Source organism: Mauremys reevesii, linkage group 15 (assembly GCF_016161935.1).
Source record: "Mauremys reevesii isolate NIE-2019 linkage group 15, ASM1616193v1, whole genome shotgun sequence".
Lineage (NCBI taxonomy): Eukaryota > Metazoa > Chordata > Testudines > Geoemydidae > Mauremys > Mauremys reevesii.
In genome coordinates this window covers 12,480,322-12,551,658 of record NC_052637.1, presented here as the reverse complement: position 1 = coordinate 12,551,658, position 71,337 = coordinate 12,480,322, and the positions used below count along the sequence as shown (strand labels likewise).

General features: G+C 49.1%; 2 protein-coding genes and 1 pseudogene across 2 annotated transcripts; 1 reads left to right on the top strand and 2 right to left on the bottom strand.

The window, feature by feature from the left end:
• Positions 1–9,252, bottom strand: part of LOC120383675 — a 12,425-nt pseudogene extending 3,173 nt beyond the window's left edge.
• A 30,084-nt stretch (positions 9,253–39,336) lies between these two features.
• LOC120383674 (olfactory receptor 6F1-like) lies at positions 39,337–40,680 on the bottom strand. Its single transcript, XM_039501840.1, has 2 exons — positions 40,636–40,680; positions 39,337–40,257 (listed from the first exon to the last, which is right to left on the bottom strand). Exons 1-2 carry the CDS (start codon positions 40,678–40,680, stop codon positions 39,337–39,339), a joined length of 966 nt encoding a protein of 321 aa, XP_039357774.1.
• A 13,595-nt stretch (positions 40,681–54,275) lies between these two features.
• LOC120383673 (olfactory receptor 14A16-like) lies at positions 54,276–55,235 on the top strand. The gene has a single exon (XM_039501839.1). The coding sequence runs from the start codon at positions 54,276–54,278 to the stop codon at positions 55,233–55,235; it is 960 nt and encodes a 319-aa protein (XP_039357773.1).
• The last annotated feature ends 16,102 nt before the right edge of the window (positions 55,236–71,337 follow it).

Below are 71,337 nucleotides of genomic sequence, written 5' to 3'. Positions count from 1 at the left end.
CTCCTGTCTCTTCCCCCCCAGCTGTGACCCCCAGATCCAGTCCACACAGGCCCATTCTTCTCTCCCCATTCTTCAGCCAGGACCTCTCCTCCAGCCCCAGAGGATGCAGGGGTGGGTGCTGCACCCCATGGATGAGGGCAGGATGCTGGGGAGCGAGAGGCCCCCGCTAGGCAGGTCTGCTCATGACAGTGATGCGCCTGCCCCTCCTGTCCCTGCAACTGTCTGGGTCGGTTGGTCGGCCCGATTGGATGTGTTTCTCTCTCTGCGTCTCTCCGTCCTGTCCCGCTCTAGGTCCGTCTGTCTGATTCTCGGTCTCTGTCCCTGCCTGACTCTGGGTCTCCGCCTGCCTGTCTGTCTCTGTCCGTCTGTCTGGGGGGAAGCACAGATCCCACTCTCCCGGCAGGGGTGTGGGGGGCAAGCCCTGTGGGCTACTCCCTGTCTCACCCTGCCAGCACCCCTGCTCTCCCCATGCCCCGGGGGTGAGAGGATTGGGGTCGCCCTGGAACAGTGAGGGGCAGCACAGCTCCATGGGAGTCAGGTGGGCAGGAAGAGGGGCAAAGGGACATTACCCCATAAGCAAAATGCCCCCCATGCTTCTGGGTTCCCCCTGCCCCTACACTGGGATCCTCCCATGCTCGGATCCCTCCCGGAATTCCCCTCCTTCCTGGTTCCAGGTTCCCCCCATCCCTCCCACCAGTGCCTTCCCCCTCCTCCCCCCCCCGAGTTCCCCCCACATGCTGGGTTCCCCCCCACCAGCGCCTGGAGCCCCGACCCCTTCAGGGGTTACCTGTCAGTGGGACGTCCTGTCTCACCAGTGGCCCCTGCACCGGCTGTCCCCGCTGCGTGTCCACCCCTACGTAGGCCGTGAGGGAGCAGATAACCCCCGAGCTCAGACTGGCCTCCAGTGCCCGGTGCCGGGCCCCCTCCGACCCAGCGCCCATGGCCCCCTCCAGCTCCAGCAGCAGCGACTTGGCTGCCAGCCGGTGAACAGGCAGCCTGTGCCAGGGAGAGAGAGTCACAGGGTCAGCCCTGGATGCCTGGGTTCCAGCTGCAGAGGGGAGGGGAGCAGGGTCTAGTGGGATGAAGGGGGGGAGTGGGTGCCAGGACTCCTGGGTTTTATCCTGGTGCCGAAAAGGGAGTGGGGTCTAGTGGTCACAGAAGGAAGGCTGGGAGCCAGGGGGGCAGGTCTCATCCCATCTCTGTTCCGCTGGGGTGGGGATGTGGGGGCGGGGGGGAGGAGGGCAGGACCCAGCTGCCTGGGAGCATTGCTGTCACCTGTCTCCATCCTGTGGCTGCAGGGAGAACTGCAGTGTCTCCTTGTAGGTTTGGTCCTGGATGCCATACTGCAGGGTGACGCCCCCCATGGGAATGTCTGGGGGCTGCAGGCAAAGAAAGGTGGTCAGAGGTGGAATGCGAAGGGGAGAAGAAGCCCTGAGACCCCCCAGACCCAGCTTAAAGAACAAAGAGGGCAAATACGCCCAATTAACACCAGTTGGGGGGCTAGCCTAATCAGCCCAATGGCCGCCATTAGGGCCCAGAGTTAACAATCCCCATTGAGCTCAATGGGGCTGGAGTAGCACAGAGACTTCCAGCCCAGTGGCCATCATTAGAGGTCAGAGTTATTGATCCCCACTGAGGTCTCATCTACACTACATACAGTGGTAGAACTACGTCGCTCAGGGGCATGAAAAATCCAACCCCTGAGCGACATAGTTACACCAACCTTAGCCCCCCGTGTAGACAGCGCTATGTCAGCAGGAGAGCTTCTCCCATCGGCTTAGAGTGTCTTCACCAGACGTGCTACAGTGGTGCAGCTGTGCTGATGTCAATTTGTAGTGTAGACCTGCCCTGAGATCAATGCAGCTGGGCTAGTACAGAGACCTGCAGTCCAATGACCATCATTAGGGGTCAGAGTTATCAATTCCCATTCAGCTCAATGGGGCTGGGGTAACACAGGGAGCTCCAGCCCAATGGCCATCATTAGGGGTCAGAGTTATCACCCAGGAGGGGACTGTGGGTCTCCTGGCTCAGTCACTGACCCTGAGCCCTGTGGGTGTCCCAGGGCGGGGGTTTTGCTCTCTCACCTGGGGCTGCCCACGGAGTTGAGCATAGACAAGGCACCGCTGCCCAGTGAAGATCACCTCGGGGCACCGGTGCAGCAGCTGTGCCTGCATCCCAGGGGGCAGATCCCAGCTCAGTGAGATCCCGGTCACCGCCGGCTGCAGGGCCCGCTTCAGAGACTGCAGCACCTGGGGGAGAGACCGGCACACACACAGTGGGCCAGGATGCCTGGGTCCTATCCCCAGCTCTGGAGGGGAGTGGGGTCTAGTGAGCTAGAGTGGGGAAGCTGGGAGCCAGGACTCCTGGGTTCTATCCCTGCTGCAGGGAGGGGAGTGGGGGCTGGTGGGTTACAACAGGGGAGCTCAGAGTCCACACTCCTGGGTTCTCACCTTGGGCTGCATGCGGTCCTGGCCGGTGATGAACTCGGCGCTGCCCCCTGCTGCCCGGGCGATGCCTTTGATCAGAGCTGTGGAAACCCCGTCCCCGATGCCGAAGGAGAAGCACCTGCAGGGGGGATAGAGTTTGGGGAGGGGGGCAGAGACTGGAGGGGGAGGGGCAGAGCTGGTGGGGTCCATCCAGTGCCGGGAGAGGGGGACAGGACAGTTTGAGAGGGGCCAGTAGGGCTCGCTGGGCTGGGGGGGCTCCCCATGCTGGCGGGGCTGGGGGGGGGCAGAGTGAGGTGAAAGGTTGGGCAGATGCTGGGGACTATGGTGGGGGGTCCGCATGATGGCAATACTAATGGGGGCAGGGTTGGGGGGGAAGGACCCCCATTACCTGTGGGTCCCCCGGTTACGCCACACCTCTGTGATGATATCCTGGGTGTTCTCTACCTCCCCATCTGTAAACACAAACAGCTGTGGGGGAGAGACGCTGTCAGAGCCAGGGACCACAGCACCCCCAGAGACACCCCCTCCCCACTGGGAACGGGAGCAGCTCACCAATGAGCCTGACCCTCCCAGAGACCCCCGGCCCCATCCCTCCCCTCCCAGAGATCTCTCCTGAGGGGCTGACGGATGGGGACTGCTGACCTTCTCGCCTATCTCTGTGACCCCCAACACCTAGGCATGACCCCAACCCCCACCCATCACCTGTTCGCCGGCCCCTGGAGACAAGAACCCACCGACGGCTGTGGGCACCTTCCAGAAGATTCCTCCTGACCTCCCGCACGTGTGCCCACCCTGCCCCCCGCAGGCTGCAGGGCACCCCCCAGACCTGGGTGCAGCACAAAGCGCTGCCCCTCCAAGCTCTATACAGAGGTTCCCGCCTCCGCCCGCCCTCCCCCCGGGTTGCTACCTGCCACACCCTGCTCACACCCCCAGGGATGCTGGCACTGCCCCCTCCCCCTGATCTGGCCCAGAGTCCCAGTCTCACTCCGAGCAACCCCATGGCCGCTGTCGACCATCCCCCAGAATCCCCAGCTCCTCTCCGATCACCTCTCCCAGGTTCTCCCTCTTGGAAGTTCAGGAACAGCCTCCGAGGGGAGCGGGATCGCGGGGACAGGCAAGGAGGGGCCTGCGATGGCATATGGCCCACATGACAGCTGGGAGCAAACACCCCATGGGCAGGGATGGTGCACTGGGGGTGGGGGTAGGGGACTCAGTTACTGCAGATAATCCTTCCCAGGGGGCTGGTGGGTGTGGGGGGGTTCCTTTCTATCCTGAAAGTCTATGAGTCTGTCCCCCTAGGCCCGCATACTTCTCTGAGACCCCCCACATCACCCCACAATCACTCTCTGAGCCTGCCCCAGGACGCCCCTCCAGCTGGCCTCAGTGTCCCTGGTACCTGGCGTGGGTGCCCGTCCTGGCAGGGGCTGCGGTAAATGGCTCGTAGTGGCTCCAAGATTCTGGTGCCCCCCAGGTCAGCCTGGAGCAGCTGGATGCGCTGCAGGGACTCGGCCATGGTCTGCTGGGTATATTCCACGCTCTGCCTGCAGGGGGCATTGACAGGTCTGGGGCTGGGACAGCCGGAGCCAGGGACACCCTGCCCCCAGCCAGCCCTGCCCCCTAACACCCAGCAAGCCCCTGCCCCCTAACCAGCCCTGCCCCCAACCTACCGAAATCCCCTGCCCCTAACCAGCCTTGCCCCCTAACCCACAGACACCCTCTGTCCCCTAACCAGCCCTGCCCCCTAACCCAGCCAGCCTCCTCCCTGCCCTGCCCCTCAGACTCACGGGTAGAAGGACTCAAACTCAGTCCCAAAGCCATAGATGTTGAAATAACAGCCCAGGGGCAAACTCTTCAACAGCAGGATCAGGGACTCCTGGGGACAGACAGACGGACGGATGGATGGAGAGTCAGTCCCCCGGGCTCAGCCCGCCTGGGCAGCTCCCCCCAGCGCAGGCCCATCTAGCGCAGCATCCCGTCTGGCCGTACCTTGGCGCTGTTGATGCGTTGCAGGGAGAGGTCTCTGCTGTCCATGGGGCATGTCATCCTGCTGGAGTGGTCCAGCAGGAGGATGAACTCCCCGGCCCGGCTCTGGGCCAGCACAGCCTCGGGCACGCTGGGCAGCAGGGTCACCATCACGGCCGGGTCGCCCATCAGGGAGCCTGCGGTGAGATGGAGGCCAGCCCCCAAATGGGGCAGGCATGGGGTCGAGCCCACGTGAGCCACCCCCTCAGTGCCCGACTGCCCCCTGAGACCCACCCCCACTGCTCTGTCCCTCCCCCCACCTCTCTCTTGCCTTAGATCCCCCCTCGCCCGCAATATCCAGTCCCCTAGTGCCTGCTCTCCCATCCCCAGTTCTCCCGTGTGCCCCCAAACCTGCAGTGCTCCCCAGTGCCTGCCTCCTCCCAGACACCCCGCCCTGCCAACGCCAGCTCCCCAAACCCCGCTCCTGTCCCTCCTCCACACACCCCATTCCCAGCTCCCCAAACCCCGCTCCTGTCCCTCGTCCTCCACACACCCCATCCCCAGCTCCCCAAACCCCGCTCCTGTCCTCATCCTCCACACACACCCCATCCCCAGCTCCCCCAAGGCCCCCCGCTCCTGTCCCTCATCCTCCACACCCCCCCATCCCCAGCTCCCCCAAGGCCCCCCACTCCTGTCCTCCGTCCTCTACACACACCCCATCCCCAGCTCCCCAAGGCCCCCGCTCCTGTCCCTCGTCCTCCACACACCCCATCCCCAGCTCCCCCAAGGCCCCCCGCTCCTGTCCCCCGTCCTCCACACACCCCATCCCCAGCTCCCCCAAGACCCCCAGTCCTGTCCCTCGTCCTCCACACACACCCCATCCCCAGCTCCCCCAAGGCCCCCCGCTCCTGTCCCTCGTCCTCCACACATCCCCCATCCCCAGCTCCCCCAAGGCCCGCTGCTCCTGTCCTCCATCCTCCGCACCCACCCTATCCCCCGCTCCCCATGTCCCCGCTCCTGTTCCCCACTCGTCCCGATTCCCACAGCAGCCACCCCTATCAGCCCTAGGACCCCCATTCCCCAATTATCCCCCTCATTGCCCTGTGCCTTCCCGACCCCATGTCACCACCCAGCACTTACTTCACCCCCCACAGATCCCTGCCCCACAGATCCCCCTCTGTGCCCCTGCCCAGAAGTAGCTGGGTGCAGGATTCCCTCCCCCACCTGGCTTGGCTCCAGGCAGTCCGGCCTCCAGCACCACGCTGGGTTTGTGTGGCTCCGCATAATACACCAGCAGCTCCATGTCCCGGTCCCACGGGGGGGCCTGGGCCAGTGACACCTGGGGGGGCGACAGACACACAGTCACCTCCACACGATTCCCAGGGGAGCAGGGTCCTGCTGGCACCCCCTGCATGGAGCCAGAGTGAGGGGCTGACCCTGCGAACACTGGCTGCCCCCCTCCCCCGGGTGCAGTGGAGAGAAGACAGGGAAAAACAACCCCAAAGGCCAACGCGGGAACTTGGCTTTTCTTGGTGAAAAACTGCAAAAAATTGACATGGCGGAGGGGAGGGGGGGCTAAATCTTTCCAATTTGAGGGTGAAATTTTCCTGGTCCCCCCACCTCCATTTCCTTCCACTGAGAAACAAGGAGAGGGAAAATCCCAGAAACTAAAGACTAACAGAGCCCCGCAACTCCCAGGGATTTCCTCCCCAAACTGGCAGATTTCAGCCTGTCCAGATTTTCCCCAGAGAAACTGGGAAATTCCCCAGATCTGTTGGTGTCGCTCAATCCCCCTGCCCCCCACAATCACCCAAAGAGTCTGGCCCATGCTCCCCCTTTCAGGACCCACTCACCTGGGACCTGCCCCCCAACCTCACCCCAAATCCCCCCCGTGCCCCCAGCCCGGTTCCCTGGCACCCACCCCTCAGCCCAGAGCCCTCCCCAGCACCCTCCTCCCAGTGGGGATGGCCGGGACCCAGGTGTCCGGGGGAGCCCTTACCTGGGCAGTGGTTCGGTTCCCGGCTGTATAGCTCAAGGGAGTGAGGGGGCAGTTGGAGGGCACGCGGTTGATGCCGTGGGGCGACTGCAGTGTGGCGCTCAGGCTCAGGGTGTAGGGCAGCTCCCGCTGGGGGACCTGTGGAACCCCCTGGGTGACATCCTCCCCATCCCACCCTGCAGAGAGAGACAGGGGTGAGAGCCAGGAGGAAGGATGGGGAGTATCAGATATTGGGGGGATATTAGGCTGGGATATCAGGGGATTTCGGGATGGCTAGGGTGGGTCACACACCCTGGGGCGGGGATTGCAGGCCTGTGGGGCAGGGTACTTACCATGGGGCACACAGTAGTGGCCTATGGGGCATTATGGAGGCTATGTGGGTCGTTCATTGTGGGGTTCGTAACAGGGGCTATAGGGGTATCGGGAAGTTATGGGCTGTGGGGTCACTCACCATGGGATATGTAGCCAGGGTTCTGGGGGCTATGGAGTACAGGGAGCTATGCGAGATCTATGGGGCCTATGGGTCTGGTCTCACCATGGGGCATGTGAAAGGGGTGCAGCACGGCTGGAAGCACACAGCTGGGGTATAGGGTACAGGGGAGTATGGGGGATCTGTGGGTCTCACCATGGGGTGTGTAGCAGGGGCAGGGGGATCTGTGGGTTTCACCATGGGACACGTGGGGGAGGGACAGGGGGATCTGTGGGTCTCACCAGGGGGCACGGAGTGGGGCCGTAGGGGGGGCTGTGGGTCTCACTGTGTGGCATGTGGAAGGGGCAAGGAGATCTCTGGGTCTCACCGTGGGGCATGTAGCGGGGACGCAGCATGGTCGGCAGCACGTAGCGGGCAGCCCCGTCAGGCTCCAGCGGCAGCTCGCAGACGTAGCGCAGGGTCAGCACCGCCTCCTCCCCGGGGGGCAGATTCCCCAGGGAGCAGCTGAAGACGTCGCCCCCGGCCCCCTCCTGCTGCAACAGGAACGAGCTCTGCCCCCCGGCCAGAGTGTCCCCGTACAGCTCCTGCGCCTGCCAGGAGAGACGGGGTTACCCCGAGATCCCCCTGCCCCCCAACATCCCTCTGCTCCCCGCCCAGTGCATCCCAGTAAAGCTCCTGCTCCTGCGCCTGCCAGGAGAGACAGGGTCACCCCGAGATCCCCCATCCCCTGACATCTCCCTGCCCCCTGCGTCCCCATACACCTCCTGCGCCTGCCGGGAGAGACACGGTCACCCCGAGATCCCCCTGTCCCCCGACATCCCTCTGCTCCCCGCCCAGTGCATCCCGGTACTGCTCCTGCGCCTGCCGGGAGAGACACGGTCACCCCGAGATCCCCCCAACCCAGCCCCCTGCTCTCTCCCCCCTGGGGCCCCTGCCCCCCAGCACCTGTTTCTTCTCATGGAGCTGGGCCTGGATGCAGCCCCCCCCCCCCCAGCCGGGCCTCGAAGGCGTAGACAGCTGCCTCGGCGTCCACGGGAAACCTGAACACGACCTCCAGGGGCCCCAGCTCCTCATTCCTGTAGAGCAGCTCGCAGCCCACGTCAGCCACAAAGCCTCGGATCAACACCGACACTGAGCTGCTGCACAGGGGCTCTGGGGGGAGGGGGATGTCAGCCACGGGCCCCCCATGGGCACCAGGGAGAGGGGGACATCATCCACGGCTACTGCACAACCCCCTCCCATGGACACCGGGGGGAAGGGTCCACGTCGGCCATGGGCCCCCCCCACAACCCCCCATGGGCACAGGGGTGAGGGGGACATCAGCCATGCCCTCCCACAACCCCCCGATGGGCATCGGGGTGAGGGGCCACGTCAGCCAGGGGTCCTCGGACAAACCCCCCATTGGCACTGGGGTGAGGGCCCACGTCAATCATGGGCCCCTCCCACAAAACCCCCATGGGCACCGAGGGAGGGGCCACATCAGCCATGTGGCCGCCTTCCCCCTCAAGGCACCACCCCCCACAGCCCTGACTCACCTGGCTCCTTGCGGAGCTGCAGCCTCCTCACCAGCTCCATCTCGGCTCCAGGGTCTGGGATCTGTGTGGGGGAAGGTGGGGGGTCAGATACGGGCTTTCCGTGGAAACTGACAGGCACAGGGTGCCCCAACCCCCCTCTCCCTCCCCCCCCGCCCCAGCGACGGCTCCGAGACCCCAGCCTCCCCCCCAGCCAGGTCCTGTGGCAGGGAGTCCCACAGGCTCACGGGGCCTAGCTCCTGAGATCAGAGTCATGGCTCCTCTTGGGCCACCACCTCCCCCTGCCATGGCGCCAGACCCCAGCAGGGAGGGGCAGGCGGGAACCGAGGTATGGCTGGGAGTTGGGGGATGGATGGAGAAACGTAGGGGGAGTGTATGGGGATGGATGGACGGATGGACAGACAGATGGAAGGAAGGAGGCATGGGGGGGTCAGATGGAATGAAGGTGGGTGGGGGGCTAGTGGGTTAGAATGAGGGGGCTGGGAGCCAGGACTCCTGGGTTCTATCCCCAGTCCATGGAGGGGGGCCCCTGGAGCAGTGATGGGGGTTGTGGGGGACCCAGGTCAGTCACTGGGGAATTGTCAGCCCAGCTAAGCCCCTCTCCCTGCTGTCGCCCTGCAGAGAAGCAGAGGTTTGAGGAGCAGGCTCCGGTTCCCGGCTGTTCCTGGCAGGAACGCAGCCCTGCTATTTTCTCAGCTTTCACTCTGGGCTGGAGCAGCCGCCATAACCCCCCCACCCCAATGAGGACAAAATCCAGCCCTCGGCCGCACCTGCTCCCTGCCCCGGAACTGTCCGTCCTGGGCCTCAGATTTGCTGCCTTACGAGGGGGTAAGAGGACAGCAGCCGGTTGATTTCTCCCGCAGCAGAAACCCGGCTCTGAGGCATGCAGGGAGTCTCCGTGGAGCAGCGGGGAGCTGAGGGTGGGATGGGGGCAAGGAACGCTGGAACTGCCGTGACCGAGGGGGGCTCTGAACCCCGCTCTCCGAGCCATATTTCAGCTCGCCACCACTCCAGCCGCCTGGAAAATTCCTAGCTGGAAGGTTGGACGGGAAGACTGGGATCACCTGGGCAAACCCGCGCACCGGGGAGGGCCTGGAGTGAACTGCGAGGGGATCGAAGGCAGATCTTCTAGAAAAATCTCCCGTCCAGCTTCACACATGGCCCAGGATGGAGAATCCACCACAGCTCTCAGGGAGCTGTGCCAGCAGCTAATTCCCCTCCCTGCCAGACAGGTGCACCTCCTTCCTAGCACAAATTCCTCTGCCTGCAACTCCAGCCAGGGGATGGCATCAGGCCATCTTCTGCCACGCTGCAGTGCCCACCCAGCAGGTATTTACAGTGGGGGGGGAGGTCTCTTCACCTTCTCTGGGCTAAGCTCCATAGGCTGGGAAAGGGCTGAGGCCGGGACACGAGTCCAGCGAGGAGCTGGGGCTGGTTGTTTGGCCCCGGCATTTAACTCTGATGCCTAATTCCCAGCCCAAAGGAAGGGAGTCGGCGTGAAAGTTAGGACAATTCAAAGGCCGCGGCTCCTGCTGCAGTAGCTGTGTCTTGGGATGCGATGGAGCCGGAGGCTGAGTCACAGTGCGGGGCTGGCGATGCGATGGCGAGCTCCGACCGGCAATGGGCACCCGGCGGAGCCCAAGAGCCTGTGGGCAGCAGGGCAGGGCCGGTGTACCGACACATTTCGAAACCCTCCCGTTTTGCAACCAGTTGCAGTTTCTGCCGCACAATTTAACAATCTGGGCTCCTGCTCAGGACTTGCTGCCGCCTGATCCATGGGGTTGCAAATCAGGAGGGACAGGGTTTGTGGTCGAAAACACTCACATTCTGCTTCCTCCTGGCTAATGTGCCAAATTGACCTATTGCAGGGTTCTGGAGGTTTCTGCATTTTAATGTAATTTTAAATGAAGCGTTTTAAGCATGTTAAAAAACTTATATACTTTATATACAACAATAGTTTAGTTATATATTATAGCCATAAAAAGAGACCTTCTAAAAATATTAAAATGTATTACTGGCATGTGAAACCTTAAATCAGAGAGACAAAATGAAGACTTGGCACAGCTCTTCTGAAAGGTTCTTGAACCCTGATCTTTTGGATGCTTGAGGCATGCTCTTTCACTTTTTTGTGTGTGAATATATGAAAAGGGAGGTAAGGTTTGTGGGTACAGAGCACTCCCCTGACCCCAAGGTAATAACCAGAGTGGCCCCATTCATTTTTTTCAATGGCTTCCTCCTTGATTATTTCCAATGACTTAGCTGCCTATGTCCCTGTCACTGGTCCAGGGATGGTTGCAAATCTGGAGGGAAGGTGTTTGTGGTCGAAAACGCTCATGATTTGCTTCCTCCTGGCTAATGTGCAAAATTGACCTATTGGAGGATTGAGGTGCACACTTCCACTCATTTGTTTGTGAATACGTGAAAAGGGGAGGTAAGGTTTGTGGGTACAAAGCACGCCCCAGACCCCAAGGTGATAACCAGAGTGGCCCCATTCATTTTTTCCACTGGCTTCCTCCTTGATTATTTCCAGTGACTTGGCTGCCTATGCCCCTGTCACTGGTCCAGGGATGGTTGCAAATCTGGAGGGATGGGGTTTGTGGTCGAAAACGCTCACGATCTGCTTCCTCCTGGCTAATGTGCCAAATTGACCTATTACAGAGGTCTGGGGGGGTTCTGCGTTTTCATTTAATTTTAAATGAAGCTTCTTAAGCATTTTAAAAACCTTATTTTCTTTTTATATACAATAGTTTAGTTATATATTATAGCCATAAAAAGAGACCTTCTAAAAATATTAAAATGTATTACTGGCATGCGAAACCTTAAATCAGAGAGACTAAATGAAGACTCGGCACAGCTCTTCTGAAAGGTTGCCGAACCCTGATCTTTTGGATGTTTGAGACATGCTTTTTCACTTTTTTGTGTGTGAATATATGAAAAGGGAGGTAAGGTTTGGGGGTACAGAGCACTCCCCTGACCCCAAGGTAATAACCAGGGTGGCCCCATTCATTTTTTTCAATGGCTTCCTCCTTGATTATTTCCAATGACTTGGCTGCCTACGCCCCTGTCACTGGTCCAGGGTTGGCTGTGCCCCTGTCACTGGTCCAGGGATGGTTGCAAATCTGGAGGGATGGGGTTTGTGGTCGAAAACACTCACGATTTGCTTCCTCCTGGCTAATGTGCCAAATTGACCTATTGGATGAGTGAGGCGCGCACTTCCACTTTTTTGAGTGTGAATACGTGAATAGGGAGGTAACGTTTGTGGGTACAGAGCTCTCCCCTGACACCAAGGTGGTAACCAGAGTGGCCCCATTCATTTTCTCCACTGGCTTCCTCCTTGATTATTTCCAATGACTTGGCTGCCTATGCCCCTGTCCCCGGTCCAGGGATGGCTGTGCCCCTGTCACTGGTCCAGGGATGGTTGCAAATCTGGAGGGATGGAGTTTGTGGTTGAAAACGCTCACGATTTGCTTCCTCCTGGCTAATGTGCCAAATTGACCTATTGGATGAGTGAGGCGTGCACTTTCACTTTTTTGTGTGTGAATACGTGAAAAGAAGAGGTAAGGTTTGGGGGTACAGAGCACTCCCCTGACCCCAAGGTGGTAACCAGAGTGGCCCCATTCATTTTTTCCACTGGCTTCCTCCTTTATTATTTCCAATGACTTGGCTGCCTATGCCCCTGTCACTGGTCCAGGGATGGTTGCAAATCTGGAGGGATGGGGTTCGTGGTCGAAAAAGCTCACGATTTGCTTCCTCCTGGCTAATGTGCCAAATTGACCTATTGGATGAGTGAGGCGCGCACTTCCACTTTTTTGAGTGTGAATACATGAATAGGGAGGTAACGTTTGTGGGTACAGAGCACTCCCCTGACCCCAAGGTGGTAACCAGAGTGGCCCCATTCATTTTCTCCACTGGCTTCCTCCTTGATTATTTCCAATGACTTGGCTGCCTATGTCCCTGTCACTGGTCCAGGGATGGTTGCAAATCTGGAGGGATGGGGTTTGTGGTCGAAAACGCTCACGATTTGCTTCCTCCTGGCTAATGTGCCAAATTGACCTATTGGATGAGTGAGGTGCATGCTTTCACTGTTTTGTGTGTGAATACGTGAAAAGGGAGGTAAGGTTTGGGGGTACAGAGGACGCCCCTGACCCCAAGGTGATAACCAGAATGGCCCCTTTCATTTTTTCCACTGGCTTCCTCCTTGATTATTTCCAGTGACTTGGCTGCCTATGCACCTGTCACTGGTCCAGGGATGTTTTCAAATCTGGAGGGATGGGGTTTGTGGTCGAAAACGCTCATGATTTGCTTCCTCCTGGCTAATGTGCCAAATTGACCTATTGTATGAGTGAGGCGCAGTCTTTCACTCGTTTTTGTGTGTGTGACATTATTGATATAAACTGGGACCATGTAGAACATGGTTTGCAACCAAGGTCCTGTAGTGGCACCAAATCTTAGGTAAAGGTGGTCATATACGGTGGCTAAGACCAGGTTATGGGTTGGTGGTTATGATTATGCTGTCTGTATCATTTTGTAGTTGAAGTTATAAGTATTGGCTCTGTACTGTCTGTATTTTGTATTTGTGCTCTGCTTCTGGGTGACACCGCAGACAAGTTGGTGTTAGCTCTGATAAGTTCGCTTGATGGCCTATTAAGGACCATCAGCTACACAATCGACCCATGGAGAGAAGGCAGATACACCTTGTAACTGAGCAAAGTATGCAGGGACTTGCCCATGTGACTCCAGACTCCATTTTGCTGTAATATTCCACAGGAAGGACAAAGAGGTTCTTACACCTGGAAAAGCCTATATAAGGCTAATGCCTCTGTGACGTTATTGATATAAATGGGAACCATATAGAACATGGGTTGCAACCAAGGTCCTGTAGTGGCACCAAATCCTAAGTAAAGGGGGTCATATAAGGTGTCTAAGACCAGGTTCTGGGTTGCTGGTTATGATTATGCTGTCTGTATGTCTGTGTATCATTTTGTAGTTGAAGTTATAAGTATTCGCTCTGTACTGTCTGTATTTTGTATTATGCTCTGCCTCTGGGAAGTGTCCCAGACAAGCTGATGTTAGCCCTGCATAGCTGGCTTGATGGCCCATTGAAGACCATCAGCTACACAATTGACCCATGGAGAGAAGGCAGACACGCCTTGTGACTCAGCAAAGTATGCAGGGACTGGCCCATGTGACTCCAGGCTCCATTTTGCTGTATTTTCCACAGTGAAGACAAAGAGATTCTTACACCTGGAAAAGTCTATATAAGGCTGATGCATCATCTCCATCTTGTCTTCAATCCTGCTTCTGACCTCTGGAGGAACTTTGCTACAAACTGAAGCTCTACACAAGGGACTGAGGACCCATCCCAGCGGGGGATGTATTCCAGAGACTTAAATTGAACCTGCAGTTTACTCCATCACTGCTGCAAGCCTGAACTAAGAACTTTGCCATTACTGTATGTAATTGATTCCATTTAACCAATTCTACCTCTCATCTCTACCTTTTTCCCTTTGTAAATAAACCTTTAGATTTTAGATTCTAAAGGATTGGCAACAGCGTGATTTGTGGGTAAGATCTGATGTGTATATTGACCTGGGTCTGGGTCTTTTGGGATCGAGATAACCTTTTTCTTTTATTGGGGTGTTGGTTTTCATAACCATTCATCCCCAGGACGAGTGCACTGGTGGTGATACTGGGAGACTGGAGTGTCTAAGGAAATTGCTTGTGTGACTTGTGGTTAGCCAGTGGGGCGAGACCAAAGTCCTTTTTGTCTGGCTGGTTTGGTTGCCTTAGAGGTGGAAAAACCCCAGCCTAGGGCTGTAACTGCCCTGTTTGAGCAATTGGTCCTGATTTGGCACTCTCAGTTGGGTCCCGCCAGAATCGCTCCGTCACAGCCTCATCTCCATCTTGTCTTCAGTCCTGCTTCTTACCTCTGGAGGGATTTTGCTAGGAAATGAAGCTCTACACAAGGGACTAGTGACCCATCCCAGCGGGGGATGTTCTCCAGAGACTTGATTTGAACCTGCAGTTTACTCCATCACTGCTACAAGCCTGAACTAAGAACTTTGTCATTACTGTATGTAATTGATTCCATTTAACAAATTCTAGCTCTCATCTCTACCTTTTTCCCTTTATGAATAAACCTTTAGATTTTATATTCTAAAGGATTGGCAACAGCGTGATTTGTGGGTAAGATCAGATGTGTATATTGACCTGGGGCTGGGGCTTGGTCCTTTGGGATCGAGATAACCTTTTTCTTTTATTGGGGTGTTGGTTTTCATAACCATTCATCCCCAGGACGAGTGCACTGGTGGTGATACTGGGAGACTGGAGTGTCTAAGGACATTGTTTGTGTGACTTTTGTTACCCAGTGCGGTGAAACCAAAGTCCTTTTTGTCTGGCTGGTTTGGGTTGCCTTAGAGGTGGAAAACCCCCAGCCGAGGGCTGTAACTGCCCTGTTTGAGCAATTTGTCCTGAACTGGCACTCTCACTTTGGTACCGCCAGAACTGCCTCGTCACAGTGTGAATAAGTGAAAAGGGAGGTAAGGTTTGGGGGTACAGAGGACGCCCCTGACCCCAAGGTGGTAACCAGAGTGGCCCCATTCATTTTCTCCACTGGCTTCCTCCTTGATTATTTCCAATTACTTGGCTCCCTATGCACCTGTCACTGGTCCAGGGATGGTTGCAAATCTGGAGGGATGGGCTTTGCGGTCAAAAACGCTCACGATCTGCTTCCTCCTGGCTAATGTGCCAAATTGACCTATTGGATGAGTGAGGCTCTTTCACTCCTTTGTGTGTGAGTACGTGAAAAGGGAGGTAAGGTTTGGGGGTATACCTAAATGCACTCCCCTTCCCCACTCCCAGCCCTATGCATGCTGGCTTGGGAATATCACTACTGTAGTGTCAGCTTTTAAGAGAGCTTCACATGCAGAGCCGTAACTAGGGATTTTTGGCACACAAGGCAAGGAACAGAGGCAGCATGTCTGGCTCTTCCCTATTGGAGGGAAGGATCCACCAAAGAATTTCTACAAAAGAGCCGTATGCGCCGCCCCTCTCCGTTGAAGACGACCAGCGGCACTTCGGCAACGAGTACCACAGTCCCTCTCAGAGGGAAGGACTTGCTGCCGAATTGCTGCTGAAGGAGAGACTTTCTGAGCCCCTCACTTTCCGTGCCCGAGGCAAGTGCCTCACTCTCCTTGCCCTCGTTACAGCAATAGTCACATGCACCACTTCTAGTATTACAGTAAGTTAAAACAAGCTACAGTACATTGGGATATTAATGCTCTATTACAGTGTTTGCAGTAGCATATTAAAAGCTATAACACCGAACAGACTAGTTAGGGCCAGCTTTAGGAAGTTTGGGGCCCACCCAATTAAAACATTTTCGGCGGGGCCCCAGCAGGGATGACTTTAAAAAAAAGGAAAAAAAGGTGGGAAAAAAAGCCTTTCCTTTCTTAGCAACCGGTTCCCTATAAAAAGTTCTGATTTAAGGGATGTGCCAGAATATGTATTTCTGGTACCAATAGGGTTACTATATTTCCAGATTTAAAAATTCCTCCAGGACAGCAATTTAAGAACCAAAAAGTCTGACATGTCCGGGAAAATATGGCTGTATGTTAACACTACCTACAGTTCTTTTTTAAAAAGATGGGAATGAACTAGAAATGAACTCCGCTTCACATGTGTGGGTCCCCGCCACTCCCTGGGAGTGTGCTAGGGTGACCAGATGTCCCGATTTTATAGAGACAGTCCCAATCTTGGGGTCTTTTTCTTATATAGGATCCTATTAACCTCCACCCCATCCTGATTTTTCACACTTGATGTCTGGTCACCCTAGGGTGTGCACATGGGTACCAGCTGCTCTCTTCTCCCATCATTGAAGCAGGTGTGCAGGGTTACTGCCCAGGGAATTGCAGGGCACCAGTGGACATGGGGCTGGCTGCAGGCAGGGCAAGGGGTGCAGCAATGGCGGGAGGCAGGGGTGTGTGGGGTGGGGTGCGCTGGCTGGCTTCAAGCACGGCCATAGCGGGGTGTGGCATAGATTGGCAGTGCTGAAGACAGAGGAGTGCAGGAATGGCTGGCTTCAGGCAGGGGGGGTGCAGCAGGGGTTGGCTGGAGACAGGGCACGGGGTGCAGGTACAGGGGGTACAGACCACCCGGTATGGTAAGTGCTCCCTCCTCCTCCTCCCTCCCCCACCAGAGTAGCAGCAGCCACCTGGGGCTCCCCTGCTTCCACAGCCCTGGCCATGTACACAGCTGCCGGAGCCCTGGGGAAGCGGCGGGGCTCCAGTGGCTATTTAAAGGGCTGGGGCGATAGAAGCAACGGGAGCCACAGACTTTTTAAGTAGCCCACAGATCCCAACAGCCCTACCCCATGGCTCCAGCAGTGTGGCAGTGGTGGCAATTTAAAGGGCCCCCAGGCCCTTTAAATTGTCCCCTGGAGAAGCCGGGCCACCCCGGTACAGTGCACTGACTCTTGCCAATACACTGAACCGGGGCTTGGGCGCGGGACCCTCTTAGGGGCAGGGCCCGATTCAGTGGAATTGGTTGAATTAGCCTAAAGCCGGCCCTGCCAGTATATCCAGGACATTAGTAGCACACTTTTCCCCCACCAATACCTAGTAGTTGCACTGTCATCTCCCATAGCTACTTAGGTTGCAGCTTTATTGTTAAACCTAAATTGGGAAGAAAGACGACTGATTCAGAACTTGTTTAATGGTTACTTTATTGCTAAAGGGTGTAGTGGGGTGTAGACTTGGAGAGAGGAAGGTTTCTATGATGTAGGCAAGATCAAGTATTTTATCCAAAACCAGAATACGAATGGCGCTGGTCTTCTTGGTGTCTGACCTTGAGCTATTGTCGAAAGTTTGAGGGTGACTCGTCTCCTTCCTCATATTTTGGTTGAGGATTCCATTGATAAAGGGATTGGCCTCAAATACCTGGTTGTAGGACTCTGCCACGGTGTAGTTTTCATCTTGGGTTGCCTGGTCCTAATTATAGTAAAGCATGTACTTTAGTCTTTGTAATTATCTGTTATAACAACGTTGAACTAGCTGTTTTACGGGATGTCTCGATTTCATTCGTGTAGTAACATAACTGGTGATAGGAAAGCAGGGAGAGAGAGAGGTGTGTGCTCTGCAAGGCTGCTGGCCACAGGGCCAATGGGTGTGGGTGGGCTGGGTAGGATCGCGGGAGTCACGTCTCAGGGATCTGCCCCACTACCCAGCACTGCTCCAGCTCTGAGCTGTCTCCACTGCCTGGGACCTGTGGGGCCCCACCTGCCTCCCTGGGGGAAGAGCCACCTGGGACTGGTGCAGAGGCTGGGCCAGTCTCAGCCACTCACAGGGAACAGTCGGGGAGGGGGGAGGCTCAGCTGGGTCCTGAGAGAGCCTGGCCCGGGTAGGCTCTGCTCCTGCTCCAGCCTGGCTGCTTCCACCACTCCCAAGAGGCCAGAGTTATCCTGCCCCAGGACCAGTTCTGGCTGTGCTGCCATCTCAGCCTCGCAGCCACAGTCACCTCCCATCAGGGCCGGCTACTGTGGCTGGGGGTTAGAGTGTGGGAGAGTAGGTCTCTAGGGGGTCTGGGTAGGTGCTGGGCACTGGGGCGGTGGGGAGATCTATGTGTTGGGGGGCTGTCAGTGGGGGAGATCTGTGTGTGTGTGGGCGCTGGGAAGTGTGGGGGGTCTGTGCGGGTCACTGCAGTTGTGGTGGTGGGGGGTACTGGACAGTGAAAGGATCTGCAGGGGCCTCTGGGTGGGAAGGTGTGGGGCACTGTGCAGTTGTGGGAGGGCTGTGGGGGGTCTTCAGCTGGGGGGCACTGGTCAGTGAGAGGATCTGTGGGGGGGTTCTGAGTGGGTGGGGGAGTGATCTGGGCGGGCACGGGGCCGGGGTGTTTGTGGGGGTCTCTGGATGGTGCAGCACTGGGCAACGGGAGTCAGAGGGGTGCAGGGCAGGGGATGTGTGGGGGGCTCTGGGTGGTGTGGCACTGGGCATAGGGAGTCGGAGGGTGCTGGACAGGGGTTGGTGGGGGTCTCTGGGTGGTGTGGCACTGGGCATAGGGAGTCGGATGGGGTGCTGGACAGGGGTTTGTGGGGTCTCTGGGTGGTGTGGCACTGTGCATAGGGAGGCGGAGGGGTGCTGGACAGGGGGTTTGTGGGGGGTCTCTGGGTGGTGTGGCACTGTGCATAGGGAGACGGAGGGGTGCTGGGCAGGGGATTTGGGGGGTCTCTGGGTGGTGTGGCACTGCGCGTAGGGAGTCAGAGGGGTGCTGGGCAGGGGGTTTGTGGGGGTCTCTGGGGGGTGTGGCACTGGGCATAGGGAGTCGGAGGGGTGCTGGACAGGGGGTTTGTGGGGGTCTCTGGGTGGTGTGGCACTGGGCGAAGGGAGTCAGAGGGGTGCTGGGCAGGGGGTTTGTGGGGGTCTCTGGGTGGTGTGGCACTGGGCGAAGGGAGTCAGAGGGGTTCAGGGCAGGGGATTTGTGGGGGTCTCTGGGTGGTGTGGCACTGCGCGTAGGGAGCCAGAGGGGTGCTGGGCAGGGGGTAGCATGGTGCAGCATGGGCCCACCCCCAAGGGGAAGAAGCACAATGGCAGTGCAGGGCTGGGCTGGACAGCCTGGGTCTGGCAGCTCCTGGTTTGTAAACAGTGCCCTTGTACTGGGCTGGGTGGAGTGGGGCTGTCCCTGCCGTGCCATGACTCATATCCCATTGCCCCCAGTCAGCCCCTCGCTCTGAGGACTCTGCCCCATGCCTCATGTCCCCATTTCCCCCATGGGGACCCACAAATATGTTTAGCACCGGGCCCACAACAGGTTAATCCGGCCCTGTTTGGGGTGCAGGCTCTGGGATGGAGTTGGGGGTGCAGGAGGGTTGCAGGCTATGTAGAGTTTGAGTGACGGGTGCAGGCTCTGACCTGGGGCAGGGGATTCGGGTACAGGAGGGGGTACAGACATGTGGGCTCTGGGAGGGCGTTACCAAATCAGCACGTTGTATAAGAGAAAGGAGCTGCAGTGATTTCATATAGACATAGAAAATGATAGAAGACACTTTTACATAGTCAAAATGTGAGAGGCAGAGTTTGAGGGAGGGAGGGGGCGTCTGTACAATATTTCCCCACATTCAGTCTCCTGGCTGGAGCAGTAAGAGCCCTGCAGCACTTGTATAGGCTAGAGAGGAGCTGCGGTGTCTGCGCTTTGACAGTCTGGGAATTGGGCTGCCTGTGCCTTTAAGTCCCAGCCCCAGGAACCCGCCCCCCGCCCCGGGGCTGACACGCGGCAGAACTGAAAACAGCCTGTGCCCCCACAACCCCGACACCCCAGATCTGCGAGCCCAGCAGGGGCTCATCCCGAGGCCACTGTCCCCACCCCTCCCTAAATGGGGGTTTTGTCCCCGCACAGGGTCTGGCAGCGTCTCCCCTCCCCGGGGCTTAACCGCGGCTACCACCCCCCCCCCCCGATTTTTCCCCTTCAGCCTCTCTCCTGCCGCTGCCTACAGCAGCTTGAACCCCTCTGGCCAGTAAATTTGTGTCCCCCGCTCAGACCCTGGCAGCCCCACCGCTGCGATTTGCCCCCTTGAGCATTTTAACCCCCCCCCCAAAGAGCAGGCAGCAAATGGTGAGTAGAAGTGAGGGCAGAGAGAGGGCAGTGGCGACAGCGGAGGTTACTGGGCATGGTCAGTTCGGGTGCGCATGCTCAGTGCAGCCAAAGTAGAGAATCGGGAGCGGTTCGTGTTTCTGTCAGTACAAGCCCTGAGTCAGGGGGATGAGCCCAGACCAGGGGGTGGGGGGCCCTGGACACGGAGGGGGGGGGATGTAGGGCCAGGCACCCCCGGGGAGGGGCTCGGAGGGCCCGATCCGCCCACCTTCTCTCTCGGTCTCTGAGCAGCGAAGTGTACCATCACATTTCGAAACCATCCCGTTTTGCTACTAGTAGCAGTTTCTGCCGCACAACATAACCATCTGGGTTCCTGCTCAGGACTTGCTGCCGCCTGATCCATGGGGTTGCAATCAGGAGGGACAGAGTTTTTGGTCAAAAACACTCACATTCTGCTTCCTCCTGGCTAATGTGCCAAATTGACCTATTGCAGGGTTCTGGGGGTTTCTGCATTTTAATTTTATTTTAAATGAAGCGTTTTAAGCATGTTAAAAAACGTATATACTTTATATACAACAACAGTTTAGTTATATATTATAGCCATAAAAAGAGACCTTCTAAAAATATTACAATGTATTACTGGCATGAGAAACCTTAAATCAGAGAGACTAAATGAAGACTTGGCACAGCTCTTCTGTAAGGTTGCCGAACCCTGATCTTTTGGATGCTTGAGGCATGCTCTTTCACTTTTTTGTGTGTGAATATATGAAAAGGGAGGTAAGGTTTGTGGGTACAGAGCACTCCCCTGACCCCAAGGTAATAACCAGAGTGGCCCCATTCATTTTTTTCAATGGCTTCCTCCTTGATTATTTCCAATGACTTGGCTGCCTACACACCTGTCACTGGTCCGGGGTTGGCTGTGCTCCTGTCACTGGTCCAGGGATGGTTGCAAATCTGGAGAGATGGGGTTTGCGGTCGAAAACGCTCACGATTTGCTTCCTCCTGGCTAATGTGCCAAATTGACCTATTGGATGAGTGAGGCGCGCACTTCCACTTTTTTGAGTGTGAATACGTGAAAAGGGAGGTAACGTTTGTGGGTACAGCGCACTCCCCTGACCCAAGGTGGTAACCAGAGTGGCCCCACTCATTTTCTCCACTGGCTTCCTCCATGATTATTTCCATTGACTTGGCTCCCTATGCACCTGTCACTGGTCCAGGGATGGTTGCAAATCTGGAGGGAAGGTGTTTGCGGTCGAAAACGCTCACGATTTGCTTCCTCCTGGCTAATGTGCCAAATTGACCTATTGGATGAATGAGGCGCGCACTTCCACTTTTTTGAGTGTGAATACGTGAAAAGGGTGGTAACGTTTGTGGGTACAGCGCACTCCCCTGACCCAAGGTGGTAACCAGAGTGGCCCCATTCATTTTCTCCACTGGCTTCCTCCATGATTATTTCCATTGACTTGGCTCCCTATGCACCTGTCACTGGTCCAGGGATGGTTGCAAATCTGGAGGGAAGGTGTTTGCGGTCGAAAACGCTCACGATTTGCTTCCTCCTGGTTAATATGACAAATTGATCTATTGGATGAGTGAGGCGCGCACTTCCACTTTTTTGAGTGTGAATACGTGAAAAGGGAGGTAACGTTTGTGGGTACAGCGCACTCCCCTGACCCAAGGTGGTAGCCAGAGTGGCCCCATTCATTTTCTCCACTGGCTTCCTCCTTGATTATTTCCAATGACTTGGCTGCCTATGCACCTGTCACTGGTCCAGGGATGGTTGCAAATCTGGAGGGATGGGGTTTGTGGTCAAAAACACTCACATTCTGCTTCCTCCTGGCTAATGTGCCAAATGGGGTTGCAAATCAGGATGGACAGAGTTTGTGGTCAAAAACACTCACATTCTGCTTTCTCCTGGCTAATGTGCCAAATTGACCTATTGCAGGGTTCTGGGGGTTTCTGCATTTTAATTTTATTTTAAATGAAGCGTTTTAAGCATGTTAAAAAACTTGTATACTTTATATACAACAATAGTTTAGTTATATATTATAGCCATAAAAAGAGACCTTCTAAAAATATTAAAATGTATTACTGGCATGTGAAACCTTGAATCAGAGAGACTAAATGAAGACTCGGCACAGCTCTTCTGAAAGGTTGCTGAACCCTGATCTTTTGGATGCTTGAGGCATGCTCTTTCACTTTTTTATGTGTGAATACGTGAATAGGGAGGTAAGGGTTGTGGGTACAGACCACTCGCCTGACCCCAAGGTAGTAACCAGAGTGGTCCCATTCATTTTTTCCACTGGCTTCCTCCTTGATTATTTCCAATGACTTGGCTGCCTATGCACCTGTCACTGGTCCGGGGATGGTTGCAAATCTGGAGAGATGGGGTTTGTGGTCGAAAACGCTCACGATTTGCTTCCTCCTGGCTAATGTGCCAAATTGACCTATTGGATGATTGAGGTGCGCTCTTTCACTGTTTTGTGTGTGAATACGTGAAAAGGGGAGGTAAGGTTTGGGGGTACAGAGCACACCCCAGACCCCAAGGTGATAACCAGAGTGGCCCCTTTCATGTCCTCCACTGGCTTCCTCCTTGATTATTTCCAATGACTTGGCTGCCTATGCACCTGTCACCGGTCCAGGGATGGTTGCAAATCTGGAGGGATGGGGTTTGCGGTCGAAAACGCTCACGATTTGCTTCCTCCTGGCTAATGTGCCAAATTGACCTATTGGATGAATGACGCGCACGCTTCCACTCATTTGTGTGTGTGTGACATTATTGATATAAACTGGGACCATATAGAACATGGTTTTCAACCAAGGTCCTGTAGTGGCACCAAATCTTAGGTAAAGGTGGTCATATACGGTGGCTAAGACCAGGTTATGGGTTGGTGGTTATGATTATGCTGTCTGTATGTCTGTGTATCATTTTGTAGTTGAAGTTATAAGTATTGGCTCTGTACTGTCTGTATTTTGTATTTGTGCTCTGCTTCTGGGTGACACTGCAGACAAGTTGGTGTTAGCTCTGATAAGTTCGTTTGATGGCCTATTAAGGACCATCAGCTACACAATCGACCCATGCAGAGAAGGCTGATACGCCTTGTAACTGAGCAAAGTATGCAGGACTTGCCCATGTGACTCTAGTCTCCATTTTGCTGTAATTTTCCACAGTAAGGACAAAGGTTCTTACACCTGGAAAAGCCTATATAAGGCTAATGCCTCATCTCCATCTTGTCTTCAGTCCTGCTTCTTACCTCTGGAGGGATTTTGCTAGGAAATGAAGCTCACGCAAGGGACTAGTGACCCATCCCAGCGGGGGATGTTCTCCAGAGACTTGATTTGAACCTGCAGTTTACTCCATCACTGTTACAAGCCTGAACTAAGAACTTTGTCATTACTCTATGTAACTGATTCCATTTAACCAATTCTAGCTCTCATCTCTACCTTTTGCCTTTATGAATAAGCCTTTAGATTTTAGATTCTAAAGGATTGGCAACAGCGTGATTTGTGGGTAGGATCAGATGTGTATATTGATCTGGGGCTGGGGCTTGGTCCTTTGGGATCGAGAGAACCGTTTTCTTTTATTGGGGTGTTGGTTTTCATAACCATTCATCCCCAGGATGAGTGGGTCTGGTGGTGATACTGGGAGACTGGAGTGTCTAAGGACATTGTTTGTGTGACTTGTGTTCCCCAGTGCGGTGAAACCAAATGGGACTGTAAGAGCTGGATTCACAGGCAAGAGTAATGCAGCAAAAGGCAATCCTAAAATTTGTAAACAGTTCTGATACTTTACATAGACAAATATGAGATACTCTTTTAAATACTCAAGAGATGTGATGCAGAGTTTGATGGAATATAGGGAAAGTATGTCACTGCATCAAGTCTCCTGTAGCAGTAAATTAACAGCAGGGAAGCAGATTTTTATATTTTTAGTGGCATCCAGATACGGTCCAAGGGAGTTTTCCTGTTGAAGGGGGATGACAGGGGCCGCAGCTTATATGGGCTCGAGGTGCTTAAGCACCAGTAATCTTCAAGGCTGAGGGCTCTGCTCCACCAATATTTGGAGCGGTGTTTCTCCCCTGCCCCCGCCGCAGAGCTTCCCTGCCTGAAAGAAAACAGCCAGTGCCTCTCTCCTTTCTTTGTGCTGTTTCTGCCTACGGATATAGAGATCATCGGCTGGCAGCCTCTTGGAGCACCGGGGGAGGGGGAGGGGAAGAGGGAGAGAGGAGGAGACAGGAGGCACTCAGGTGCTTAAGAGCTCTCTTCCCCCCCCCCTCCGCACGCAGGGGGAATAGCAGGGGTGGGGAGGCCACACATGATGGCAGCCCCCCACCCCGGTGTGACGAGCTGGGAATGTTCTTAATGTTTTCTCTGAATACTGTGTTGGTGCCTCAGTGTCTCCTATGCCGTTCTAAAGTATGTAGGTGGTGGATCAAGGTAATTTGATTGCTACAGAGCAAAGGGCCAGTGCACCTAAATGCCTGGCACTCTGTCTCCTAGCAACTGATGGCCTGGGCCCTCCTCTGCAAAGGTGCCAGCTGAAGGTGTTGGAGACAAAGAGGTCAGGTGACCTCCTGGCCCAGGAAAAGAACTGAGCAGAGAGGAGGGGCTGGAGGGGGTTTGGGAGTCTGGAGCTAGCTGGGGATGATGAGGGAAGTGCATATGGGGATCTGGCTCACTGCCCCCAGAATGGACCCAGCTGTGGGATCTTGTTTGCTGTACCTACAAGCTCTGTTTTAGACTGTGTTCCTGTCACCGAACAAACCTCTGTTTTACTGGCTGGCTGAGAGTCACATCTGACTGCAAACTGGGGGTGCAGGACCCTGTGGCTTTCCCTTGAACACCGCTGGGGTGGGATCACTGTGGGAAGCACATGGAGGGGCAGAGGATGCTGTATGCACTCAGGAGAGACCCAGGCGATGAAGATGGGTGAGGTTCGTGCCCTGAAAAGTCTGCTCCAAGTGAGAGGAGGCCACCCAAAGTCCTGACTGGCTTGGTTGGGAGCAGTTCCAGAGCATCGCCCAGGGACTCTGTGCCACCCAATACCCACCGCAGGGGAGGCGAGTGGGCTTTCTGGACCTGAGAGAGTCCCTAGGAGCATGTGCAGTGACTGTGTTGCAGAGTGAGTGTGCTGTGGGGGGAGAGGAGGGATCCCTCCACTGGAGCTTGCTGCTGCTGATAATGTGTGGGGGGGGAAGTCCTCTCTGGTCCTAGACCTGGGGCAGCCTGTCTGCATCCCAAGTTACTTATCCCCAGTCCTGCCCCACCCCAGAGCCTGCACCGCCAGCACCCCAAACCTGAGCACCCTCCTGCACTGTGAACCCCTCATCCCCTGCCCCACCCCAGAGCCCTCACCTAAGGGGGAAAAATGTGCAACTGAAATGTAGTGGTCAGTTTGCAGTATCATTGTGTTTAGCACAATACTTGATTATTTTACACCCCTTTAAAGTATATAAGTAGTTGTACACAGGTGTTACAAAGTGGCAATGTTCTTAATGTTTTCTCTGAAGACTGTGTGGGTGCCTCAGTTTCCCATATGCATTTCTCAAGGATCTAGATGGTGGGATAAGGGGGTGTGATTGTTGTAGAGCCCTGGAGGGCCAGTGTGATGCTGTCTGCACAGAGAATGGCCGAAACCCTGTCTCCGGGCACCTGATGGCCTGGGCCACTCTCCTGCAAGCTGCCAATTGAAGGTGTTGGAGAACAAAGAGATCAGATGGCCTCCTAATGCCTGGAAAAGAGAGAGAGGGCAGAGGAGGGAGTGTCAGTGCCTGTGCGGACTTCCGGGAAGCCCATGGTGTGGAAGGGGATGCTGTGATGCTTTGGAACTACTCCATACAAAGCCAGTCAGGACTCTGCGAGAGACTCCTCTCTCTGAGCGTACTGTCTCCAGGATAAGAAGCTTACACCTTCCTGGGTCTGACCTTGGAGCATTCAGCTCTTTCCACACCGTGCACTTTCTGCAGCGAGTGTGCCCAGGCAGGTCATGGGGCAACCAGCGGTCCCTGCACCCCAACTCTGCAGTCAGACGTGACTCTCAGCCAGCCGGTAAAATAGAAGGTTTGTTAGACAACAGGAACACAGATTAAACAGAGCTTGTAGGTACAGAAAATGACCCCTCAGTCAGGTCCATCTTGGATTTCTCCCCATTTCCCCAGCCAGCTCCAAACTGAGACTCCCTCCTCTAGCCTTTGTATCTCTTCTGGACAAGGAGGCCACCTGATCTCTTTGTCCCCAACACCTTCAGTTGGCACCTTGCAGGGGAAACTGAGGCATCCACACAGTATTCAGAGAAAACATTAAGAACATTCCCAATTTGGCACAACAGGTGTAACAAAATTTAATACCGTATATTGAAGCAGGCAAGTGCTGCTTCTCACTTTCCACTTTTAAATGACCCTTGTAATCGTGTGTTTCTGATGCGTTGTAGCTTAATTTTATATCGGCTTACAGAGCGAGAGCGGGGAGATAGACCACCATTTTGGGCACCACCAAAAATTATACAAACCTGCCGCCTATGGGATTACAGTCAGTATCGACTTTACAATGGTGCCATGGCACCAGGGCCACCCTGCATCTCACTGCAGACACAGTGCTCAGAATTAAGCAATGTTCTCAAGGCTATTGTACTCAGTACTAGTTTTCAGTTGGCAGCTACATGCTTCAGCCAGGCCAGTTTCTCACTAGGCTATATCCTGAATATTGTGACTGGGAATGAGGCGGGGGCGGGGAGTGTAGCAGATGCAAATTCGAGGTGAATATTATCTTGTCAATACTGTCCTGGGTTTATGATGCTTTATGCCATGGACTGAAGCAAAGTGGCTGGTGAATAACCAGGAATCTGGTTAATAATTATCTAAATTCAGCTTTCTTCTTTCTCTCTCTGTGAATTATCACTACTTCAAAATAGTGTGCAAGTTGACTGGATAATGGTAATAGAATAATCTCTTGTTAAAACATTGTAAACCATACTACCTGGTTTTTATATTAAACACCTACTATACATAATACAATAAATCTGACAAACAAAACCTAGGAAAATTTTATTCTTTCTATGTCTTATTTACAGTTTTACAGTAATCTCTTGCTTCAGAATGCCTCAAGGGTCACCCATACAGTTTGCAATAGGAATCAACATGTGGCTTGGCAGCTGACTCTTGACTGATTCCTGAACAGCTGTTAACTCAATATTAATCTGACATAGATACTATATGCAGAAGCACAACTCTGTATATATGGGGAGGGGGTGATTATTGACCTTTCTGCATATGTAATAATAGTTTTTGGTGTTTGTAAGACAAGGCATAATAATGAACTTTGTAAAAGTTCCTGTTTGGTGTGAGAGATGTTACTTATACCTAAATTCACTCCCCTTCCCCACACCCAGCCCTATGCATGCTGGCTAGGGAATATCACTACTGTAGTGTCAGCTTTTAAGAGAGCTTCACATGCAGAGCCGTCAGTAGGGATTTTTGGCACATAAGGCAAGGAACAGAGGCAGCATGTCCGGCTCTTCCCTATTAGAGGGAAGGATCCACCGACGAATTTCTGCAAAAGAGCCGTATGCGCTGCCCCTCTCCATTGAAGACGACCAGCGGCACTTTGGCAACGAGTACCACAGTCCCTCTCAGAGGGAAGGACTTGCTGCCGAATTGCCGCTGAAGGAGAGACTTTCTGAGCCCCTCACTTTCCGTGCGAGGCAAATGCCTCACTCGCCTTGCCCTCGTTACGGCAATGTTCACATGCACCACTTCTAGTATTACGGTAAGTTAAAACAAGCTACAGTACATTGGGACATTAATGCTCTATTACAGTATTTGCAGTAGCATATTAAAAGCTATAACACTGAACAGACTAGTTAGGGCTGGCTTTAGGAAGTTTGGGGCCCACCCAATTCAAACATTTTCGGCGGGGCCCCTGCAGGGATGACTTTAAAAAAAAGGAAAAAAAGGTGGGGAAAAAAAGCCTTTCCTTTCTTAGCAACCGGTTCCCTATGAAAAGTTCTGATTTAAGGGATGTGCCAGAATATGTATTTCTGGTACCAATAGGGTTACTATATTTCCAGATTTAAAAATTCCTCCCGAACAGGAATTTAAAAACCAAAAAGTCTGACATGTCCAGGAAAATATGGCTGTATGTTAACACTACCTACAGTTCTTTTTTAAAAAGATGGGCCTGAACTAGAAATGAACTCCGCTTCACATGTGTGGGTCCCCGCCAGGGGCGGCTCTAGAAATCAGGCTGCCCCAAGCAGCGCGGTGCGCTGCGCCGCCCTTCCCCGGTCCCGCGGCGGGTCCCCTCTTCCCGCGGCTCCTGTTGAGCTCCCGCAGGCCTGCCTGCGGCAGGTCCACCGGAGCCCGGGACGAGCAGACCTGCCGCAGGCAAGACTGCAGGTCCACCGGAGCCAAATGCCGCCCCCCCGGGAAAGGGCCGCCCCACGTGCCTGCTTGGCGCGCTGGGGTATAGAGCCGCCCCTGGTCCCCGCCACTCCCTGGGAGTGTGCTAGGGTGACCAGATGTCCCGATTTTATAGAGACAATCCCAATCTTGGGGTCTTTTTCTTATATAGGATCCTATTAACCTCCACCCCATCCTGATTTTTCACACTTGCTGTCTGGTCACCCTAGGGTGTGCACATGTGTGTGGGTACCAGCTGCTCTCTTCTCCCATCATTGAAGCAGGTAGGCAGGGTTACTGCCCAGGGAATTGCAGGGCACCAGTGGACATGGGGCTGGCTGCAGGCAGGGCAAGGGGTGCAGCAATGGCTGGAGACAGGGGTGTGTGGGGTGGGATGGGGTGTGCTGGCTGGCTTCAAGCAGGGCCATAGGGGGGTGTGGCATAGATTGGCAGTGCGGCATAGATTGGCAGTGCTGAAGACAGAGGAGTGCAGGAATGGCTGGCTTCAGGCAGGGGGGGTGCAGCAGGGGTTGGCTGGAGACAGGGCAGGGGTGCAGGTACAGGGGTACAGACCACCCGGTATGGTAAGTGCTCCTCCTCCTCCCTCCCCACCAGAGTAACAGCAGCCACCTGGGGCTCCTGCTTCCACAGCCCTGGCCATGTACACAGCTGCCGGAGCCCTGGGGGAGCGGCGGGGCTCCAGTGGCTATTTAAAGGGCTAGGGCAATAGAAGCAACGGGGGCGATGGACTTTTTAAGTAGCCCACAGATCCCAACAGCCCTACCCCATGGCTCCAGCAGTGTGGCAGTGGTGGCAATTTAAAGGGCATCCAGGCCCTTTAAATTGTCCCCTGGAGAAGCCGGGCCACCCCGGTACAGTGCACTGACTCTTGCCAATACACTGAACCGGGGCTTGGGCGCGGGACCCTCTTAGGGGCAGGGCCCGATTCAGTGGAATTGGTTGAATTAGCCTAAAGCCGGCCCTGCCAGTATATCCAGGACATTAGTAGCACACTTTTCCCCCACCAATACCTAGTAGTTGCACTGTCATCTCCCATAGCTACTTAGGCTGCAGCTTTATTGTTAAACCTAAATTGGGAAGAAAGACGACTGATTCAGAACTTCTTTAATGGTTACTTTATCGCTAAAGGGTGTAGTGGGGTATAGACTTGGAGAGAGCAAGGTTTCTATGATGTAGGCAAGATCAAGTATTTTATCCAAAACCAGAATACGAATGGCGCTGGTCTTCTGGGTGTCTGACCTTGAGCTATTGTCAAAAGTTTGAGGGTGACTCGTCTCCTTCCTCATATTTTGGTTGAGGATTGTATTGATAAAGGGATTGGCCTCAAAGACCTGGTTGTAGGACTCTGCCACGGTGTAGTTTTCATCTTGGATTGCCTGGTCCTAATTATAGTAAAGCATGCACTTTAGTCTTTGTAATTATCTGTTATAACTCTGTTGCTTTTTATGAAGACAGGAGTAAAAGAAAAGTAGCTGCAATATTTTCATACTAAACTAATGCTGAAAATGTACATAATTTCAATCAGACTCCTAATCTTAATTTTTGGTTAATTTTCTTATGGATTTATTTATTATGGTGGGAAACTGCTATAGGGAAGTACACTTCTCCTATATAGGTCATAAGGATCCTATCTGTCTGAAACTGGCTGCTCTTTCTTTCTTTGATCTGCAGAGTGACTGATGCTTTTCAGACATCAGTTGTGGGTACAGAAGGGTTTCATTGCATCTTCTCTCTTGGCACCAGCTACTGTTCTCCCTTCTTGTTGTATTGATAGTGGGTGTGTGTGTCTCTCCTTTCTTTAAAATCATATATGCTAGGGACAGTCTTGTCCTCTTCTCCTCTCCTGATGTCAGTGTAGATGCAGGCGGTGCAAAATGTACTACAGTCATATAGTATCTCAAATGCAAAGCTACATTTCAATGATCTGAGGTTTGAAGAACAATGTGGAACTAGCTGTTTTATGGGATGTCTCAATTTCATTCCTGTAGTAACATAACTGGTGATAGGAAAGCAGGGAGAGAGAGAGGTGTGTGCTCTGCAAGGCTGCTTGCCACGGGGCCAATGGGTGTGGGTGGGCTGGGTAGGATCGCGGAGTCACATCTCAGGATCTGCCCCGCTACCCAGCACTGCTCCAGCTATGAGCTGTCTCCACTGCCTGGGACCTGTGGGGCCCCACCTGCCTCCCCGGGGGAAGAGCCACCTGGGACTGGTGCAGAGGCTGCGCCAGTCTCAGCCACTCACAGGGAACAGTCGGGGAGGGGGGAGGCTCAGCTGGGTCCTGAGAGAGCCTGGCCCGGGTAGGCTCTGCTCCTGCTCCAGCCTGGCTGCTTCCACCACTCCCAAGAGGCCAGAGTTCTCCTGCCCCAGGACCAGTTCTGGCTGCGCTGCCATCTCAGCCTCGCAGCCACAGTCACCTCCCATCAGGGCCGGCTACTGTGGCTGGGGCTGGGGTTTGGGAGAGTAGGTCTCTAGGGGTCTGGGTAGGTGCTGAGCACTGGGGGAGATCTATGTGTTGGGGGCCTGTCAGTGGGGGAGATCTGTGTGTGTGTGGGTGCTGGGAAGTGTGGGGGGTCTGTGCGGGTCACTGCAGTTGTGGTGGTGGGGGGCACTGGACAGTGAGGGGATCTGTAGGTGGGAAGGTGTGGGGCACTGTGCAGTTGTGGGAGGGCTGTGGGGGGTCTTCAGCTGGGGGGCACTGGTCAGTGAGAGGATCTGTGGGGGGGTTCTGAGTGGGTGGGGGAGTGATCTGGGAGTGCACTGGGCAGGGGGGTTTGTGGGGTCTCTAGATGGTGCAGCACTGGGTGAAGGGAGTCAGAGGGGTTCAGGGCAGGGGATTTGTGGGGGTCTCTGGGTGGTGTGGCACTGCGCGTAGGGAGCCAGAAGGGTGCTGAGCAGGGGGTAGCATGGTGCAGCATGGGCCCACACCTAAGGGGAAGAAGCACAATGGCAGTGCAGGGCTGGGCTGGACAGCATGGGTCTGGCAGCTCCTGGTTTGTAAACAGTGCCCTTGTACTGGGCTGGGTGGAGTGGGGCTGTCCCTGCCGTACCATGACTCATATCCCATTGCCCCAAGTCAGCCCCTCGCTCTGAGGACTCTGCCCCCATGCCTCATGTCCCCATTTCCCCCATGGGGACCCACAAATATGTTTAGCACCGGGCCCACAACAGGTTAATCCAGCCCTGTTTGGGGTGCAGGCTCTGGGATGGAGTTGGGGGTGCAGGAGGGTTGCAGGCTATGGGGAGTTTGAGTGACGGGTGCAGGCTCTGACCTGGGGCAGGGGATTTGGGTACAGGAGGGGGTACAGACATGTGGGCTCTGGGAGGGAGTTACCAAATCAGCACGTTGTATAAGAGAAAGGAGCTGCAGGGATTTCATATAGACATAGAAAATGATAGAAGAGACTTTTACATAGTCAAAATGTGAGAGGCAGAGTTTGAGGGAATGGGGGTGTTGGATTGTGGGTTTTCTGGGGGGGTGGATAGGGTCAGGGCCGCCCAGAGGGGGCGGGGCAAGAGAGCGCTCCCGGTCTCCGCCAGCGGGGGGTCCTTCTGCTCCGGGGCGGAAGGACCCCCCCCCCCACTGGCGAATTACCGCCGAAGCGGGACCCGCCGCCGACGTGCAGCCCGGTCTTCGGCGGTAATTCGGCGGCGGGGGGCCCTTCCGTTCCGGGACCCGCCGCCGAACTGCCCCGAAGCCGAATTACCGCCAAAGACCGGGCTGCGCTTCGGCGGCGGGTCCCGTTTCGGCAGTAATTCGGCGGCGGGGGGTCCCACCGCGGGTCTTCGGGGCACTTCGGCGGGTCCCGGAACGGAAGGGCCCCCCGCCGCCGAAGACCCCGGGCCCCCGGAATCCTCTGGGCGGCCCTGCGAGCCCCGCCCCCCACCAGGGAGCGTCTGCAAATGCTTCATCCTCCACCCAGGGAGAGTGTGCCAACTCCTCATCCCCAGCTACTAGAAACCAGGGACCCGCTGCGCAGTTCTCCCCACCCGCTGGGAGCCAGGGACTGTCTGCAAACTCTTCACTCCACACATCCTGCCATGTCCCGCCATTGAACTGGGGCTGGGGGGAGGGCGTGTCTCCAAATTGCCCCTTGCTCCTTCCTGCCCCTTTATGGTGCAAAAAGGGGGGAGCATTGTTGATGCAAATATTTCAACTTCAAGATACCCCATTCCCATCAGGGTATTCACCCTACACTCTCCATCCAGGGGGCAGTGGTGGTGGATGGTGCATTGTTGATGCAAATATTTCAACTTCAAGATACCCCATTCCCATCAGGGTATTCACCCTACACTCTCCATCCAGGGGGCAGTGGTGGTGGTGGGGGGGCGAACCCATCAGTTGATCATCACACCTGCCTCTCAGTAGGGAGAAAGCATGGAAAAGAAATGAGGAAGCTCAGCCCGATGTGAGGAAGGGAGGGGGGAATTTTTTCCACCCACTGTGTTTCCTCTGGGGTCTCTGCAGAACCTGCTTTTAATGTCCCACTGGATGGTGCATTGTTGATGCAAATATTTCAACTTCAAGATACCCCATTCCCATCAGGGTATTCACCCTACACTCTCCATCCAGGGGGCAGTGGTGGTGGTGGGGGGGCGAACCCATCAGTTGATCATCACACCTGCCTCTCAGTAGGGAGAAAGCATGGAAAAGAAATGAGGAAGCTCAGCCCGATGTGAGGAAGGGAGGGGGGAATTTTTTCCACCCACTGTGTTTCCTCTGGGGTCTCTGCAGAACCTGCTTTTAATGTCCCACTGGATGGTGCTGGCTCTGCCCCCGCCCCTGCCCTGAGTTCTCTGTGGGAGCCCAGAGCTGGGGCAGAGAGAGCTCCCCCCTCCACTCACAGCCCCACACCCATGGGCCTCTGGCCTGGGGAGACTCATTGTAATGGGAAGGTCAGTCTCCAAGGCCCATCCAGACCTTGCTCTCTCTGCTGAAGCTGCCAATGAGGAGTCAGATAGTGACCATGGGGATCGGGGCATCTTCTCCCCTATGGCCTGAGTGGCAGCCAGCACATCCCTCAGCTCACATGGCTTCCCACAGCCCCCATTGGCCTGGAATGGTGATCCGTGACCAGTGGGAGCTGCAATCGGCCAAACCTGGGGATGCTGCAGAAAAACAAACCGTTATGGCCTGCCAGCAGATTTCACTGACAGGCTGTGTGCCAAAAGGTGCTGATCCCTGTACTAGGGTAATGGTGGTGATGTAAATACCTTAAATATGAAATATGTAGCCCTTAGCCCAAACTGAGCTCATTAACAACTTAGACTGGGGGGTTTAGAATGGAAATAGGTGCTTGAATCCTTTTAAAATTAATTAAGGATTGGATGCCTTGCAACCCTTTGTCTCCTTTGATAATCCCCACCTACTCTTAACATGAACCTCTGAAACCCAACACTCAATTTCAAACCGAACCCTGAAACATCACTTTAATGTTAACCCTAATTCTAAATCTTATCCTACGCATACCCTTGGTCTTAGCTCTAAGGGCTGTGTTGTTGTTCTTATTAAGTCACAGAGAGCTTGTCTCTAACAATTAAACTCTCTGATATTCAAACACAGTAGAACACAATACCCAGAATTTGCTGTTTGTAGCAATCTACATTCCCTGGTCTACCTGCATCGCTGACCTCCATCTTGCAAAAGGAAGGTTGATCTTTGGTCTTTGTTGCCACAACCCACTTTCTCACACAACTACAGAGGGAGTTAGATGTTGCAGTACTCAGTGTCACAACACCTCACATTCAGGCACCTAGAATATCATTAAAAAGAACAGGAGTACTTGTGGCACCTTAGAGACTAACAACTTTATTTCAGCATGAGCTTTTGTGAGCTACAGCTCACTTCTTCGGATGCATAGAATGGAACACACAGACAGGAGATATTTATACATACAGAGAACATGAAAAGGTGGAACTATGCATACCAACAGGCAGAGTCTAATCAATTGAGATGAGCTATCATCAGCAGGAGAAAAAAAACTTTTGAAGTGATAATTAAGATGACCCATAGAAGGTGTGAGGAGAACTTAACATAGGGAAATAGATTCAATGAGTGTAATGACCCAACCATTCCCAGTCTCTGTTTAGGCCTGAGTTAATTGTGTCTAATTTGCATATTAATTCAAGTTCACCAGTCTCTCTTTGGAGTCTGTTTTTGAAGTTTTTTTGTTGCAAAATTGCCACCTTCAAGTCTGTCACTGAGTAGTTAGAGAGGTTGAAGTGTTCTCCCACTGGTTTTTGAATGTTATGATTCCTGATGTCAGATTTGTGTCCATTTACTCTTTTGCGTAGAGACTGTCCGGTTTGGCCAATGTACATGGCAGAAGGGCATTGCTGGCACATGATGGCATATATCACGTTGGTAGATGTGCAGGTGAACGAGCCCCTGATGGCATGGCTGATGTGATTAGTTCCTATGATGGTGTCACTTGAATAGATATGTGGACAGAGCTGGCATTGAGCTTTGTTGCAAGGATAGGTTCCTGGGTTAGTGTTTATGTTGTATGGTGTGCGATTGCTGGTGAATATTTGCTTTAGGTTGGGAGGCTGTCTGTAAGCGAGGACTGGCCTGTCTCCCAAGATCTGTGAGAGTGAGGGATCATCTTTAAGGATACGTTGTAGATCTTTGATGATGCGCTGAAGAGGTGTTAGTTGGGGGCTGTAGGTGATGGCTAGTGGCATTCTGTTATTTTCTTTGTTGGGCCTGTCCTGTAGTAGGTGGCTTCTGGGTACTCTTCTGGCTCTGTCAATCTGTTTTTTTCACTTCAGCAGGTGGATATTGTAGTTTTAAGAATGCTTGATAGAGATCTTGTAGGTGTTTATCTCTGTCTGAGATCATTGGGATTCACACAACCTGAGTCAGGCCCCCAGGTCCCCTATACAATGGAGGGGGAGAGGGAGACAGCTAAGAATGGGATCCACAAAAGTCAGAACGCTAGGCTAAACTAGCCAATAGGAGGTGCTGTGACCCAGGGACCCATTGGTGCCAAGTGGCAGAGGGCAAAAGGTGTTTACAGGGATCCCCTGGGCCAGGTTTCTATGTAACAGTTCACCAAAGGGTGGCATGTAAGGTCTCTACCAAGAGCTAGTAGCTTACTGGTCATCATAATTGCAAAATGTATGCACAGATGATATTTAAAGAGTTGTGTATCTATACTGAAAACTATGCTCTTAAGGTATGTACATTAGGACAGGTCAACAGAAGGCGATAAACAGGTTCTGTTCTGGTGGGGGTAGTAAACGCTTCTGTCTCTGGCTAGTTATTGTGTATTGTGTATCTCATAATGTAAGTCCATTTGCTTTACTGAGCCTAATGCTAATGCAGAAGTTGTGAATTCATATAAGAGAAGAGCTGCAGGAAAAAAAACAAAACCAGCAAAGCGGGTGTCCTGCTTACAAATAAAGACAATGGATTTGGGAGGTAGAACTGGGGCTACTGAGGTAAACCCAGGATCATTCACTGAGGAGACAAGCTGAGAGCGTGGCTTGTCTAATGAAAAAGGGATTGCAGCCTGCCTGGCTGAGAAACGCAGGTGAGCAATACTATAAGATATGACTGTAACTAATTAAGTAAATCTAGGTTCTAGAATGTGTACTATAAGTTTATTTTACATGTAACCATTTGTTTTCAATATATCCACTTACTAGCATTTGAATCTCTCCTCTGTGTTAAATGAACTTGTGTGTGTTTTCACTATAAACATCGCTAAGCGCTGTGTGTTGAGTGGAGCAGTGATCCGAGGGGAAACTGGTAAGCTGGGGTGTCCTGCTTCTTTGGGAGCAGTAGATCTGTGAATCTGCTGAGTCTCCCGTGGACCAGGAGCTGGACACTCCAAGGAGATATTCCGAGGGCTCAGGTTTTGGATAGTGCTAATTACTAACGTGTCGAGGGACAGCGGAGCCTGCATAGGCTGAGAGGGGGAGTGCTTGTGTTGCCCACGGCTGGTGGGACTGGGGAGCTGACCCCCGACAGACACAGACAAGGCTTCCTCATTCTAAGGACAGGTGGTAGAGAGGTGCTTCACAACCCTGGGAAGCATCACAGATACCAAGGACGAGGGGGTGTCTGAAGCCCCCTCCCTTAGCCCAGTGGTTAAGGTACTCATCTGTGATGTGAAAAGCTACTAGGTTATGTCCCTCCTCTACTTGAGGGGGAGAAGGGATTTAAACAGGGGTCTCTAAACACTCAGGAGAGTGTGTGAAACACTGGTTGATAGGGTAGTCTGATGTAGCTCTCCTGGTGAAGTTGTTCCACTTTGGATAAATAATTAAGCTGCCATTACAGTGGGGGACTGGATCCTGGGTCTCCCACATACTGGGAGAGTCTACCAATCACCAGCCTATAGTCATTCTGATGTGTGCATACGCCCTCTGGCCCAGTGACTCTTTATTCATCCAAAGTGGAACAACTGCACCAGGAGAGACTAAAGGACTCCCACATCAGAATATCCCTTAGCCCAGTGTTTAAAGCATTAAAGCAAAATGATTAGGGGGCTGGAACACATGACTTATGAGGAGAGGCTGAAGGAACTGGGATTGTTTAGTCTGCAGAAGAGAAGAATGAGGGGGGATTTGATAGCTGCTTTCAACTACCTGAAAGGGGGTTCCAAAGAGGATGGATCTAGACTGTTCTCAGTGGTAGAAGATGACAGAACAAGGAGTAATGGTCTCAAGTTGCAGAGGGGGAGGTTTAGGTTGGATATTAGGAAAAACTTTTTCACTAGTAGGGTGGTGAAGAACTGGAATGGGTTACCTAGGGAGGTTGTGGAATCTCCTTCCTTAGAGGTTTTTAAGGTCAGGCTTGACAAAGCCCTGGCTGGGATGATTTAGTTGGGAATTGGTCCTGCTTTGAGCAGGGGGTTGGACTAGATGACCTCCTGAGGTCCCTTCCAACCCTGAGATTCTATGATTCACCAGAGAGGTAGGAGACTTCTGTTCAAATCCCTTTTTTTTCCCTCATCAGGCAAAGGGGAGACTTAAACCAGGGGTGTCCCACACTCCAGCCAAGTACCCTACAGGGAAGGCTACTTCCTGCTGTTTTATGTGGCATTAGGTATGCTCTGAGCACACCTACCAAATCAGACTCTGCATGCAAGTTAGGTGCAGGAACACCGCTGGACTCTCTCCAATTTATCCACATCCTTCTTGTAGTGTGGGGCCCAAAACTGGACACCGTACTCCAAATGAGGCCTCACCAGTGCTGAGTAAAAGGGAATGATCACATCACTCGATCTGCTGGAAATGCCCCTACTTATACAACCCAAAATGCCATTAGCCTTCTTGGCAACAAGGGCACACTGTTGACTCATATTCAGCTTTTCGTCCACCGTAACCCCTAGGTCCTTTTCTGCAGAACTGCTGCCCAGCCATTCGGTCCCTAGTCTGTAGTAGTGCATGGGATTCTTCCGTCCTAAGTGCAGGACTCTGCACTTGTCCTTGTTGAACCTCATCATATTTCTTTTGGCCCAATCCTCTAATTTGTCTAGGTCCCTCTGTATCCTAGCCCTACCCTCCAGCGTATCAACCACTCCTCCCAGTTTAGTGTCATCTGCAAACTTGCTAAGGGTGCAGTCCACACCATCCTCCAGATCGTTAATGAAGATGAGACAACAGGACATGTCCTCAGTGGCAAAAACAAAGGTGTCTAAGGAACTTCTACTGCACAAACTTAGGTTCTGAGTAAGTTTAAGCACCTAAAAGGGTTTGGCAGCAGCTGAGTGCTGGTTCTGTGAATCCCTGTGGGGTCTTATTCTGGGGCTTGGGTACCTGAAGTGACAGTGTGGCACCTAACACTTTTTGTGAATCTAGCCCTTGGTTCTTATCTATATCTTTAGCTGCCTAAATACTTTTAAAAATTGTCTTTAAATGGAGTTCATACACAGGAACTTGGAAACTTCAGTAATAAAAATACAGGAGTTTTCCACCTAAGCTCTGTTCTGTGTAAATAGCCAGCCATTTGGAGTAAATAATACAGCTAAAGGTTGGATTTTTTTTCCTTTTATAATGCTGGTTCAATGAAATTGCAACATTTTGCAGAAATGTATTGATTTCATCAAAAAATTATATATGAAATTATCTAAATGTTTTGTGTTAATAATATAACATAATATAATAATTAATATATTATAGACATGTTTTAATATTACATTATATTATATTATGAAAGTTGAAGTGATAAAGTCAAAATAAAACATTTCAACAAGATCAAAATTAAGTATTTCAGAAGATTTCATCTAACAAAAACAAAATCAAATTTCAAAATATTGGAATTTCCCATTGGATGGGAATTCTGTTTTTAGATAAGCTCTTGTAGATGAGACTATACATATTCAAAAGCCCTAAGACATATTACATTTTACCTTTTGCTTAGAATTTGTTGAAAAAATGGAAAAAAAACCCACATTTGTGAAACAATTCAAAATTTCAAAGTATTTTTCATTCCAAAAGTAATTATTTTTATTTAGTTTTTTGTTTTGTTTTCTTTGCTTTGTATTTTTTTTTTGGCAAAACATTTTTAAACAAATATGAAAAACCCAAATATTGATATTTTGGAATTTCCCCCCTTTTCCCTTCTTTTTTCTTTATCCTTTTCCCTTAGCTCCATTTTCCCTTCTAAATGCAATACAGTGAATGGTATACAGGGATTTGGTTATTTTCATTTCTCATTATTTTTTTCTTTGTGCCACTATGTATTTTTTCAAAAGCTGAGGAGTCACAGAGTGAAGAAAGAAAGAAAGAAAGAAAGAAAGAAAGAAAGAAAGAAAGAAAGAAAGAAAGAAAGAAAGGCTGAACAGAAAAATTCAAAATACCAGAATTTCAAAAAACTCAGTTTCAACAAACAGAAAAAAAAGAAAAAAAACCTTTTCTGGTTTTGAGAAAAGATTGTTTTTTCTTAAAAAACTATGCAAATGAAATAATGTTAACAGCTCTAATGATATCTTACTATATACCAAATCAAAGACATCTACACGCTTTACATACCAGTGAGTGCCTTTTCCAAGGCTTTCTTCACCTCTTTGTTTCTTAGAGTGTAAATGAAAGGGTTTAACAGTGGTGTTACAATTGTGTTTAAGGTGTTGACTATTTTGTTTAGATCCAGGGTGTTCTGAACAGAAGGCTTGACGTACAGGAAAATGGTGGAGCCATACCAGATAATCACAACAGCCAGATGAGCAGAGCAAGTGGAAAAGGCCTTTTGCCGTCCTTGTGCTGACGGAATTCTCACTATTGTGGAAATGATATAAATGTAGGAGATCAGAGTTACTATGCAGGTGCCCAGGAGGACAATGAAGGAGGTGATGAAAGCCACCAGCTGAAGAAGATGTGTGTCTGAGCAAGAGAGAACTATCCAAGAATCTAGGTCACAATAGAAATGATTGATGACATTAGGGCCACAAAAGGACAACGTGGTTATGAGATACGCCGGCACACAAATAGCTAGGAAACCACATACCCAACAGCAGAGGGCCAGCCAAGCGGACAAGGTGCTGTTCATGATGGAACTATAGCGCAGTGGGTAGCAAATGGCCAGATAGCGGTCATAGGCCATGACGGATAAGAGGAAACATTCCGTACAGCCAAAGGATAGAATGAAGTACATCTGTGTGATGCAGCCAGTAAAGGAAATGGTTCTGCTTGTCCCCAGGAAGACTGCAAGTGTCTTGGGAATGCAGGCTGTGGTGTACCATATCTCCAGGAAAGAGAGATTGCAGAGGAAGAAATACATGGGAGTTTGCAGGTGGCAGCATGTTCTCACTAGGATTATGATGGCCATGTTTCCCATGACTGTCAGGATGTACATCATGGAAAACAGCACAAAGAGGAAGGTCTGCAAATATTGACTACCAGGGAAGCCCAAGAGGATGAACTCATGCGCTCTGGTTTGGTTTGCCATCTGTATTCAAGACACATGTTCCATCTGTTACAAAGCAAGAGATTGTTATAGAGGCAGTTAAATATATTAGATCAGGGGTTGGCAACCTTTCAGAAGTGGTGTGCTGAGTCTTCATTTATTCACTCTGATTTAAGGTTTCGTGTGCCAGTAATACATTTTAACGTTTTTAGAAGGTCTCTTTCTATAAGTCTATAATATATAACTAAACAATTGTTGTATGTAAAGTAAATAAAAGTTTTAAAATGTTTAAGAAGCTTCATTTAAAATTAAATTAAAATGCAGAGCCCCCCGGACCAGTGGCCAGGACCTGGGCAATGCAAGTGCCACTGAAAACCAGCTCGCATGCCACCTTTGGCACCTGTGCCATAGGTTGCCTACCCCTGTATTAGATATTGCTGACCCTTGAAGGTTTGAGTTCACCATCGCAGTCTGTCAGGATACCTAATACCGATCACTGCCTCTTTGTGTGATGACCAGACTAGGCTATGCTAACTGTGAGGAGAGGCAGGTTTCTTCACCTAACAGGCCCACATTTGTTCCTTAGGCACCTTTGAACTGTATTATGTCAATAGATGTTCAAACAGTCATTCTCTCTATTCCTATACCTTAGGTCTTTGTGGGTGAGCTTCTGATTTACTGTTTTCAGGATCTCTTTTCATCTAACAACTTTTTGATCAATTCCCTTTTTCACCAATTATATCTTCTTTCAGTTTTTGTCCCTTGATACTCTCTTTCTGGTGCATCTGTAGATATTATTTCCCTCTACTTCCCTTCTCTACTAGTGTCAGCTCACATACCCGGGTCTACTTTTTTCGGCTTCTCCTGACCTGAAACCTTTCCTATTTTCCTTCTTTCCTCCTTTCCACTTCCCAGTCCCCGACTTTTATTCATCTGTTGTTCTCGTATTTTATCACCTCACCTCCTACCCCAAGTTCCACTTCATCTGCTAGCTCAGAATCTAGATTCTTCTCCTCTCACAGCTTGTTTCCATCTGCCCCTTCAGGCGGATTCTGAGCCCCTTCTCAGTTCAAGCTGCCCTCCCACTGGCCATCTCTCTCCCCAGGACAGCATTCTCTGCAGCTGCTTGTGTCAGGGTGAGGGTTACTACACTTACCTAAGATAAAGCTGTGTGACCTTATTTATTTGCCCGAGTGAATTACTGCTGCAGTGAGTTTCACGTGTTAAAGATACATTTTAGTCCCTTCTCACTCACCTTGGTGTAAATCAAGAGTAATTCTACTAAAGTAAATGGGGCTCATTCTCCACTCACTCACACCAGTGCAAATTAGGAGTATGGCCGCTGAAGAAAAGGGAGAAGATTCTCTGCTTACACACCACAGTATAAATCCAGAGTAACTCCATGGGCATCAATGGGGCAATTTCTCCTGTCACTTAGCCTGATGTAAATCAGAAGTTATTTCACTTAAGTGAGTGGATTTACACCACTGTCAGACTGGTATGGAAGGAGCATCAAGCCCAATATGTCCTTATATTTATGCCAGGGTTTACAGTATAAGTAAGAAACAAAACCAAAAACAGCACGGTGAAATATACTTACTTTGTGTATATCAGTTTAATGATTCCTCACTCTTGAAGGATAAGATTATAATTCAAAATGATCTGGACAAACTGGAAAAATGGTCTGAACTAAATAGGATGAAATTCAATAAAGACAAATGCAACATACTCCACTCAGGAAGGAACAATCAGTTGCACACATGCAAAATGTCTTATAAATTGAATATTTGAACATTTCATAACCAAAAGATTCTGGAAAACTGTGTCTATTTCTATATTGGTTAGACCCTCATCCCCTTCAGAAGCTCAGTGTCTGCCAGCAGGGATTGCCTTTGGCTGACAAATTTATGGCAAGTGAAAAGGTTTGAGGAGGAAGCTCATTTTATATTCCTCCCCAGCCCCTATGGATTTGATCTCAACAAAATTTTACAGACTTCCTGATAATGTGCTAAGCCACAGGCAGTATTGTGCCTAGGGACCAAGCTTCTGGATTCATGTTATTACATCAAAATCTCACCTTTCACTGGGAGATGGGAGATGGTTGTAGCTCTTGTGGTTGTAACAGAAAGCTGGAAAATGTGACCTGAGTGTAACTAATGCAGGGCTAGATCCACAAAGGGATCTTAGGATGCACTTTGGAATTAGGCACCCAGGGTAACCATATATAATGCATGGGGAGAGTAATCACCTAAGAATGGAATTCATAGAAGCTAGAATGTTGCATGAAGAGCTGCCTCAGCTAACCAAAAGACAATGACAAGGAAAGGAGTGCAGCCTAGATTCTGCCCTTCAAAGGGGATTAGGTGCCTAAATCCAGGTCAGAGGGAGACACCTATCTCTGCTTGATATTCTCAGCTGGGAAGCCGCTAGTGGAGACAGGTGCTTACACCAAGTAGGAGGAGGTAGCACTCTGCCCTCCAATATTTAATAGTTCAGTGGTTACAGCACTCATATGCATACGGAAGACCCTAGTTTAAATCCCTACTCCACCTGTCCAGAGCAAGAATCTGAACCCCACTCCCACAGGAGTGCCCTAACCACTGGGTTTAGGGCTTTTGGGGATGGGTCTCTCTCCTGCTGCAGCTGTTCTACTTTTTATAAAATATTTAAATATTCAGTGGGCTAGAGAGAGAGAGAGAGTAAGAATGACACTATAGCCTAGTGATTTGCATACCCACCTGGGAGCTCCTGGTTCAGTCCCTGCTCCCAGGGCCGCCCAGAGGGGGGGGCAAAGGGGGCAATTTGCCCCAGGCCCCGGGCTCCGCAGGGGCCCCCAAGAGAAGAGCGGAGGCTCCCGCCTCCGCCCCTCTCCCAGAGCCTCAGCGCACCAAGCGCCGAGTCTCCGCCGGGGGCCCTGAGCCCCGCCCCGCTCAGAGTCGCGTGGGGCGGGGCAGCTCCCTCCGCTCGGTGTGGAGCTCACAGCCCCGCCCCCTCACCACGCGGCTCTGAGTGGGACGGAGCTCAGGCCCTGCTGGAGACGCGCTCGGGTAAGAGGCTGAGGCTGGGGCCGGGGCGGGGGAAGCGGGACCCGCCGCCGCCGAAGCGCAGCCCGGTCTTCGGCGGCGGGGACCCCTTCCGTTCCGGGACCCGCCGCCGAAGTGCCCCGAAGGCCTGCGGCGGGAACCCCCCCCCCCCCACCGAATTACCGCCGAAGGCCGGGCTGCGCTTTGGCGGCGGGTCCCGCTTCGGTGGTAATTCGGCGGCGGGGTCTCCCGCCGCGGGTCTCGGGGCACTTTGGCGGCGGGTCCCGGAATGGAAGGGGCCCCCCACCACCGAAGACCCCGGGCCCCCGGAATCCTCTGGGCGGCCCTGCTAATTCTTCCTGATTTGTGAGCAGCAGGTCACAAACCCACTGCTCCTCAAAGATGTCAAGGGAGCCAGCGGATGCTGCCCAGAGGAACTCTGCCCAGATGCATGAGACCAGATGCATGGGAGCAGAAATACGCCTCACAGTCGCAGAGCACCCCCTCATCCAGCATCTTCCTCCTGGTTTTGTAGATGGATACTTTGGCTAGGGCGAGGAAGAAGTTGACAAGGAGGTCTCATGACTTACTGGGGCCATGGATAGGGTGTGCAAATATAAACAAGTGGGGAGAAATGTGGCTAGAACCTCAGCAGGAGGTTCTGGAGGAGCCAGAATAGGGGCTGCAACCTGGCACACTCCAGATACACATGCACCAGGGTCTCCTTCATGCCACAAAAGGGGCAGGTGTCCGGAATGGGGGTGAACTGCACCAAGAACACACCTGTGCTCAGGGGTCCGTGAAGGAACCACCAACTGATATCCCCAGCAGGCTTCAGGACCAGGTGAAGTATAGGCTGGCCCACCAGGATTCCTCACCCTCCAGAGGTAGTAGGAGGTCCCGCCACTTCGTGACAGGGCAGGACATGAGGGTGAGGACGTGAAGGATGTGGAGCACAAGCGTGTACAGACTTTTCCTTGGCACGGTCTGGAAACGAGCTGGCTGCAATTTGTGCAGCTGGCTCACAGTGAAGGGGTGGAATGGCCGGGTAAGTCCCTGGGGCAGGAGCCTGATGAAAAGTTCCTGAGGGCCTGAAGGGACAATTAATAGTAGTATTTAAGTATATCACAGCTGTGATTTCATGCTCTATTGAAGATCACAGCCTTATTGTACTCGCCAGGGCTTGCACACACAGGATGAGATGATCCTCTAAAGACATAAAGGAAACAAAAAGTGGGAAGAGAAACTGAGGCACAGAGAAGTAAGGTAGTTTCCCCGGGCCACACAGTAGATACATGGCAGAGTGAGGTCACAAATCTACATCTCCAGTGCCCAATCTACTAGACCTTGCTGCCTCAGGCTGGGAAGGAAGGAGAACAGAGCAGCTATACTCTCTAAATGTAGCTGCATGGGTGAATTGGGTCACCTGAGGAGAACTTAGCATGTATATTGTACTGGATGATTAATATGCAGTGAGAAGGAAGCAGCTACATTGTATAAAGGGGAAAGAAGTCAGCAGAACTTCTGCAGCTGCAAAGGGGCAGCCGTACACTATAAAGACCTCTAGGTGGCTGCAGAAAACAAGGGATACAAAAGGAGCAGCGACAGGGGTAGATTCTCAGTGCTAGGAAGCTGATGTAGCTCTGTTAATTTCAATGGGGCTACTACACCCATTTCCCGCAGCTGGGGATCTGGGCTATTGACTGCAGTGGAGCTATGGCTGATTCCCAGCAGCTGGATCTGCCCCACTGATCCAGTGGAGCTACATCAATTTACATCAGAGGAGAATGTGGCCCACTGACTCCACTGGAGCTAGGTCAATTTAAACCAGATGGCAATACGGTCCGTTACCTTCAATGGAGCAACCTTATTTTACACCAATGGAGGCCCCGCCTGCCCCCCCCCCCATGGCTAACCATGCCCACCACAGCAGCTAACCGCGCCTGGGAAGCCCGTCCCAGCTCAACTCCGCTCCGCCTCCTCTGCTGAGCACACCGGTGCTGCTCTAATTCTCCTCCCATCCCAGGCTTGCTGTGCCAATTGGAGGACAATTAGAGCAGGGGCTGTGTGCTCAGCAGAGGTGGCAGAGTGGAGGTGATCTGGGGTGGGGAGCGGTTCCCCTGTGTACCCACCCTGTTACTGCGGGCGGCTCTCCCCGCGCTCCCCCCCAGCTCACCTCCACTCCACCTCCTCGCCTGAGTGGGCTTAACCACCAGGCGCCCTAGGCGGATGCTTCATTCGCCTAGTGGTTGCACCGGCCCTGGATAGGACACAGCTGTGAAATCTTCCTTCTTTCTCAGGATATTGTGTTGTCCCTTTAGCTTAAGCTGGGGCAGCTCATGTGTTTACATCTGGAGGTTTCCTGTTTCAGTCCTTGGTATGTCAACCAAGATGGTGGCCATCAAATAAAGATACTTGGGAGAGGGTCGGGATAGTTTCTGAGAAGGGAAGGATCTTCTCTCCATCCCTAAATAATACATCTAAATGACATGAGTGAGGAGAAGAAGCTGTGTGGTTATACCTGAGTTTGACATCCCTTCTCTTTATAAAGAGGTGGATGCATCTTGGGAGCCCAGTCTGACCACAGCTGTGTGTCAGTAAGGCACAGGTCAGAGGCAGTCACTCAGGTGGGCCAGGCTCAGGCCATGTTGGCTTTATAGGTCATACCTACAGCTGTGCAAATAAGGAATGTCTCAGTTTGTTGGCTAAACTGAAATATTTTTTTTAAAAAAGTCTTAGGTCAAACAGAAGGTTTTGCTTCACTCAAAATAAAATCTAAGCAAACTTCAAAACCAAAAGTCACTTCACATAAACAAATCAAAACATTTTGTTTACAAAATTGCATTTTTTCCTGGCCAAAAGAATTCAGCAAATTTGACACAAATTAGCAACATTTTTTAACAACCTCAACAGGCATTTTTTGGAAAAAGGAAGTTTGTCTGCAAAATTTTGGCCAGCTTTATTCAGAACCAACACCTTAAACTACACTGTGAGACCCCTGGATGCTTTGGACCAAGAGCCATCATTTTAGAAATTATTGGTGAGAACTTCAGAACTGCTGGAGGGATTTGGATGCTCAGTTCCTATTACAATCAATAGGACTTGGGTGCTGAACTCTCCGAGGCAGCTTTGAAAATTCCAAGTCTAAAGATTTAATAAAGTTTCAACCGTTTGGTAACGATTTCAGTAGAGGACTCTGTTCTCATTGCCCCTCTGCCATGCAAACCTGCAAGTCACTAACCTGAGTTTAACTATTACATGTATTCAACCTCACTCCCTGATCTGGGCCAGGCAGGTGACTTTGGTTCAGAGAGGGCTCTACCCTGTACAGGACAGGAGCAGACTCTTGCACGGTTCAGCACAAGTTAAACCGACCTGAGCAGTGTGGGAAGTGCGGAGGATTTTGATCCTGCGTTAATAACAGGCTGCTTCATGGCTCCTCAAGCATCTCCACCCTAGCAGCAGGAGTGAGGCCTGAGATGGAAGCACAGAACTAACCCTCTCACAACAGCATGATGATGACCAGGGAAGCCAGGAACTGACAGATTATTGGACTCGCAATGAACACACAGACACAGCACAATGTAATAGACATAGAGACACCTTCAGTGTTGAGGAAACACACAGATCCTCTGCACATGGTGATCCTGGCTCCCAGCCATGAGCTCAACCCATGAAGTCTCCCTGTCTCACTTGAGTTTCATGAAACAGCAGAAACTCCCAGAGAAGTTAACTTTTACCTTTGAGCCTCCGCTTCTGAGCCTGAACAGGGCTCCAGGGAGTGACTCGCCAACCATCCTTAGAGAACAGACATGGATAAATTTTCTGCCCACAGCACCAACCCTTTGCTGCCAGAGAGACCCAGAGTCAGCCACGCAGCTCATAGGCAGCGAGCAAGAGGTCTGCATTTATTGATATTCAGTCTCAGTGAGAACAATGAAAGGGCTCTTCAGAAGCTGATAATTTAGCATCCAGATACTACAGTGAATGGGGCATTAGCTGTAGACAGATTGATTAGACAGAAGCTTCAATGATAATTCCTTTTGCGACCAGCAGTATTCTGAAGTTGGAAAGCAAACACAACATCAACTGGGTGAAAGCCACACTTCTCAGCACAGTAAGTTGACTGCTGTCATTAAATCCCTCAGCTTTTTAAGGGGTTGAATTTAACCATTTAAATGTGAATGAAAATGTCAGATTTTACTGTGAATTAAATCAGCCTCAAGGGCTTCTTTTCCATGGGTCCAGCTGATGAAGATGTCATGAATTTATTGCAAGTAAAGTAGGGGCTTTAGGGGATGAGAGCTGAGGAAGCGTTGTTCTAAGTCAGCCATAAAAATGTACCCACATGGCACCACATTTTTATGGCTGACTTAAAACAATGCATCCTCAGCTCTTGTCCCCAATGCCCCTACTCTCTAAGGTGCCACAAGTACTGCTTGTTTTGTTGTTGTTGTTTTTTCTTTGCTGATGCAAACTAATATGCAACTCTGCATAATAATAAATACAACTCTGAAAAATATTCACGGAGTCATAGATTCCAAGGCCAGAAGGGAACATTGTGATTATCTAGTGTGACCACTTGTATACCACAGGCCATAGAACTTCCCTAAAATAATTCCTAGAACAGATCTTTTAAAAACATCCAATCTTGATTTAAAAATTGTCAGTGATGGAGAATCCACCACGACCCTTGGTAAATTGTTCCAATAGTTAATTACTTTCACTCTTAAAAATGTACACCTTATTTCCAGTCTGAATTTTTCTATCTTCAGCTTCGAGCCATTGAATTGTGTTATACCTTTCTCTGCTAGATTGCACTACCCATTAGTAAATATTTGTTCCCCATGTAGACACTTAGAGACTGTAATCAAGTCAACCCTTAAGCTTCTCTTTGTTAAGATAAATAGATTGAGCTCTTTGAACCTATCTCTGTAAGGCATGTTTTCTAATCCTCTAATCATTCTTGTGGGTCTTCCATGAACCTTCTTCAATTTATCAACATCCTTCTTGAATTATGGGCACCAAACCTGACACAGTATTCTAGCACTAGTCACACCAGTGCCAAGATTCACTCAAGAGTTCTAAAGGAACGCAAATATGAATTTGCAGAACTACTAATTGTGGTATATAGCCTATTGCATAAATCAGCCTCGGTACCAGATAACCAGAGGATGGTTAATGTAATGCCATTTTTAAAAAAAGGCTGCAGAGGTGATCCTGGCAATTAAAGACCAGTGAGCCTTACTTCAGTACCAGGCAATTTGGTTGAAATTGTAGTAAAGTACAGAATGATCAGACACATAGATGAACACATTATATTGGGGAAGAGTCAACATGGATTTTGTAAAGAGCAATCATGTCTGATCAATCTATTATAATGCTTTGAGTGTGTCAATAAATATGTGGACAAGAGTCATCCAGTAAATATAGTGTACTTGGACTTTCAGAAAGCCTTTGACAAGGTCCCTCACCAAAGGCAATTAAGCAACGTAGGCAGACATGGTATAAGAAAGAGGGTCCTCTCATGGATCAGTAACTGGTTAAAAGATAGGAAATAAAAGGTAGGAATAAAAGGTCACTTTTCACAGTAGAGTGAGGTGAATGGAGGGGTCCCCCAACGATTTGTACCGGGACCAGTGCTGTTCAACTTATTCATAAATTATCCAGAAAATGGGGTAAGCAGTTATGTGGCAAAGTTTGCAGATGATAGAAAATTACTCAAGATCGTTAAATCCAAAGCAGACTGTGAAGAGTTACAAAGGGAACTCACAAAATTTGGTGACCAGTCAGCTTAACTTCAGTATCTAGAAAGATAATGAAGCAAATAATTAAGCAATCAATTTGCAAACATCTAGACGATAATAAGGTAATAAGTAACAGTCAGCATGAATTTGACAAGAACAAATAGTGTCGAACCAACTTGATAGCTTTCTTCGACAGGGTAACAATTCCTGTGGATAGTGGGGAAGTGGTATATCTATATGGAGGGATGTGGTATATCTTGACTTTAGTAAGGCTTTTGATACTGTCTCACATGATCGTCTCATAAACAAACTATGGAAATTCAACATAGACGGATCTACTATAATATAGATGCATAACTTGTTGGAAAACCATTTCCAGAAAGTAATTATCAGTGGTTGACAGTCATGCTGGAAGAGGATATAGGGTGGGGTCCCACAGGGATCAGTTGTGGGTCTGGTTCTGTTCAATATCTTCATCAATGATTTAGATAATGGCATAGAGAGGACACTTATAAAGTTTACAGACGATACCATGCTGGGAGGGGTTGCAAGTGCTTTGGAGGATAGGATTATAATTTAAAATGATCAGGACAAACTTGAAAAATGGTCTGAAGTAAATAGGATGAAATTTATTAAGGACAAATGCTAAGTATTCCTTTTGTGAAAGAACAATCAGTTGCACACATAAAAAATGGTAAAAGACTGCCTGAGAAGGAGTCCTGTGGAAAAGGATTTGTAGGTCATAGTGGATCACAAGCTAAATATGAGTCAACAGTGTAACATTGTTGCAAAAAAGGAAACATCATTCTGGGATGTGTTAGCAGGAGTGTTATAAGGAAGACATGAGAAGTAATTCTTCCGCTCTGTTACAAGGAGGAGGGAGAAAAATTGTTGTTCTTAACCTCTTAGGACAGGACAAGGCACAACGGGCTTAAATTGCAGCAAGGGTGGTTTCTGTTGGACATTAGGAAAAACTTCCTAACTGTCGGGGTACTTAAACACTGGAATAAATTGCCTAGGGAGGTTGTGGAATCTCCATCATTGGAGATTTTTAAAGAGCAGGTTAGACAAACACCTGTCAGGGATGGTCTAGATAATATTTAGTCTAGATGGTCTAAATAATCCAGGACATCTATGTTGGCATTCTCAGAAATGCTTCCAGTTCTATGCTCAGGGCCAGGTAGGCAGGCAGAGCTTCAGCATCTCAATGCGTAGATGAGACAATGGTGTAGAGAGGAGATGTTTAGATTTATTAGGAACTGGGGAAACTTTTGGGATGGGGGAGCATATACAGGAGGGATGGGTTCCACCTAAACCAAAGTGGAACCAAACTGCTGGCACTTAACATTAAAAAGGTTGCAGAGCAGTTTTTAACCTAGGAGATGGGGGAAAGCCGACTGCTGCAGAGGAGCCTGTGGATCGGACAGAGACTTCTCTTAGAGGAGAGTCTATTGATAGAGATTCTCTAGGTTTTAGTCAGGAGAATAGGATGGAAGAAGATAAAGTAGGGGCCAGATCACACAGGAAACATTCTCATAAAAAAGAATCTGACACATCAAAAAAGGGCAGACAAATAAACAGTGACAAGTTTTTAAAGTGCTTGTACACAAATGCTAGAAGTCTAAATAATAATATGGGTGAACTAGAGAGCCTTGTGTTAAAGGAGAATGTTGATATAATGGGCAACACAGAAACCTGGTGGGGTGAGGACAATCAATGGGACACAAAGATTCCGGGGTATAAAATATATTGGAAGGACAGAACAGGTTGTGTCGTGGTGGGTGGGGGAGGCGGAGAGTGGCACTATATGTGAAAGAAAATGTAGACTCAAATGAAGTAAAAATATAAAGTGTATCCGCATGTTGCGTAGAATCTCTATGGATAGTAATTTCATGCTCTAATAAAGAATATAACAGTAAGGCTCTATTATCAACCACTTGACCAGGACAGTGATAGTGAAGATGAAATGCTAAGGGAGATTAGAGAGGCTATCAAAATAAAGAACTCAATAATAGCGGGGGATTTCAATTAACCCTATATTGACTGGGAACATGTCACCTCAGGATGAAATGCAGAGACAAAATTTCCTGATACTTTAAATGGCTGCTTCTTGGCCGCTGGTACAGGAACCCACAAGGGGAGAGGCAATTCTCCATTTAGTCCTGAGTGGAGCGCAGGATCTGGTCCAAGAGGTAACAATAACAGGACCACTTGGAAATAGTGACCATAATATAATGTCTTTTAACATTCCTATGGGGGGAAGAACACCTCAACAGCCCAATACTGTGGCATTTAACTTCAGAAAGGGGAACTATGCAAAAATGAGGAGGTTAGTTAAACAGAAATTAAAAGGTACAGTGAATAGAGTGAAATCCCTGCAAGCTGCATGGACACTTTTCAAAGACACCATAATAGAGACTCAACTTAAATGTATACCCCAAATTAAAAAAACACAGTAAAGGAACTAAAAAAGAGCCACCGTGGCTTAACAACCATGTAAAAGAAGCAGTGGGAGATAAAAAGGCATCTTTTAAGAAGTGGAAGTCAAAGCCTAGTGAGGTAAATAGAAAGGAGCATAAACACTTCCAAATTAAGTGTAAAAATGTAATAAGAAAAGCCAAAAAGGAGTTTGAAGAACAGCTAGCCAAAAACTTAGAAGGTAATAACAAAATATTTTTTAAGTACATCAGAAGTGGAAAGCCTGCTAAATAACCAATGAGGCCCCTGGACAAGTGAGATACAAAAAGAGCACTTAAAGACAATAAAGTCATTGCAGAGAAACTAAATGAATTCTTTGCTTCAGTCTTCACGGCTGAGGATGTTAGGGAGATTCCCAAACCTGAGCCAGCTTTTGTAGGTGACAAATTTGAGGAATTGTCACAGATTGAATTGTCACTACAGGTGGTTTTGGAATTAATTGAGAAACTTAACAGTTTCCTTAACTTAAAGTCACCAGGATCAGGGCCGGCTCTAACATTTTTGCCGCCCCAAGCAAAAAAATAAGAGCGCCGCCCTGCCCCCGCGAGTGCCGCCCGACCCCTCCCTGAGCATTGTATCACACAGCCCAAGTCCCCGCCCCCCAGCACCGTGTCGCGTCACGCCGCCCAAGTCCCCGCCCCCCGAGCATTGCATCTCACTGCCCAAGTCCCCGCCCCCCCAGCGCCGCATCGTGCCGCCCAAGTCCCCGCCCCCCGAGCGTCGTGTCGCACCCCCCAAGTCCCGTCCCCCCCCGAGCGTCGCGTCGTGATGCCCAAATCCCCGCCCTCCCCAGCGCCGTGTTGCGCCGCCCAAGTCCCCGTTCCCCCCAGCGCCGCCTGGCCAAACCAAAAACAACAAAAACAAACCCTGATCGCCGCCCCATCCCAAGGTGCCGCCCCAAGCACGTGCTTGGTAGGCTGGTGCCTGGAGCCGGCCTTGACCGGGATCAGATGGCATTCACCGAAGAGTTCTGAAAGAACTCAAATGTGAAATTGCAGAACTACTAACTATGGTTTGTAACCTGTCCTTTACATTGTCTTCTGTACCCAATGACTGGAAGATAGCTAATGTAACGCCAATATTTAAAAGGGCTCTAGAGGTGATCCTGGCAATTACAGACCGGTAAGTCTAACGTCAGTAACCAGCAAAAGAGTTGAAACAATCGTAAAAAATAAAATTGTAAGACACATAAAAGAACATAAATTGTTGTGCAAAAGTCAACATGGTTTCTGTAAAGGGAAATCGTGTCTTACTAATTTATTAGAGTTCTTTAAAGGGGTCAACAAACATATGGACAAGGGGGATCCAGTGGATATAGTGTACTTAGATTTCCAGAAAGCCTTTGACAACGTCCCTCACCAACGGCTCTTATGTAAATTAAGTTGTCATGGGGTAAGAAAAGGTTCAGAGAAGGGCAACTAAAATTATTAGGGGTTGGAACGGGTCCCATATGAGGAGAGATTAAAGAGACTAGGGCTTTTCATCTTGGAAAAGAGGAGACTAAGGGGGAATATGATAGAGGTATATAAAATCATGAGTGATGTGGAGAAAGTGAATAAGGAAAAGTTATTTACTTGTTCCCATAATATAAGAACTAGGGTCCACTAAATGAAATTAATGGTCATCAGGTTTAAAACAAATAAAAGGAAGTTCTTCTTCACACAGCGCACAGTCAACTTGTGGAACTCCTTACCTGAGGTGGTTGTGAAAGCTAGGATTATAACAGCGTTTAAAAGGGAATTGGATAAATTCATTAAGGTTAAGTCCATAAATGGCTATTAACAAGGATGGGTAAGGAATGGTGTCCCTAGCCTCTGTTTGTCAGAGGGTGGAGGTGGATGGCAGGAGAGAGATCACTTGATCATTACCTGTTAGGTTCACTCCCTCTGGGGCAGCTGGCATTGGCCATTGTCGGTAGACAGGATACTGGGCTGGATAGACCTTTGGTCTGACCCAGTATGGCTGTTCTTATGTTCTTATGAATGCAGGGAACAGGACTAGATGACCTCACAAGGTCCCCTTCAGTCCTATGATTCTATGACTTTGGCACGAAAATGGCAGATTAAATCCAGTGTTAAGTAATGCACACTGGAAAACATAATCCCAACTATTCATACAAAATGATGGGCTCTAAATTAGCTGTTACTATTAAAAAAAAATCTTAAAGTCATTCTGGATAGTTGTCTGAAAACATCCACTCAGTGTGCAGCAGCAGACAAAAATGCTAACACAATGTTAGGAACCATTAGGAAAGAGATAGATAATAAAAAAGAAAATATCTTAATGCCATTATATAAATCCATGATACACCCACACCTTGAGTACTGTGTGCAGTTCTGGTCACCATATCTCAAAAAAGATATATTAGAATGGGAAAAAGTACAGAAAAGGGCAACAAAAATTATTAAGAGTGTGGAACAGTTTCCATATGAGGAGAGATTCAAAAGACTAGAACTGTTGAGCTTTGAAAAGAGATGAATCGGGGGAGGGGTTTGATAGAGGTCTATAAAATCATGAATGGTCTGGAGAAGTGAATAGGGAAATATTATGTACCCCTTCAGAGAACACAAGAACCAGGGGTCACCCAATGAAATTAATAGGCAGAAGGTTTAAAACAAAAGGAAGTGCTTCTTTACACAACACACACCCTTGTTGCCGTGGATGTTGTGAAGGCCAGAAGTATAAACAAATTTTTAAAAGAACTAGGTAAATTCAGGGAGGCTAGGTCCAGTCTCCATCTCTCTTCTGTTTCTCCTTCCATAACCATCGCCCATTGGCCTTCCCTCTGCAGTGTACATCTACAGAAGAAGAAATGTCCAACCAAACCATCGTGACTGAGTTCCTTCTCCTGGGATTCTCTGACATGCGGGAAGAGCAGATTTTACACTTCCTGGTGTTTCTAGTGATTTACCTGGCAGCCATGGTGGGAAATCTTCTCATCATCACCGTCATAGCCCTCAACCAGCACCTTCACACCCCCATGTATTTTTTCTTGGGTAACTTATCCTTCCTAGACCTCTGCTACATCTCAGTCACAGTCCCCAAGTCCATGTCTGACTCCCTAACCAACAACAGACTCATCTCTTTCTCTGGATGTGTCACCCAAGTCTTTTTGGTTATAACTTTTGCAGCAGCAGAGCTGGCCTTTCTCACGGTGATGGCGTATGATCGCTACATTGCAATCTGCCACCCTCTACATTACAAGGTGACTATGAACAGAGGTGCATGTGTCCAGTTGGCAGTTGGTTCATGGATCAGCAGCATGATGTGCTCTGTATTACAAACAGCTAATACCTTTAGGTTACATTTCTGTAGGTCCAATGTTATCGCTCAATTTTTCTGTGATATCCCACAGTTACTAAAGATTTCTTGCTCTGATACACACGGTAATATAATAGTCATGATTGCCCTTGGATCAGTTCTAGATGTGGTCTGCTTTGTGTTGATAATTGTGTCCTACATTCACATCTTCTCCACGGTGATGAGAATCCCCTCTGAGCAGGGCAGGTACAAAGCCTTCTCCACCTGCATCCCACACCTGGTTGTTTTTTGTTTATTTATCAGTACAGCATCATTTACGTACATGAGGCCCAAGTCAATGTCTTCAACATCTCTAGACCTGATGGCTGCTGTGTTGTATTGTGTGGTGCCACCACTAATGAATCCAATCATTTACAGTCTAAGAAACAAAGAGATAAAAGGGTCCCTATGGAAAATGATAGGCAGGATATTTTTTCTCAGGAGAAATGAACTTCTCACACTGAAGTCTTAGTGTCCACCTGGAATTAAGTATTCCCATGTTGCACCTTATATAATAGCTCTGACAGACCTTGTTTGAGGACCAGCCTATGTTCATGTTAGGATCAGAAACTGACATTTTGCATTTTCTGATTTTGGCTGAGATTTTTTAAAATCTGACAGAAATATGGTCTATGGCATCCTCAGGACCCAAAGTCCCATTTTCAAACAAGACTCAGGCACTTCTGAAAATTTTACTCGTAGTAGCTCAAATCCCAATGAGTTTTCAATAGAATGTGGGAATCTAATTATCTTTTGGTCCCTTTGAAAATCCCAAGAAGAACTAATTGCAATTTTTCCATTTTCTAGTTTGAAATATCCACTTAAAATGAATTTTGTATTTCAAAATCTCATTTCCAAATTTTAAAATTTTGTGGGTTTTTTTCATTTCTAAGTGCTAATTCCCAAATTTTACAAAATTGAAATAATTTGAATGGTCATTTTGACTGAAAATGTCATTTTAATGTTATTTTCAGTCACACAGACAATTTGTAATGATTATTTTCATTGCTGTTTTGTAGCTATGTTGGTCCCAGGATATGAAAGAGACAAGGAGGGTGAGGTAATATCTTTTATTGCATCAACTTCTATTGGTGGAAGAGATAAGTTTCCAGGCTATCTGAAGAAGAACTGTGTAGCTCAAAAGTTTGTCTCTTCCACCAACAGAAGTTGGTCTAATTTATAATGATAATTTTTATTTTCAGCTGACATGTCTAAATGAAAGAATTTTCACTGGAACGTCAACACATTTTATTTTGTTAAAAAAAAGAAGGAAATAAATTAGAATTTTTGGTTTTGACATTTCCCAATTAAATTTTTAAGAACTTTTCATTCAGTGAAAATTTTTGATGTTTCTATTTTCACCCCATATAACATGAAAACAAACCTCAAATTACCAGAATATCTCACAGAAGTTTCTGTTTTACAATGAGCTGTAAACCCCAGGCTTTTACACTAACAACATTTTCACTATGACATTGCAAGGAGCAGGCTGCTGACCTCTCCACACCTCAGGAGAAAGGTCTGAGGCGGGAAAAGGGGCCAGTGGGGACTTCATGACAAACAACCCCTCCCCACAACTTTCAACCGAATATGTAATTTTCTATTTGGAAATATCACTACTGTGCCTCATGGGAGTTGCAGTTCGTGTGCCTCAAACTTCCGTTCTGTATGGGACAGGTTCCATGAGTGGATAATATCTGCACCACAGGATTCCTTCTTCCTAAGCCACTGTGGTGCATCATGGGAGTCCCACAGCTGCAATGCATCATGGGCGGATGTAGTCTAGCTAGAGATTTCAGCCAATAAAGAAGAATATGACCACAAGATAAGCAAATTACATCTCCCATGGGACACTGAGGTGGCATTTCCAAGTAGACAGATTCACTTTTCACCTGAAAGTTTCAAATTTTCAGACAAAAAGTGTTTTGGGTTGGGGTGCTGGTTTTCCAGAGGTAGCAGGCATTTTTTACAAAAAGATCCACGTTTTTGAAAAATGAATTTTTTATCAAAAAACAGATTTGCCAAAAAAAATTCAAACAGTTTTACTTGTGACAGCAGCACAGAGAGACAGATGCTATACCCCAGCTATACCCCAATCTTCTTCCCACTGGAGTCCATTGGCTCTCCATGAGTTCTGGGTACAGCTGGTTGGGAATTCTCCACTAGAATGATTTTCTAATGTAAAATTCCCTTCACAAAATCAAAATTTTCCATGAGAATATTGAGGTGTTCAGTGATCCCTCTGTGATGAAGGAGCCTGCAAGAGCTCTGCTTCATTCTGTGTACAGTTCCAGCTGGTTGAGCATAACAACAAGAGCTTCTCAATGTGCCTCTTTCCATATTCTCTATGTGGGAAGCTCAGCCCTTACGGGCGCAGCCTCCAATACCCTCAAAAATTTCAAAATTGGAAAATACAATTGATTTTCCATCAGGAACATTGCAATGACGGCTCCCTGCCAGCCTGCCTGCCTGGAAGGCCCTTGCCGATGTTTACATTTACCCTTACATGTAGCCAGAAAGTGAAATTAGCAAGAACCTTCCAGGTGAGCTGCTGGAGAACTCAGAAATGGCAAAACATTTAATTCTGATGAAAACTAATGTTAGTCAGAACCCAGAATTCCTGTTCCATAGTAATTTCCAAAGTTTCCTCATTATTATTATTTCTCTGAATCAGAACAAAAAATAAATAAACATTTCAGAACACCTTCCAGAACAAAATTCTGAAATTGCATAGAGAAAAAATAGAAAAGACAGCCAGCCAGCCTGCCTTGTTTCCTTTAAAAGTTTTAATGGAATCAACACGTTCCTATGGAACTGTTCTGTTAGAAAATTTACAATCCGTTCTAGTTCCAATGTTTCAAAATGAACTATTTCATTTCAAAATGTCAATTCAAAATGAAAACAGTTCAATTTCAAGTGACATTTCGACTGGGTTCTAGGGCCATCAATACGCTTGTTAATTGTTGGACCTTGAACAAGCCATATCCACTTCCCTTGCCTCAATTTCTCCACGTTGAAATGGAGACAATGACACCAGCTGAAATTTATTGGGAAATGGAATTTCCAATCCATGCAAACTCCAGAAATGGCCTTTCATCCCTAATCCGAACCAAACATTAAAATGTACTGATTTTTTTCTAAAATATTTCATTTCAGAATCATCAGAATTACCTTTTTGAAACAAAACATTTTAATAAGTTTCAAATGTCTCTTGTTGCCTTGATCATTATACTACATTATGTTATACATTATAGTATCATATAGGCAATATACATAAATTATAATATAACATACAAGTCAAATGATAAATTTAAAATGCAACATTTTGACCAAATTGAAACAAATTGTTTTGCTAATTTCCCTTAAAAAATCAATATGTTCCCAGGAAAAGTGTTTATTTCATTGAACTTGCAGTTTCCAACTGAACACAGTTTCACTGAAAAGTTTTCAAAAAGCTGCAATATTAACCTGCTTTGAAAAGTGCTTTCAGATCAATATGTTTATGTATGTAAAATCGATGACCCTTTCATTTAGAATTTCGCACCTAACACCAAAATGGGGGGACACGAGGAGCTGTTCCTTAGGGCTGCATTTGCTTTTTACAGTTATCTGCCAATCATGGAAGGAGATCACTAGAGTTGGTACCTAAGTGAATTCCAGGGGATTTAGGGTGAAAAGTTTCAAAAGTGTGTAAGTGAGGTAGGAGCCTAGGTCCTATTGAAAGTTGGCGGGACTCTTAAATCATTTAGGGCCAGTTTTTTAAATCTATTTAGGTGTCCAGGGCCAAAGTTTTAAAGATATTTAGGCACCTCGTTGGATTTTGAAAAACATCTAGTAATGTCAAAATGAAGCATTTTGTTTCGTCCCAAGAAAATTTGTTTAAACTTTCTGGCATTTTGACAAACACCAAAGGAGTCATAAAAAGGTGGTGAAGGAGCAGGTGTTCATAGTGGAATTGTCTCCCTTATAAGATTTAGCTCAGTTCTCAGGGCACATTTCTACAATGTAGGAGACCACCATGCAAACGTTGTTTCCTCATCAGGCAGAGGGAGGAATTTTACTTGTGTCTCCCACAGCCCAGGTGAGTGTCCTAACCACTGAACTAAACTTTCAAGGGGCATGGTGCCTTCTTTAGCCATTTTGTGAATTTAGCTCTCCTTCTCCTTGCTCTTGTCAAAATTCCTGAAATTCAAAACATTTGTGGGGAGGGTGCGGGAGGGTGAAAATAGAACAAAATGTTTTATTTTGTTTCAATTCTTTTTTCCTATTCACCATTTTTTTTTAAAATGTCATTTCTCATTCCACCTGAAATGGTTTTTTATATTATTTTTCAAATTGCCAATGAACTGAAAAATCCATTATTCGACCAGATCTATTTTTTACTTCAGTTGATGATTAGCATTCAACCTGTTTCTCACACAAGTAGCCTTTAATCATGTACGGTGTTCATTTAATTTCAAAAGAACTATTAGAGTGAATTAAGTACAGCAAGATCAGACACGATGATATGAAAAATGAGAGCTGGTAGCCCTTGTGATTTTGGAGGCGTTCTAAAACATCTCTAAGGGTTTTACAGACCTGTTTTTGCATTTTAATATTGTGACAGGGTCAGACCAGACAGCTACAGGAGAGTGCAGGAAGGAAGATATGTTAGATTCAACCTGTTCGGATCCTGGAAGTGGGCGGGCTCTTAATGACCTTCCCCAGCCTAAAGGGAGGATCCACAAGGTCTTGGATCTCAATTAATTACGGGGAACAACTAAAGATATAACAGGCACAGGAGTGAGGTCACAGAGCTTAATGAAGGGAACCTGACAGGGACACCAAGGAGAGAACCCCAGACAGCTCCCACTGCTCCTCAAAGTCATTACGGGAGCCAGTAGACGCTGCCCAGAGGAACTCTGCCTGGATGCGTGAGGCCAGGGAGGAGTGGAAATAGGCCCCACAGTGGCAGAGCACCCCCTCGTCCAGCATCTTCCTCCTGGTGTTGTAGATGGCTATTTTGGGTAGGGCCAGGAGGAGGTTGACAAGGAGGTCTCACGACTTAGTGGGGCCATGGATAGGGTGTGCAAAAATAAACAAATGTGGGGAAAAATGAAGCCAGAACCTCAACAAGAGGTTCTGGAGGAGCAAGAATAGGGGCTGCAACCTGGTGCACTCCAGATACTCGTGCGCCAGGGTCTCCTTCACACCTCAAAAGGGGCAGGTGTCCGGGATGGGGGTGAACTGTGCCAAGAACACTCCTGTGCTCAGGGCTCCGTGAAGGAGCCACCAACAGATATCCCCAGCGGACTTCAGCACCAGGGTGGAGTATAGGCTGGCCCACCATGGTTCCTCAAGCTCTAGAGGTGGTAGGAGGTCCCACCACTTCCTGACGGGGCTGGACGTGAGGATAAGGGTGTGAAGGATGTGGAGCATGAGCGTGTACAGATGTTTCCTGTAGTGTACAGATGTTTCCTACAGGAGGTTGGACTAGATGACCTCCTGAGATCCCTTCCAACCCTGAGATTCTATGATTCTATGATTCCTTGGCATGATCTGGAAACGAGCCGGCTGAAATTTGTTCAGCCGGCTCACGGTAAAGTGGTGGAATGGCTGGGTGGGTCCCTGGTGGAGGGGCCTGATGAAAAGTTCCAGAGGGCCTAAAGGGACAATTAATAGTAGTATTTATGTATATCATGGCTGTGATTTCATGCCCTATTCAAGATCCCAGCCTTATTGTGCTCGCCAGGGCTTGCACACACAGGATGAGATGATCCTGACTCAATGGCATTACAGTCTAAAGACATAAAGGAATCAAAAAGTGGGAAGAGAAACCAAGGCACAGAGAAGTGAGGTAATTCCCCAGGCCACACAGTAGGTACATGGCAGACTGAGGTCACAAATCTACATCTCCAGTGCCTGATCCACCAGAGCTTTCTGCCTCAGGCTAGGAAGGAAGGAGAACATAGCAGCTATACTATCTAAATGCAGCTGCATGGCTGAACAGGGTCCCTGAGGAGAACTTAGCATGTATATTGTACTGGATGATTAATATGCAGTGAGAAAGAAGCAGCTACATTGTATAAATTGGAAAGAAGTCAGCAGAACTTCTGCAGCTGCAAAGGGGCAGCCATACACTATAAAGACCTCTAGGTGGCTGCAGAAAACAAGGGATAGAAAAGGAGCAGTGACAGGGTTAGATTCTCAGTTCTAGTGAGCTGATGTAGCTCTGATAATTTCAATGGGGCTACTACACCCATTTCCCGCAGCTGGGGATCTGGCCCTTTGACTCCAGTGGCGCTATGGCTGATTCCCAGCAGCTGGGTCTGCCCCACTGATCCAATGGAGCAACATCAATTTACACCAGAGGAGAATGTGTCCCACTTACTCCACTGGAGCTAGGTCAGTTTAAACCAGATGGCAATACGGTCCGTTATCTTCAATGGAGCAACCTTATTTTACACCAATGGAGAACGTAGCCCATAATGTTTGATTGGGGAGCAAAAGGAAAGGTTGATAAATGGGCGGAGCATATTAGCCAGTAGATATCAGCAGATGATACCTAATGTGAAAGAGAGATTTGCAGTAACCTCTAAATGGCAGCATTGTGTCCAGAACGAGTCATGGACAGCTAGTTCTTGAAAAAAAGGACGACTATTGTGCATTGTAACGGACCGTTATCCCTCAGAAAGGTAAACTATGCTTCATCACAATGGGAATCATTTCCCCCCAGAGACTCATGAGGCTGTTTCACTAAATGCAATTACATTTGGGTAAAAACAACTCAAGTCACACCAGGCTTTGGTAAGAGCAGAGCTCTGGAGACACAAAATTGTCCATAATAATAATGGGTTGGGTTTAAAAGTTTGGGACTCATTTGTACTTATGAAAAACTTTGAACTGGACAGGGAATAACAATCTCCCAGAATAAAAAAGATGTGGCTACACTTATTCTTTCCCCAAAACATCATATTATTCAGATCAGAGTTGGACAGCTTTCCTCAGAAAACTTACTGATGGAAATGCTTCCCTGTGGGAACCAGATGTGGACAATATACTGTGATGCATAATTGCAATAGACTATGTAGTTGCTCCTTTTGTATCCCTTGTTTTCTATAGACTATGTCAGGATGTTTACATTAATTGATGTGTGTACACACACAAATGTGCATGTGTATCCTTCTGCACAAACCACTGTTCTCTTCTGCCTGGTTTCAGAGGTTCTGAATTTGCTCTTTTTTACATTGTGTAGAACAGGTTTTCTTCAGCTCAAGTGATGGCCAGTACTTCCAAAGCCACTATAGAGTTGTCATCTGGCAACCAGGAAGGCTGGGGAAGGAAGCGAAGGGAAATAAGCACCCAAATCACAGTTGGACGTGGATGCCTAACTCCCTTAATTTCCTTTGAAAATCTCAGCCAGACTTCATATTTGGTCAAGGTTTAGTTCCAAACTTAGAGCCTCAGCTATGCAGTGTAATGATATTTCAGACTGAGAAGAGGGACTCAGTTCAAATATGTCTTCACAGATGCTTTACCCTCCCTCCAACCTTGAACACTTGGTCATGCAAAAAGTTTTTTTCTGAGTGGTCTGCATTTTGGGAGGGGCTCTCTGCAGATAAAGCCGGGGGAACTATGGGAGAGAAGCATTCCATTTTGCAACCATGCCAAAAGTCTTCAAACACAGTTTGACAATAAGGGCCCCAATGATAAAAGTCCCTTCTCAAACTTCCTGCCTCTAACTTCAGAGGAATTTTTTCAGGCCCAGTGTTGTGAAATCCTGAGTGACGGTGGGGAAGAAGACAGGCCCAGGGAAAGAGATCGTTAATAAATCCAGTTAAGATTGTAGGCGATCTTCATAATTCTGTTGAGATCTGGGCTAAGTTATTTAAAGTGGCCTAAAGAAATTAGGCACTGATCTGCCAATGGGAGTTGGGTGCCAGATTTCCATAGACCCTGTGTCCATTGCAATCACTTGGGCTTCTCTGATTTGTGAGAAGACACGTTGGCCAGACGGTGTGTGTTGTGAGTTTGATGTTTAATTCCTGGTTCTGCTGCAGACCCACTGGATGAAATTGGCCCCATTCACTTCTCCCTGAGTGCTTCACTCCGTGCATTGTACTGTTACAAGCAGTACTGAGGCGAGAAATCTGGGACACCAAACCTTCTACCTCTTAAGCCCACATCATGAGAAGGGCCTTTTCTTTACAGATATTTCCTACCTGAACAGTGCCCAGAGCAATCGCTCAGGCATCCAATCCCCTTCATTTGAAGCAAGGGGTATTAGGCCACATCTCATCTTTCATGACTTGAAATTGTTCCCCAGGATCCTTGTTGTTTGGAGCTACAGTAGTTTCCTGATAGGTGACACTGTCATATGGCCATGCCAAAGGTAGAACTGGTTATGGGCTAGAGAAACCTCTGCCAACTCTCTGGTCTCTCTGTAAGCACCCACCTCAGGTGCTGAGCCTCTTGCCCTCATCAGTCTCAGGGAAGACTCTCACGCTCCTTCTACTCTCAGACCAGGATCTTGTTACTCTATCCCACATACCAACCACTTATCACCCTGCAGCTCCAACTTTGCTTCAGGCACCAGTGACCAGTGACGTTGACCAACACTCACCTTAAAACAAAATGTATTTTTTTAGCAATTGGAACAAACATTTAAAATTAGATTTCAAAGCAACAAACAAACAACATACACATATCTAATCAAAGGACTTCAACTGGTTGCCTTCAACAAGTAGGATGGATGAGAACATCACTTGCACTCCAAACAATTTTATACTTCTTCCCAAAGCCACATAGTCTGCAGTGATCTGCTCAAGGTCATTCTTGGCAGTATTGTTGGTGCCCATGTGGATAAGTAGGAAGGAGTAGCAGACCAAGGGCTTGAGGAGTCTTGCCAGACTCTCAGTCACATCCTGAATTCTAGCTCCAGGCAAGCAGCACACTTCTCGGAATTCCCGGTCCAGATGGCAGATGGATGACTCTGTTCCCTTTAGGAAGAAGTCCCTGACCATCACCACCCTTCTCCTCCTCTTGGGAGTGGTGGTCATGGAACCCCCACCCTTAGGACAATGCATCAATGCCTTCTGGTCGACGGGGTCTCCTTCTGATCCCGTCCCTCAGATGACTTGGGAGGAGGGAGTTTGAGTTGGTAAACCCAGAGGCTGTCTCCAAAAGACAGAGAAGGAGAGTAGGAAGGAGTCCAGGAAAATATCTGCTCATTGTGGGAGCAAGCATACTATACTTGCAGGCCTCAGTGTCCCTGGGCTGGAACCCAGAGTAGTGGGCAGGCCCGAGTTCCCCAACCAACTGCTGGTAAAGTGGCACAGGACCTGGCCTTGGAGCAGAAGACTGTCTGGATTGATATGGGGTAATTGATCCATTGGGACATTGATACCCTGGAAGAGATGGACTGTGCGGGGCCCTGGCCGAAGGCTTGAGTCACAGAGAATCCTGCAGAGTGAGGGAGGACATGCTGTGAGCAACCGTCAGAAGCAGGGTGTCAGACCTGAGTGGAGCTAATCCAAGACATAGCCACAAAGAGACACCCAGTGGTGAGTAATCCCCTTGACAGATGGGTTTCTCTCTTGTGTTACAAGAGAAGAAGCGACCCCACCCAACTCACAATCTCTCAGAAAGCCAAGAAGCTCCTGGGACCCCGCCTGCTCTCAGTTTCTCTCCATGACTCTGTCTCCCTCTCCCAGGGAAAAATGGGGGTTTTGAATGCTCCCACCCTCCCTGCATGTTCCCAATTACCACATTGTTCATGGTGTCTTTCAGATAGGCCCCATCTGTGAAATCTTTCTTCTGTCTCAGTCTATTTTTCCCAGTTGGCCAGTGCATTTGGCCAGGCCATGTATGCCCCCCAGCTTGAATGCCCCATTTTTTGGCTGCTTGGACCCATTCATCTTTAATACCTTGCAATCAGTGGTTTTGTGACTGTCTGCAGCCTGTGGGTGAGGATGTTGGAACTGTCTGGAACAAACTTAACACACAAATTACATTTTGGCATACCGATTCATAACTATTACACACACACACGCATGCACGCACGCACGCATGCACCAACATTCATGACAGCTGGAATATGGGGGATTTTCTGTGGAAAACTTCAATTTTTGTCAAGAAACAAAAAACAATAAAACTTGTTTTCTTTTGGTTTTTGACACGCAAAAACCAAAGATATTCATCTGAAAACCAAATAGTTTTGTATAAAAACCAAACTTTTTTATTGAAAACAAAAATAATAAATTGATATCTGTTTTTTTTTTAATTTTCAGTCAAAAAATATCTTTGTGTGTGTTTACAACAGACGTGCTGGCTGATTTACACATTTCACTGGACGATCTTAAACCAGGAGGCAGACCTGACTAATTGACTTCTGCTGGGAACCGGATTATGAGAATCCACACCGCTGTTGCAAAGGACTGGAAGGAGGACTCAGCAATGGACATATTTTATTTTATTTTATTTTATTTTATTTTGTTTTATCTTTTCAAGAGGGTTGAGATGAGCCAGACTTTTTAATTAGACTGTGTATCTTTGGTTAGGAGAATACGACCAGTTGGGGAACTGGAACTCTTAGGGCTTGGCTTCACTTGTAAGTTACAGTGCATTAAAGCAACCCTGGGTGCTCTAACTCCCTATGTGTCCACACTGGCAAGGCATGTAGAACGCCTGGGCTCTGCAGCTGGAGCGCTCCTGGTAATCCATCTCCATGAGAAGTATAAAACTTGCTGTGCCCCACCTGAAATGCCCCATGCACTGTGATTGGCCTCGGGAAACATCCCATAATCCCCTTAAGTCAAGTGACCATTCTTCTCATTGTTTTGTTATCGTCTGCAGGAATGTGGATATCTCCTTTGAAAGCTCTGTGTCTGACAGCCGGCTGCTTATCTGCTCCAGGACAAAGCAACCATTACTATGAAATGCTGCTTGCTGTGAATGTGTGTGAGAGAGTGGTGGGGGTGAGGGTAGTCTGCTGCTGTCTGGACTTACAAGATAGCATGCTGACATGCTCCCAGCAACACAAAATACCCACACACAACACACTCCCTGTTACACTCTGCCCCACGCTACCCTTTCCCCCAGGGAATCATTTATGTCCTTGGTCCTCAGACTCTAATAATTGTGGAACCACAGAACAGAACAGAACAAGGCAGCCAGCAGGGCCTGATACAGTGAGGCTATTGAGGTGGGCCCCAAGTGGGTGTACATCATGGGGCTCATAGGAGTGGGGCCCAAACTGGGATGTTGGGGTCAAGATTCAATTGTGGCTCAAAGTCCCATCTTCCTCCCAGTTCAAGGGAGGGATAATGGAGTCTTGGGTTTTAGGTCCATAACCTGTCCCCATATAAGAGAAGCCCAATTCCTAAGCTCTTCCCCATTGACAATTCTGTGGCTCCGCAGTTCCCACCACTGCAATGACTGAAAGGAGCCACAGACAGACAAAACCTTCATTGCAAGTGAAACCCACTTGCCAGTGTGTGTAGAGCATCCCCCTCTGTCCTCCATCCCTGGAGGTTATGAACCTGGTACACGGAGTACTAAAGGGCGTTGTCCCTTTAGCTTAAGCTGGAGAAGCTCATGTGTTTACATCTGGAGGTTTCCTGTTTTGGGCCTTGGTATGTCAACCAAGATGGTGGCCATCAAATAAGAATACTGAGGAGAGGGTCGGGATAGTTTCTGAGAAGGGAAGGATCTTCTCTCCAATTCTAAATAATACATCTAATTAACATGAGTGAGGAGGAGGAGCTGTGTGGTTATACCTGAGTTTGACACTCCATCTCCTTATAAAGATGTGGATGCAGCTCGGGAGCCCAGGCTGACCACAACAGTATGGCTACATTAGCGCTTCAAAGCGCTGCCGCGGCAGCGCTCCCGCGGCAGCGCTTTGAAGCGCTAAGTGTAGTCAAAGCCCCAGCGCTGGGAGAAAACTCTCCCAGCGCTGTCCGTACTCCAGCTCCCTGTGGGGAATAACGGACAGCGCTGGGAGCCGCGCTCCCAGCGCTGGGGCTTTGACTACACTGGCGCTTTGTAGCGCCGCAATTTGCAGCGCTGCAGAGGGTGTGTTTTCACACCCTGCTGCAGCGCTGCAAATTTGCAAGTGTAGCCATAGGAATGGGTCAGAGACAGTGCCTCAGGTGGGCCAGGCTCAGGCCATGTCAGCTTTATAGGTCATACCTACAGCAGTGCGAATAAGCAACGTCTCAGTTTGGTGGCTGAACCAAAAGATTTAAAAAAAAAAAGTCTTAGGTCAAACAGAAGGTTTTGCTTCTCTCAAAATGCAATTTAACAAAGAAAAGAAAATCGATGCAAAATTCAAAACCAAAAGTCATTTCAAATATACAAATTAAACATTTTGTTTCGAAAATGTCATTTTTTTCCCAGCTTAAACAATTCAGCAAATTTGACACAAATTAGCAACATTTTTTAACAAACTTAACATGCATTTTATGGGAAAGGGAAGTTTTGTCTGCAAAATTTTGGCCAGCTTTATTCAGAACCAACTCCTTAAACCTTACCGTGAGACCGCTGGATGCTTTAGACCAAGAGCCATCATTTTAGAAATGATTGGTGAGAACTTCAGAACTGCTGGAGGGATTTGGATGCTCAGTTCCTATTACAATCAATAGGACTTGGGTGCTGAACTCTCCGAGGCAGCTCTGAAAATCCCAAGCCTGAAGATTTAATAAAGTTTCAACCACTTGGGAAGGATTCCAGGATCAGATTCTATTCTCATTGGCCCCCTGCCATGCAAACCTGCAAGTCACTAAATTGATTTTGGCTATTACATATATTCAAGGCTAATCTCACCCCCTGATCTGGGCCAGGCAGGTGACTTTGGTTCAGAGTTGGCTCTACCCTGTACAGGACAGGAGCAGACTCTTGCACGGTTCAGCACAAGTTAAACAGAGCTGAGCAGGGTGGGAAGTGCTGAAGATTTTGATCCTGCTTTAATAACAGGCTGCTTCATGGCTCCCTAAGCATCTCCATCCTAGCAGTAGGGGTGAGGCCTGGGAAGGAAGCACAAAACTAAGCATCTCACATCTATGATGTGCATGATGATGACCAGGGAAGCCAGGAACTGACAGATTATTGGACTCGCAATGAACACACAGACACAGCACAATGTAATAGACATAGAGACACCTTCAGTGTTGAGGAAACACACAGATCCTCTGCACATGGTGATCCTGGCTCCCAGCCATGAGCTCAGCCCATGAAGTCTCCCTGTCTCACTTGAGTTTTATGAAACAGCAGAAACTCCCAGAGAAGTTAACTTTTGCCTTTGAGCCTCCGCTTCTGAGCCTGAACAGGGCTCAAGGGAGTGACTCACCAACCATCCTTAGAGAACAGACATGGATAAATCTTCTGCCCACAGCAGCGAGCAAGAGCTCTGAATTTATTGATATCCAATCTCAGTGAGAACAATGAAAGGGCTCTTCAGTAGCTGAGCATTTGGCATCCAGATACTACAGTGATTTGGGCCTTAGTTGTAGACAGATAGATTAGACAGAAGCTTCAATGATAATTCCTTTTGCAACTAGGAGTTTCCTGAAGTTGGAAAGCAAACACAACATCAGCTGGGTGAAAGCCACACTTCACAGCACAGTAAGTTGACTGCTGTCATTAAATCCCTCAGCTTTTTAAGGGTTTGAATTTAACCATTTAAATGTGAATGAAAATGTCATATTTTACTGTGAATTAAATCAGCCTGGTATAACTAATTTAATTGTACCCAGAGACAAACTAGTTTTGATAATTTGTACCTTTTTTACATAATGAGAAAGGTGGGATCTGAATGAAGAGCTTGGTCCCACTTTCTGCACTGCCAGTGTCTTGCTCTGTGACTTTCGGCAAGTGACCTAACATCCATGTCCCTCCATTCCCCAGTTTGTAGAATGGGTGTAAAGCAGGAACAAGCTCAGGGAGTTGATGGGATTGGGCTGGTGTCAGTGAGGTCAGATTTTGTCTCTCGCAGACACTTAGGGACAGTTTTTGAAAAGTATTTAGGCACCTAGTGGGATTCTCTAAAGAACCTATGGCACCTAAAACCCATTAAAATCAATGGATGTTAGGCACCTATATGCTTTTGAAAATCCCATTTGTCACCATTTGCCTTTAAAAACCTGGCCTTCATTTTTAATCCACCACATGGTCCAGTGAAAGGAAGAACTTAGCTCCAGTTAGAGCTGGTTAGGAATTTGTCAGTGAAATGCATTTTGGTCAGAAAATGCAAATTGTCAAAACCAAAGCGTTTTGCCAAAATGTATCATTTTCAATGCAACTTTCATCGGGAAGGTTTTTCATGCCAGGGTGGAATTTCTGCTCAGAATAAGAGAGCGATCTACCCCAGAATTGCCCAGCGGTTAAAGCTCTCAGCTAGGATGTGAGAGAACCAACTTCATGTCTCTCCTCTCAATCAGGCAGATCAGGAACACAAAGGCTATGTCTTCGCAGTGTTAAAAGCCCCATGGAATGGCCATGGCTGGTACTGCAGGTTTTTTATTGCTGTGTAGACATATCCAAACTGCCCACATCCCAGGTGAGTGCCACGGCTATCAGATGATTGGCTATTATGCAGCAAGCGGGTCAATAGGTCTCTCTCTTTTTTTGTTTTGTGGAAAAAAACAAAAGGTCTCATTTTCATTGCACATCTCAACAAAATCAAATGTTTGGGATTCTCATTTTCTGGGCAGCCCTAGCTCTGCCATGTCAGGATGTTGTCTAACTATAGGCACATCAGTTCATGTCTTTGTGCCTCACCAGTCACAGAAAACAAAAAGGAGGATTACTTGTGGCACCTTAGAGACTAACGCATAGACTCATAGACTTTAAGGTCAGAAGGGACCATTATGATCATCTAGTCTGACCTCCTGCACAATGCAGGCCACAGAATCTCACCCACCCACTCCTGTAACAAACCCCTAAACTATATCTGAGTTATTGAAGACCTCAAATCGTGGTTTGAAGACCTCAAGGAGCAGAGAATCCTCCAGCAAGTGACCCGTGCCCCACACTGCAGAGGAAGGTGAAAAACCTCCAGGGCCTCTGCCAATCTGCCCTGGAGGAATAATTCCTTCCCAACCCCAAATATGGTGATCAGCTAAACCCTGAGCATGTGGGCAAGACTCACCAGCCAGCACCCAGGAAAGAATTCTCTGTAGTAACTCAGATCCCACCCCATCTAACATCCCATCACAAACCACTGGGCATATTTACCTGCTAATAATAAAAAATGAATTAATTGCCAAAATTATACATCATCATACCATCCCCTACATAAACTTGTCAAGCTTAGTCTTAAAGCCAGATATGTCTTTTGCCCCCACTACTCCCCTTGGAAGGCTGTTCCAGAACTTCATTCCTCTAATGGTTAGAAACCTTTGTCTAATTTCAAATCTCAACTTCCTGGTGTCCAGTTTATATTCATTTGTTTTTGTGTCCACATTGGTGCTAAGCTTAAATAATTGCTCTCCCTCTCTGATATTTATCCCTCTGATATATTTACAGAGAGAAATCATATCTCCCCTCAGCCTGCTTTTGGTTAGGCTAAACAAGCCAAGCTCTTGGCACATTTATTTGGGCATAAGCTTTTGTGGGCTAAAACCCACTTGATTGGATGTGTGCAGTGGGGAATACAGTAGGAAGATATATATACACAGAGAACATAAAAAATGGGTGTTGCCATACTATCTCTATTGAGACTAGTCAATTAAGGTGAGCTATTATCAGCAGGAGAAAAAAACTTCTGTAGTGATAATCAGGATGGCCTGTTTCAAACAGTTGACCAGAAGGTTTTGCTTTGCAAACAGGGGCTGCTAACAGGGAGTTTTGCAAGGGAGTTCTCCAGGTGAAGGAGGAGCAAATACAGCATCCTAGGGGTAAGTGACTGTCTGTAGGTTGTGTTTGTTTGTGGTTGGGGGTTACTTGCTGTGTGCTGAGCTTGTGTTTGTCAGTCTGTTTGGTTGGTTGGTTGTTTGAAGGACCATGTGCTGTGGCTGGCAGTTGGAGGCTGTGAGCTTCAAAGGAGAGTCTGAAAGCTAGAAGCCTCTGGTAATTGGCTGAGCCTTAATCAGTGGGCGGGGTATTCACACAGGCCAGGGCTTTATAAAGCCATGCACAAGCGACCAGGGAGCTTTGCGACCAGGGGCTACTAACAGGGAAATTTGCAATGGAGTTGGGAAGGGGAGAGGGAAAGAAGAGGAGGTCCCTTGCTGGTGTTATCTGTTTTCCTTTATTCCCCTTAAAACCTAGAAACCAAACTACATTAAAAACTTCTTGCTTTAAACAACCCTATCATTAACTAGGAGACAATGCAGGCAGAAGCCCAGCTGCACAGTGAGGGCTATCCAGTTTATTGCACTGAGTGTTGCATGTATGATTACCTGCCCTGTGGGCGGGTGGCGTATGTGTGCAGTCGGTACAAGGAGCTCCTGGCCCTCAGAGACCATGTAAGGACATTGGAGGCCAGGGTTGCGGAACTGGAGGAGCTAAGAGAGGCAGAGAGGTATGTTGATGAGGCTTTCCGGGACACTGTAGAATTGTCCCACCTCCGCTCAGACAGCCCCTGCACTGTTGAG

Excerpts from the sequence above, each read along its gene's own strand:
- LOC120383674 (XM_039501840.1), bottom strand. The coding sequence starts at position 40,680 with ATGGTGAACTCAAACCTTCAAGGGTCAGCAATATCTAATACAGGG. Across the intron at positions 40,258-40,635 it reads CAGCAATATCTAATACAGGG|ATGGCAAACCAAACCAGAGC; the intron begins GTAGGCAACCTA and ends TCTTGAATACAG.
- LOC120383673 (XM_039501839.1), top strand. The coding sequence starts at position 54,276 with ATGTCCAACCAAACCATCGTGACTGAGTTCCTTCTCCTGGGATTCTCT.